This window comes from Bos indicus x Bos taurus, chromosome 14, assembly GCF_003369695.1.
Source record: "Bos indicus x Bos taurus breed Angus x Brahman F1 hybrid chromosome 14, Bos_hybrid_MaternalHap_v2.0, whole genome shotgun sequence".
Lineage (NCBI taxonomy): Eukaryota > Metazoa > Chordata > Mammalia > Artiodactyla > Bovidae > Bos > Bos indicus x Bos taurus.
In genome coordinates, this window is record NC_040089.1 from 55,609,663 (window position 1) to 55,681,751 (window position 72,089).

The window sequence follows — 72,089 nt, forward strand, 5'->3', positions numbered from 1 at the left end:
ACTTTTCTGCTGAATAATTTGAGATTATAGACCAAACATAAAAACAAAAATATTACAGGGCCATATCTAAACTTTTCCCCCTTGTGATCAATGAAGTTAAGAACTACATTAATCAATACTTCCAGTTATAGTTCATAAAATAGAATCACAACCTAAATGATCCTAATTGCTTCTTTAAAACACTTCTGATGTCTCTAATTCATAGTCTAAATATTGCCAAACTGTTTCATCTTGAGATAATATCATATTGCTTTGTCATGGAAGTCAATATAGTTTCCTCATTGGGTTGTGAAATTCTTAGAAAGGGAAAAGCCTTTTATTTTCTTAAATTTCTGTGGCAGTTCATCACATGTGGAGTTTTCTTTTATTTGTTTCTCAATGAAGCCCTGAAATGCCTTACCTCTACTTTAATCTGTGAGGGAAAAATCTGTATCAAACAGCTCAACTCTGTACATGACTCCCCACCATGAAAATGAGGACATAACTTAAATAGAAAATTTAGAAGCATCTGTTTTTCCACAGTTTGAACATGACTTTATGAAACATAGAAGTATTTAGAGCAATAAGATATATATTTATATATACATACATATATTTGAAAGATTTGAATATATATCTTTGATACACTTTTACTTAAGACAGTTCATGTCCAGGTTTAGGCTTCAATGAAGTCAGATATAACTGACTGCTCTGAGGAAAACCATCATTTGTGGAAGGAGAAGAGTTTGATATGGGAGGTGGAGAAGGAGAGAAGAATATATCTATTACTACAGAATACAGTAAGACTTCTTCATGTGTATTACACTAAAAACACACTTGGCCAAATCTTGGTTCTGATGGTCATTTACTATGGACAACTACAGATAAACAGAAAACAAATTGCTAAAGATGTTCATCCTCTGCTTCTTCCAAGGAGAACAAGTAATTCAAACGCTAGAAATAAATGTTCTTAGAACCTGGATGGACTGATTGTCTGTGGTGACTCCATAACTTACACCCAGTTCTCTTAGTCCATGAAAAAACATTCCAACTCTTTTGTGAGTTGCAGTTGAGAGATGTAAATAATGTTGAATATATTATTTACAGAATTCATAGAGCCATGGGCAAACTATTTAAAATTTCTTTTTTTCCTCCAAAAATTAATCTCTTCCCCCTTCTTTCATGTCTATATATTTAACACAGTTTAGAGTGATGTATCTCTTCATGGACCACAGCCTTGTTGTGGCGAAGAGCCATGTGTAGCTCAATGAAACTATGAGCCATGCCACGCAGGGCCACCCAAGATGGATGAGTCAGAGTGAAGAGCTCCGACAAAACATGATCCATTGGAGGAGGAAATGGCAACTCACTCCAGTATTCTTGCCATGACAACCACATGACACTATGAAAAGACAGAAAGATATGATACTTGAAGATGAGCCCCCACCTCCTGCCACATGATCAGGTGTCCAAGATGCTACTGGGAATGAGCAGAGGCCAATTATTAATACAAAAAGCTCCAGAAAGAATGAAATGGCTGGGCCAAAGCAGAAATGATGCTTAGTTGTGGATGGGTCTGGTGCTGTAAAGAACAATATTGCATAGGAACCTGGAATGTGAGGTCCATGAATCAAGGTCAATTGGGTGTGGTCAGGCAGGAAATGGTAAGACTGAACCCTGACAACTTAGGAGTCATTGAACTAAACGGATATGAATGGACAGATTTACTTCAGATGACCATTATAGCTACAACTGTGGGCAAGAATCCCTTAGAAGAAAGGGAGTAGCCCTCATAGTCAACAAAAGAGCCTGAAATGCAGTGCTTGGGTGCAATCTCAAAAATGACAGAGTTATTTCAGTTCATTTACAAGGCAAATCATTCAACATCACAGTAATCCAACTCTATGCCCCAACCACTGATGAAAGAAGCTGAAGTTGAACGGTTCCATGAAGACCTACAACCCCTTCTATGATGAACAACAAAAAAAGATGTCCTTTTCATCTTAGGGGATTGGAATACAAAAGTAGGAAGTCAAGATATAATCCTAATAACAGGCAAATTTGGATTTGGAGTGCAAAATGAAGCAGAACAAAGGTGAACAGAGTTTTGTCAAGAGAACACACTGGTCATAGCAAACACCGTCTTCCAACAACCCAAGGGATGACTCTACATATGGACATCACCAGATGGTCAATACTGAAATCGGACTGATTATGTTCTTTGTATCCACAGATGGAGAAGGTCTATACAGTCAGCAAAAACAAGACTAGGAGCTGACTATGGCTCAAATCATAAGGTCCATACTGCAAAATTCAGGCTTAAGTTGAAGAAAGAAAAACTACTAGGCCATTCAGGTACAACCTAAATCAAACCTCTTACAATTATACAGTGGAGGTGATGCATAGATTCAAAGGATTAGATCTGGTAGACAGAGTGTCTGAAGAACTATGGACAAGAGCTTAATAACACTGTGCAAGAGGCAGTAACCAAAACCATTCCTGAGAAAAAGAAATTCAAGAAGGAAATGTAGTTGTCTGAAGAGACTTTATAAATGGCTGAGGAAAGAAGAAAAGTGAAAGGCAAGGAAGAAAGGGAAAGATATATCCAACTGAGTGCAGAGTTCTAGAGAATAGCAAGGAGAGATAAGAAAGCCTTCTTAAATGAACAATGCAAAGAAATAGAGGAAAAATTAGAATGGGAAAGACTAGAGATCTCTTCAAGAATATTGGAGATATCATGGGAACATTTCATTTAAGGATGGACACAAAAGGACAGAAATGGTAAGGACCTAACAGAAGCAGAAGACATTAAGAAGAAGTGGCAAGAATACACAGAAGTATACAAAAAAGGTCTTAATGACCTGAATAGCCATGATGGTGTGGTCATTCACCTAGAGCCAGACATCCTGGAGAGTGAGGTCAAGTGGGCTTTAGGAAGCATTACTATGAGCAAAACTAGTGGAGGTGACAGAGTTCCAGCAGATCAATTTAAAATCCTAAAAGTTGATGCTGTTAGAGTGCTACAGTCAATATGTCAGAAAATTTGGAAAACTCAGCAGTGGCCACAGGACTGGAAAAGGTCAGCTTTCATTCAAATCCCAAAGAAGGGTAATGCCAACGAATGTTTAAAATACAGCATAATTGTGTTCATTTTACCCGCTAGCAAGGTTATCTTCAAAATCCTTCACGCTAGACTTCTGTGAACTGAGAACTTCCAAATATAAAAGCTGGGTTTTGAAAAGGCATAGGAACCAGAGATCAAACTCTCAACATTTGTTGGATCATGGAGAAAGCAATGGCGTTTCAGAGAAACAACTACTTCTGCTTCACTGACTAAGCTAAAGCCTTTGACTATGTGGATCACAAAAAAACTGTGGAAAATTCTTCAAGAGATGGGAATATCTGAGTATCTTATCTGCCTCTTGAGAAACCTGTATGCACATCAGTTAGAACCGGACAATGGACTGGTTCAAAATTGTGAAAGGAGTACATCAAGGCTGTATATTGTCACCCTTATATTTAACTTCTATGCAGAGTACATCATTTGAAATGCCAGGCTGGATGAATCCCAGGCTGGAATCAAGATTGCTGGGAGAAATATCAACAATTTCATATATGCAGATGATACTACTCTAATGGCAGAAAGAGAAGAGACACTAAAGAGCCTCTTGATGAGAGTGAAAGAGGAGAGTGAAAAAGTTGGCTTGAAACTCAAAATCAAAAAAACCTAAGATCATGGCATCTGGTCCCATCTCCTCATGGCCAATAGGAGAAAAAGTGAAAGCAGTGACAGATTTTATTTTCTTGGTCTCCAAAATTCTATGAACAGTGACTGCAGCCATGAAATTAAAAGACACTTGCTCCTTGGAAAGAAAGCTATGACAAACCCAGACAGTATATCAAAAAAGCAGAGACATCACTTTGCTGATGAAGGTCCCTCTAGTCAAAGCTATGGTTTTTCCAGTAGTCATGTACAGATGTGAGAGTTGGACCATAAAGAAGGCTGAGTGCTGAAGAACTGATGCTTTTGAACTGTGGTGTTGGAGAAGACTCTTGAGAGATCCTTGGACTGCAAGGAGATCCAACCAGTCAATCCGTAAGGATATCAATCCTGAATATTCATTGGAAGGACTGATGCTAAAGCTGAAGCTCCAATACTTTGGCTACCTGATTCAAAGAACTGACTCATTGGAAAAGACCCTGATGCTGGGAAAGACTGAAGGCAGGAGGAGAAGAGGGCAGCAGAGGATGAGACAATTAGATAGCATTACTGACTCAATGGACATGCATTTGAGCAAACTCCGGGAGATAGTGGACAGAGGAGCCTGGTATGCTACAGTCCCTGGGGTCACAAAGAGCCAGACATGACAGACACTGAACAACAATAACAACGGTGATGTAACTCTGATTCTTTGAGTAGTTGAAAACCGTGTGGATTCGGCATTACTAAGATATGTCTTCATTGTCATTTCATTATAAAAATGAAACAATTCAAGTATCCATTTAGTATTGAGTTACACTTGTTTTATGACTGTAGTTTCCTTTGATTCAACTAATTGTTTAGCTCAAAGCAGTCATTTGTTTTGGTTTATTGTCAAGTTACATTGTTTTATGCATTTGGGTTGTTTAAGAATAATTGTAGAGTTTACACTTTTCTCATTTCTCTTCATCATTTAGAATATTTATGTTGGAGAGAAGTTCTAGAAATATAATACTGATGGAGAAGTCTGAAGTGGAAATTTATGTCTGCTTGTTTTATTAATCATTTGTGCCCTTTACCTAATTACCTTAGGTGCAAGATCTAACCAAAGACACTCAGCAATTAATGGTATCAGAAGTAATAAAATAACTCAAGGAATTTTATTAGGTGAGGCCTTAATAACATTACTTCACTCCATCAATTTTTAATGTAGCTTTTTATTTTTCATTTGATCGTTTGTTAACTTTTGGTTATTTAAAGCAATATTTTTGATTTAGTACAGTGTAATAAAGAATACCTTAAAAAGTTAGATTGCTGCTGCTACTGCTGCTGCTAAGTCGCTTCAGTCGTGTCCAACTCTGTGCGACCCCATAGATGGCAGCCCACCAGGCTCCCCTGTCCTTGGGATTCTCCAGGCAAGAACACTGGAGTGGGTTGCCATTTCCTTCTCCAATGCATGAAAGTGAAAAGTGAAAGTGAAGTCGCTCAGTTGTGTCCGACTCTTAGTGACCCCGTGGACTGCAGCCTACCAGGCTCCCCTGTCCATGGGATTTTCCAGGCAAGAGTACTGGAGTGGGGTGCCATTGCCTTCTCCGAAAAAGTTAGCCTGATGCTGTGTAAACCCAAATATCTATTGGATATTGCATGGGAACATTTAACTTCATAATGGCATTTGTTTTACAGTGGAAACACTATGAACTGTGTTTTTCATAATGGCATGTGCTTTAGAATTGAAACACTATGAACTGTGTTCTTTTGAATTTCCCATGTGGTCTAAAACTAACAGATTATTAGCAAATAACTTTTTAAGCATTAAAACAAAAACTGAGCCCATATATTAGGGTTCCAAAGATAGGAAGAGTATATTATATTCTGTGACTAACATATAAAACTAATCATAATATTTTTCAACATCTAATTATTATCGTTCTGCAAAGTAGATATATATTTTTATTACTTATGCCATCAGGTCACAAGAATGTTAATCAGCATGCTAGCTTGAAAAAAAAGGAAAAGAAAAAAAAAAAAGACATTTCTTCATTTTCTCTCCCCAACATTTACACAGTTTAGGGAATTAATCCCTGATCCCTGGTCTTATCATAAGAAAATCACAGCTGTAGTGAGACTGTGATGAAGACAATGTTGATTAAATATCTACTAGCATGCCTGAGACGTAGTAGATGTTCAAAGACAGTAGTTCTTTCCTGTTATCAAAAAAGCCTAGCATGTTACAACCCCCTGTGTTAAGTAACTTATGGAACTACAAGCATGTGTTCGTATGCACCCACACACATGCGTGTGTGATGTGGGGTTGGGTCACTATAGTGCTCTATCTATACGATTCCAAATTCAGTCTTTAATCCAGGATGAAAAGTCAGTTAAAATAGATTTCTTCGTGTCATGCACATAGATTTTTAGGGCATTTTCTATAAATGTTTGCTTGCATTTTTTTACTGCCACAGTGACAGGATAAGAATGTTTTCATGGAGTAGATGAGGCCAATTTTCACCAAAGCATATTCGGGGTTGAGGTTTTAGATGGCAGAGTCTCCATGAAGTGGCATTTAAAAGCTGAAGTTTCCAAAACTGAGTCACATATTCCTCAAAACAAGGTATTTGTGTGGGTAATGCTCATTAGCAACAGGTTTCAGAAAAAAGTCACAAGGTAGGGATATACCCTGGAGAGGGAAAATGCCATTCTTTGCGGGCACTTATAAGTGCCCAGTACTTTTCAACCCAATCGTTAAAATTCAGCTATTCCTGAATCAACACTGAGGGCCATTTTGACACTGGGAGATACTGATTAGCCAGATCTTAGTAGATGAGTCAACCGAAAGGGATTAAAGCAGGACCTGAGAGATTCATATTTACATCTCTCTAATAATCACGGAATAGAAGAGCAGGCCTAAGTTGTAACTGTGAAGACATATTAACAGTGAGATGAAATCAATTTTAGCTCTATTGAACATAAAGCTGACAAAATTTTTCATTGCTTTGATTTAGAATCTGTAAACAAAGCATCACAATCACAAGCATTTGGGAAAAGAAAGAAAAGAAGAACCCACAAAAGACAAGCAGGAAAGCAGGAAAGACACTTGCAGACAAGTTAAAATCCAGTGACTACTATGCTCAGTGGGGTCTTCATCTGGAAGTGTGAAAGTCAGTCTTTGGTCACTTAGCATAGCAACTGAGCTTTTGAGAATGTTTCAGACTTTTAAGCTAGATTCAGCTAGAAGGATTTGCTTGACATGGCTCAGTAGTTTATACATGGGAATGGTCAAAAATAGGATTTTCTTCCTTAAAAGTTTCAGAGGAAAAAGTAAAACCTTGCACTTGTCTTGGTTATACTTTTCAATATTGATTATGTGTCTGTATCTTCACAGTTATTTAATCTAGTTATTTCTCCTGTCTTACCCATCATTTTGAAGGCTTGAAGAGTATAGAACTGGACTTATTTAAATATCAAATATATATGTATTCTCAATTAGTAATTTTGGTTATGTTGAGGTTTTGGTTATTTATACTAAAGCTGAATGATGACCATCTACTCTGTAAAATATAAAAAAATCAACTCAGAATTTTATAGGCATTATGACATTTTTCAAACAGTGAATATATTTGTCTGAAATCTCACTTTTACTCAACAAATAAAATGTTTTTTTCTATATTTCACTGCAGTTTCAGATATTCATGAAGACAGCACTGTACATTATTAAAATGAAATGCTAAATGAAAACATTAAAATTTTTTATGTTGCCAAATTCTCAAATGTATAAATAATCTGGAGGGGGTGATAAAATACATTTGATAAAGTTATACTGAATAGGTAAATTGATGCCTTGATTTTATCTAAAATTCACAGCCCCAGAATATACAGTGAAACGTCACTAAATGGGAAGTTTCCACCATCTGGATCTTTCACAGATCTGCTCAATTTTTTTTTATGATGTATATTTTTTGATATGAGAATGAAACAGAATCATTCTCACGGGATAGAGTACCTTGGGCCAGGATTTATTAGAGCATCGGCAAAGAATTTGTCTGCTCTGTCGTCACATACGCGTATTGGCTGTTTCCTCTCTTGGGTTGATAACTGCACAGATTCTCATTTTCTTTATCATCCATTTTCTCTACTCTATCAATCAACTTTGGTTGAAGGTTATTTCAGAAGCCAAGCAGGTGTCATCAAAAGACACCTTTGTGGCAGACAAGTAAGTGTCAGTGACGGTGACGTCATCCAGCTCTGTGCTGAAACGGTCGGACTCCTTGATGACGCTGTAACTTAGGGCCACGCTGTAGTTAGCCGGTTTCTCCACTGGCTTCTGCTTACAGTTGCAGAGCTTTCTGAAGGCCGCACGAAATTTCTGGGACATGAGATTGTAAATCACTGGGTTGATGGCACTGTTGAGATAAATGCAAATTCTGCAAAAGAGCAAGAACCAATTTTCTTGGAAAGGGCTGGAGAGAAATGAGTTGACAACCACAAGGGTTCTGTAGGGCATCCATAAAAGGGCAAACAGGATGACAACCACTGCCAGCATCTTGGTGACCTATGGAGAAACAGAAATGCAGTGCAAACACAAATTAAAACAAAACAGGACCAAAGTATGAAAATAAGACGACTCCCTCTCTGCCCTCATCCAAACTTTAGTCCCAAGGCAAGGACTTGGGTGAGGGCAGTTTATTTGGGAGATGAACCCAGGGAGCAGGATTAAAGGCACAGAGGACAGAGTGACAGAGGAGGAAAAGCCAAAATAAGGTGTATTTTTGACAGCTCCCACTGTGGAAAATTTTGGGTCAAGTGATATATTTGGATTATTTGTCCCGCTTGGGAGGCATTTGTTCACCAACTGCCCTTTGTTGAGAGGTGCCTTATTTAAATTGCCCTGTACCTCCAGGATTCTCCTGCCTGGAAACTTCTGGGGGCTTTAAAGAGAACCTTGAGGTAGAGAAGACCGAGAGACAGTCAGAGGACCATGGATAAAGTGCAATGTTCTCTGCGAGCAGGGACCACCCCCGATAGCCATGAAGTCACGGCTGAAATCCCAGTCTAAGAATATGACTCAAGGCATGAGAAGTGTCTGCAGTAAGCCTTAGGAGACCTTGGATCCAATCCCATCTTTACTCACCTTTTCTTCAAGAGCAACACTTTACATATTTTAAAATCAGTTTTCAGTTATCTTTAGTCCCTTGCAGTGTTTGAAAAAGTTCAGCTTCCTCAGCCCAGACTTTCTAGATATTCTGAACTTGAAAATACTTAAAATAGGAGGGACTGATGCTTCCTCCTTTAACCTCCCAGCTGCTTTTCTGAAGCCCCCACTGCCAGCCTCTAGCTTGTTCTGGCATCAAGAGAGATCCCACTGTGTAGAAATAAGGATTCCACAGCTAGACATCTACTCTGTTATTAGTATCCACTATAAATTCAGCTCCTTGTACTTAATACTGATGACAAAATCCATCTTACTCTTCTCTGTTAGAATGCCTTCCTTTTCCCCACTAGTACTCTTTCTGATTCTGGGGCTATGTCTTACCCTTTAACCATATCTTGTCCACCCCAGGCGCTACTACAAATCCTGCATTGTGGGGGTAATGCTGTACTCTTGCTGTTATTCTATAGCAGTTGTCTTCTTTCTGAGCTTTCCAAATACCCTTTGCTGTAGAACTTCTAATTTTTATCTGACTCTGTGTGACCCCATTGACTGTAGCCTGTCAGGCTCCTCTGTCCATGGAATTCTACAGGCCAGTGTACTAGAGTGGGTAGCCGTTCCCTTCTCCAAGGGATCTTCCCAACCCAGGGATCGAACCCAGGTTTCCTGCATTGCAGGCAGATTCTTCACCATCTGAACCACCAGGGAAGCCCACTTAGGGACACGCATAGCCTTTGTAGCTTTTTGAACCACTAATATCTTTTTTTTTTTTAATAGCTCCTACAACTTCTCTGCAACGGTACCTAAGTGCTATCTATCCACCCAGTCTCAAGTTACTCCATGGCTTCCAGGGCCATTTGATCACTTTCTTGAAGCTGTCTCTGCCCTTGAAGAATGTCCCCCAAGCCCTCCTGCTCTACCTCACGCCCTGGGTGATCACTGTTCACTGTTCTACCGACTCGGTGCTGGTAGGATAATTACATTTTATATTTGGCTTACTGGGGCACAGAAGTTGTTCAGTAGAAAGTGATATTCCCATTGACTAATATGATACCAAGTAAAACATTCCAGAGATCCTGCCTTCTTTCAGAGATAAGGAGGATCTATTCAGACAAGAGGTTAATGGAAGCCTGCTTTTTCTTAAGATGACATTGAAGATTAGGAGGAAATACTTTAATTGATCCTAGGAAATTAAAAGCTTAATTCAGTGATAAATATTCTGAGCTTTGGAAGGAACCATAGTAATTATCATCTTTGTCATCATCATCATCACTCACATCTCTGCTTTGTCCACTGCCTGGTACTTCAGGTTCTCTGACATCAGGCCACTGCTTCACACTTGCCAACATCCTTCCACTCCTTGCCAAGGACTGAGCATCCTATATTTGAGCCCCTGGCTTAATTTACAGTTGGAATGCCAGCATTACATTTGAGTCTTTATAATGGTCTCTCATAAAGATATGTAAACATGATCTTATTTAATGCTTATTAATGTGTAAGCTAGTATTTTGCATCTGAAGAAATTGAGGTTTAGAGAGTCTATGTGATTGTCTAAAGACACATAGCTAGAAAAGGACAGCCATGATTCAAGCTAAGTCTGCTTAAGCCAAAGCCCATGCTCTTTTCTTTATAGTTTTCTCTCACTGTGAGACTCATTTTCATTAATGAGATTTCTACTATGTTATCCCCATATGGTGCCAAAAACATTCAACTACTTCTAAGTATAATTCCAACTAACTTATTGCTGCTAAATTTCTGAACTTTAAGACTGAATTTTATCTGTTCATTTTTTCCCTACAAAATTTTCAGGTAAAACACTAAATCCGCATTTAATATCTTCCTACATGTTTTGACTTAATGTGAGTGCGGGAGCAACTTCCATCATCTTAGAGGAAAGCAGTCAGATTTTAGGTTGGCACCTCTGCCGTGTGTTCCCCATGTATACTCTGGCATCACTCCCCACACTTCTTATTTCAGTGAGTTGTATTTGACCACCTGTCCAATAGACGGTGAACTTTCTTCAGGACATGAGTAAAATTTGTTCATTTCTCTTTCTTTGGGGATTTAATTCAGTATGTGACATGAGAGAGGGCTTCTTAGGTGGCTCAGTAGGTAAAGAATCCACCTGCAAAGCAGGAGATGCCAGCAGATGTGGGTTCAATCCCTGGGTCAGGAAGATCCACTGGAGAAGGAAATGACAACTCCAGAATACTCCAAGAATACTCCAATATTTTTGCCTGGGAAATCCCAAGGACAGAAGAGCCTGGTGGGCTACAGTCCATGGGATCGCAAATAGTCAGACACGACTGAGCGCACAGACACACGCACACGTGTGACATAAGATAGCCCTCAATAAATGCTGAATAAATTCAGATATAGAAATAAGTATTTCAAAACATGTAAACATGATCCTTTTCTGTGTTTTAACACTCCAAAGTATTGGTAGAGAATTTTTGTAAACACTTAATTTTTTTAACATTAAAAATCCCTTTTAAATAGAGATTAGTTAATTAGTAAAATGAATCCTTAATACATTTCAACTTTTTGTTTGAAATATATTTTTAAAAATTTTAAGGTGAGTGGAATGCAACAAATACAATGATGTTTCTATGACTGACCCAGAGGAAAAAATGTCCCCAGTGGGCTGATAGAGAATACATTTTATTTCACTCAGAACTATTTTAGTCAATTCCAAATATCTCTAGTTGCATTTAATCACTTTCTAAAATGTTCACAAGTGTTTAGTGTAGCCCTAGCTTGGATTTTAACAGTTTCTTAATATAGGAGTAAACACCTAGAAAGGAAATGTCCTGGAGACTGTCTTTCATACCCAATTAATTTTGCTGTTGGTTGTTGAAGTTTTACTTCTGTTGTGATTCTAAATAAGTGACAAAAATGCAAATTTGAAAATTTCTTTGGGCCATTGTTTGTGTGTGTGTTATTTTATTTTTAATTAATTAATTTATTTTAATTGGAGGCTGATTACTTTACAATATTGTAGTAGACCATTGTTTTTAAGCCCTGACATTTTGCTGGGGAAGTGCACGGGATATGCAATGAGTTGGAAGATTACTTCTTTATAGAAGCCTCTTCCCCAGGACCTACTGGTCTTTGAGAAATAGCATGAAACAGTTTTCAGGGGGAAATGGTCTTATCATATATTTTTGATTGGGAAGGAATTTATTTATCCATTTATTTCAGGAGATTCATTTGCATTCCTACGGGTACCAGCTAATCTTCTGGCTCTTAAGGATTTGACAGTAATCCAGAGACACATTGCCAGTGGCTTCATTTATTTTACGATCTGATATAATGCGATCAATGCTAAGAGAGAGGAAAGTTTTGGTTCTGTGACAGCCCCTGATCTGGATTTGGGGTTGAGGATTGGTGAGTAAAGGTTTGGTGTCAGTGATAGTTAAGACAAAATCTGAAGGTAAAGAGAGACAGGACAAGTGTTACTGCAGAGATTGGGTGTGTGTGACAAGCTGGAGGCATGAGATAGTGAGGCATGGCATGAGGACCAGAAGTAATTTAGTGTGCAAGTTTCAACTGCAGACCATGGAAGGAAGTGGAGTGACCTTTCTCTAGGAAGCTTGTGGAAACCACTACAAAAACCATCATTTTCTGTGGGGTACTTGGTATACCCTCTGTTAGGACAGCTGCCAAAGGAGATGCAGTGTTGAGTCCTAAAAACATCAGCTTCATGGAGCTAAGAAGTCAATGAAGAAACAGGCAGCCATTTTTGCAGAGTATATTGAGGACCAGGAAAAGAGGTCATAAGAATCAGTTAAGTAAAACATAGTGTTTAGCTTGGGAAGCTGCCTACAGAGGCGGTTGAGGAGAGGAGGGTAGGAACAGGAGGGTCTAAACTGGGCAGGCCTCTGTCCTTGGCCACATGGTGAACGGCTGTTTTTTTCATGTGGACCAGCTTGAAACTTTAAAATCAAGCCCTGGCTATAGATATTTTGGGCTTCCCTGGTGGCTCAGATAGTAAAGAATCTGTCTGACAATGCTGGAGACAGGGGTTTGATCCCTGGGTCAGGAAGATTCCCTGGAGAAGGGAAAGACTACCCATTCTAGTATTCTTGCCTGGAGAATCCTATGGGTAGAGGAACCTGGCAGGCTACAGTCCATGGGGTCACAAAGAGTCAGACATGACTGAGCTACTAAGCACACATGCATGAAACCTGCCCCATTAGCCCAATAGATGTTTTACTCTTTCAATATTTAATTATATGGAATAAGTGGCATATTGTTCTCACAAGGAAGTTTTAACTCAATCCTCAAAACCTCATTTTGTTATCTTTATAACATCTCTAGATAAAAACTTTATTCAGGCATTTCTTTTCTTCCTTTAAAATTTTTTTAAACAAAGATGTGAACTGGATAGGTGTCTATCTGATTGTCAAGGTTGAGAGTACAGCTCCTTGAATGCATTCAAGCTTAACTGCATATATGTGCTGCCTGTGAAAAGCCAGAGGCTAACTAGGTTCTCTATTCTAGACTGCTGAGGAAACTTGTTTTCCTAACTACCATCTCTAGTACTAGTAATATGACTCTTACTATAAGTTCTAAAGCTATTAGCTAACATTTGTATCTTGCCTTTAAGAAAACAGTGCTAGATTTATAGAAAAAGTCACAGTGTCCAAATACTCGACATCAAAGTTCCACTATTACTAAGACCTTACACTAGTCTGGTGCATTTACTTCTTTGTCACCATTAATGACAATTCTTACACAGAATTAGCTAACTCCATACTTTATACAGATTTCATGCCCTTTTTTCTGTTCCAGGATCCCATGCAGGATATAACATTATATTTAGTCATTATGTCTCCTCAGGTTCCTCTGGGCTGTGACCATTTCTCTAACTTTCCTTCGTTTGATGTTCTTGATAGTTTTGAGGAGTATTACTGGTGAGGCATTTTATAGAATATCCTTCAGCTTGAATTTGGATGATGTTTTCCTCATGGTTGAAGTGAAGTTATGGAGTTTTTAGAGGAAGGCCACAGAGGTTAACTGCCATTCTCGATACAACATATCAGAGGAACAGGTTACCAACTGGACTTGTGACTGATGACATTAAATTGTACATTGCTTTATAGAGATATAATTTACACACAATTAAGTTCACCCACTTAAAGTGTACAGTTCAAGGGTTTTGCAACCATTATCACAATCTAATTTTAGGACATTTTTATCATCCCAGAAAGAAACTCTATACCTATTAACAGTCACTCTCTACCTTGCCCCATCCTTCTGAGGCACTAATATACTTTATATTTTCATAGATTTGCCTATTTGAACATCTCATATAACTAAGATCATGTAGTCTTTTGTGTCTGACTGGTGTCTTCCATTTAGCATAATGTTTTTTAAGGTTCATCCGTGTTGTGGCATGTATCAGTACTTCATTTCTTTTATTGCTGAATAATATTCCATCCTATGTATATACCACATTTTATTTATCCACTTCTGATAAGTTATTACTATAATGCCTAGTAAAAAGTACTAACTGATTTTACAGATCAGGACTCAAGGAAGTGAAAGAGCAAAGACAAAATATACACAGTTAAAACAACCCTCTTAGACTATTTTTGTAAACTTGGAGACCAACTACAAGACAGAAAAGCATGAGTAAGAGGAAATAAGTATTTCTGGAGAAAAGCATTATTTATTTATGCAAATAAAAACTTTCATTTATTAGGCAAGCCTATTTGGAGTGGGTTCAAGGGAAGATGGAAAAAATGGATAAGGTTATAAGCATATCTTTTGAGAGTTTTTCTGGGAAAAGGAATAGAAAAGCACAAGGGCTATCAGAGGGGGATGAAGAATCAATTTTTTTTAAAGATGAGAGACATTACAGCATCTTTGTTTGCTTAGGGAACAATCCTCATGGAGAGGGGAAATTTTATGATCCAGATGGAGAAAGAAGACAATTGGAAGATCTATGTTCTTGAATAGGGAACAGAGTCCAGTGCAGAAGTGGTATGGTTGACCTCTTCTCAAATGTAGACACAAAATTACTTTTTCAATATCTATTTTTTTGTTGTTGTTCTTAGCTGTACTTAATCTAAATGATCAAGATCTTCCAGGGGAAAAAATGCCACTTTCTTGTCAATACCCTGAATCCTGAGTGTGTTGTTCTTAGCTGTACTTGATCTAAATGTTCAAGATCTTCCAGGGAAAAAAATGCCACTTCTTGTCAACACCCTGAATCCTGAGTGAAGTCCTGATAGCAGTTAATTGCTTAATTTTTTGAAATTAACAAAATACTTTCATTTCCATTTTCTATTTGTGTCTCAGTGAGATCTGTGGGAACAGGTGTTATTATTCCCATTTCATTGATGAATGGTAACTGAGCTCAGAGAAGCAAAGTAATAAGGTCATACAGCTCACATATAAAAGCAAAGCTAGTTATTAAACTAAGGTCTGTTGAAAGTGATTGTCTCATTTTCTTTCAGATAATTACATAAATCAATATATATGGCAAGCTGAAGCCTTCTAATTGCTGTAAATAAAGTTTATGAAGTATTTGAAAGGATAATATTGTGAAGGACAGGGAAGCCTGGCGTGCTGCAGTCCATGGGGTCACAAAGAGTTGAATCAACCCAGCTACTGAACAAGAATGTCAGCAGGAATTAGTGGTAGCCCTGAAATTACATATGATTTTTGCCCCAAATTGGAGTGTTACATTTAGGAAGTACTGATTAGGGAAAAATTGTCATAACAAGGCAGACAAGAATCCTTCATACTAATGTATTTCCTAGGGAAAAAACAAACAAGAAAATTTTAAATGCAAAAGTAATAAAATTACATAAAAAATAAAATGGAAATATCTATCTTTTGGGGTTATAGCCCAATTAATACTATATCACTTATGAGGATCTGGTTATATAAAATCTGAGGAAATTTTGATTAATCAATGATTAGTTTATTAGTCCATCTAGGAAGTCATGGGCAATTTATCAATATCTCAGAGTACTCTGGGAGATTTAGTTGAAACTCTTGTACTGATAAAGAAAAATTTTTTTCTGATTTTTGATTCTGTATACAGTTCAGAAAAAAATCCTGTGCTTGGCCATGGGTCTTGCTATTATCCAGACACTCCCTGCTGGGAGATAAAGGGTGTGACACGGTCCTTCTGCCTGTGAGTGAGGGATAAAGTACAGTGGGCCTCTGGCATCTTGGTTTCACCTCTGAGCTCTGAGGAGACTGGACAGGTCACGTGACATGTTTGAACCTCACATTCTGAGCCAGTAAATAGACAATCTGGCTTTCTTTCCAAATCTCTCCAATTTGAACATTCCACGCAAATCTAACTTATATGCTACTAATGATGAGACAATATTAGACATGTTTGTGATCATTTTCACATGACTGGGTTTTGTTATTGGGGGTTATGCAGCCAGGCAAAGGGAAACAGCCCCTGGGGCATATGTATCCCTCCATTCAGTTCCTAACCACAGTGATTGTTGATACTCATCTTAATCGCTGCATTCAGAGAGGTGATGCAGTTTCTTGAAGTGTTGAAGAAATGACTAGAATTTATTTTAATATCCTGTAGCTAACTAAGAACACAGTGCTTCTCCAGACTCAGGACCCTGGCTTCTAGACCTACTATTGTTTCTCTTCGAAAGTTCATTATAACTGAAGTATTGTTGAAGACATGGCATTATAGAAAGATATACAGGTGTCACTTGGAGAAGAAAGCAAATAATTGAATCCTTTTTCAGGAGTACTGTTAAGCTAAAAACTGAATCTATAGAAGTTTTAAAAAGAATGGTTAGACAAAAATTACTTAATAAAAGACCCACTTAAACACTTAGCTGTCATTTAGTGGCAGACTATCTAAATTGCAGGGCAATTTGAAAAATCTTTCTTAGAACTGAAAAGGTAAAGTCATATAACAGGAGATGACAACCACATCAGCAAATGTATTTGAAGAATATTTACCACTTTTCTTTTATAATGAATGATTATCAAGAGCATCGTAACAGGTAACTTTAACTTTTAAATAAGCTCTTTATCAGGTTGGCTCTCACATTCTATAATGCTAAAGTTCTGTTTTAAGCTTCATGAATAAAGTAAATCAACAACTAACTTCCGTAGGATTGTACGACAGGTTGGAAGAACACATGCCTGTGATGTAATGTGTTCATGCACAGCTGAATTATTACTGAGTAAATATTTTTTGAAAATGTTAAAATATAATTGTGGAGGTCTGTGTGGGGGTCAGTCAGTCAGTTCAGTCGCTCAGTCATGTCCGACTCTTTGCGACCCCATGAATCGCAGCACACCAGGCCTCCCTGTCCATCACCAACTCCCGGAGTTCACTCAAACTCATGTCCATCGAGTCAGTGATGTTATCCAGCCATCTCATCCTCTGTCGTCCCCTTCTCCTCCTGCCCCTAATCCCTCCCAGCATCAGGTTCTTTTCCAATGAGTCAACTCTTCACATGAGGTGGCCAAAGTACTGGAGTTTCAGCTTTAGCATCAGTCCTTCCAAAGGTAGTGGGGGTAGGGCTCTTTAAATTAGCAAAGTGCTCTAGTTCCTGCGCTTCTGGCTGGAATACTCTTATTTCCAGAAGTGTACTTCCTCTGGACACATTTGTTGGTTAATGGATATAAAAGTTAGCCTTTAATCTTCTAATGCCATTCTTTGAAGGGTAACAATACGTTCTGTGTTTGGAACTTATCCCATTCTCCGGTATAGCTGCATATTAACAAAATGTTCTGTTACTGGGAATATTTTTCCTCCCAGATGACCTGTGATCAATGTGATTGATGACCCTTTGCATTTCGTGACATTAATTGGCACAGTGGAAGGAAAAACTTGACTAGACAATTATGCAAATCTGAATTTAGCCAAGCCTCAACACTGACTGGGGGCCCCTGGGATTTTCCACTTTCGGCCTGTTCTGCTTTGTTTTGACTTACTGTCTTCACCGACAGTTTAAAAAAGACAGTTATCCTCAATGTGGATGTTTCATATCTTGGAGTGAGATCATTGATGGGATTTAAAAACTGAATGATGGGGCCAGAGAAGGGGTTGGAATCAACTCTAAGTCAGCAAAAGTATAATAAAAGTGAATAAAGTCTGAGTAGTGATTCATGGTGGAGAGGTTGTGGACAGCCATAACCTGTGTTGTGGATTACTTGCAGATTTCTTGACAAGAAGCCACACAGGGATGCTAAGGCTTAGGCTTCTTGACTCCACCTGTCAAGTACTGTATCTAAATGTTCCACTCAGAATAGTCATTCTGGTAAGAATTTTGAAGAGTTTTGGGGCTCTACTCTGATTTTAAAGGTCCATGAAAGTATTAGCAGGGGTTCCCAGTAGAGACACTGTGGATGTCTTTGGTGATGGCTATGGGTGGAGAAGGAGAAATTAAGTGAAAATAAAAAAATGGTGATACAAGACTTTTCAAGTGTGGTATATCCAGGGAAATTGAAGAAAAGTTTTTTTCTTCAGTGTTCTATGGGTGTTGAGGACTTCCTCAGCTGTTTTGAGCAGAGCTGTTTCCTGAGTGAGATGATTGTGGGGACAGAAAACCAGACTCTGCATCCCAGGGGCGCTGCGTGTGCCAGCAGAGCCTCGAGTTGGCCCTCTGTGGGGGAGATCCGAGAGCAGCAGTGACAGTTGGTGTCACAGGGTGGCACACCTCTGTTTGTAACACGATGTGGCCTTTCTGCTGTGACTCCTCCAGTTCTCCAGGATAATCACTGAGCATCACCAAATCCCAAGTGTGAGTCACCTCTTGTGGAGAATATTCAACACTCTGCACCCAACTTTGATGTGGGATGAACCCTCAAAGTTTGTACTTTCTCTCAAGAGCAAAGATAGGGAAAGTCATGGACACATTAAGAGTGGGAAAAAAAGGTGGAAGGTTGAGCTGTTCCAGTTAGTAGAGCCAGGGCTCAGGGCAAAACTATACCAATGCCTCTCAGGGTGAGAGAGACCTGAGTGGTTGTAAGCCTCACTTTCTGAGAATCTCTGAGAGGCTGTGTGAGGAGGGAACTGTGCAGTATTTCTTCACATGCTTCAATCTGGAATGAAGAAAACTGGATGAAAATGAAAGGTATTCCAATCTAGCAAAAGGAATTGGCAGATGAAAGAGAGGAAGAGAATGAAGATGTATGAAGTGCCTACTGTGTAGCAGGCAATGTGCTTGGCACTTTCTTCACAACTGCCTTACTTTACCTGCATTTTATAAAGGATAAGACTGACGCTGAGAAAAGTCATACACTAAAGAATACAGCCACACTTTAAGGAGATGTATGTTTGGCTTGAAAATCTCCTTATCCTCTTTAATATAATGCCTAGAATTTGGAGAAGAAATATTTTTTTTTCCCTAAAGTTTGCAAAAAACAAAAGAATCCAAATGAATGAATGAATGAAAGTTGCTCAGTCATGGCCGACTCTTTGAGACCTCATGGACTATACAGTCCATGGAATTCTCCAGGCCAGAATACTGGAGTGGGTAGGCTTTCCCTTCTTCAGGGGATCTTCCCAACCCAGGGATTGAACCCAGGTCTCCTGCATTGTAGGCGGCTTCTTTACCAGCTGAGCCACAAGGGAAGCCTCAGAATACTGGAGTGGGTAGTCTATCCCTTCTCCAGCAGATCCGCCCAATCCAGGAATTGAACCAGGATCTCCTGCATTGAAGGCAGATTCTTTACCAACTGAGCTATAAGGGAAGCCAAATTAAACAAACAAACAAAAAACCCAAAACCTGTGCTTAAAGGTTGGAACTGATGAAGGCTCTATGTGCAGAAGAGTAGGGAGAATGAAAAACTAATTCTTAAGGGAACCCTCCTTCACTGTTGGTAGGATTGCAAACTGGTGTAGCCATTGTGGAAAACAGAATGGCAGTTCCTCAAAAAACTAAAAATAGTTACCATATGATCCAGCAGTCCCAGCGATTTGGGGGCATATATCCAGAAAAGATGAAAACTCTATTTCCAAAAGATACATGCCCTCCACTCTTCATAGCTGCACTATTTACAATAGCCAAGACATGGAAGCAAACTAAGTGTCCAATAACAAGTGGATGGATAAGAAAATGTGGTATATAATACACATGGAATATGACCCAGCCATGAAAAAGAATGAAACAATGCCATCTGCAGCAACATGGATGGATTTAGAGATTATCATACTAAGTAAAATAAGCCAATAGAGAAAGACAAATACCATATTATATCACTTCTATATTATGTAGAATCTAAAATATGATACAAATGAACTTATTTATGAAACAGAAATAGACTCACAGATATAAAGAACAAATTTATAGTTACCAAAGCGTTAGGGAGGAATAAACTGGTAGTTTGGGATTAGCAGATATAAACTATTATATATAAAATAGATAAACAGCAAGATTCTACTGTACAGCACAGAGAACTATATTCTGTATCTGATAATGAGCCATAGCGGAATAGAATATGAAACAGAATGTATATGTTCTTCAATATATATTCTTTATATATCAGAATCACTTTGCTGTACACCAGAAACTAACACAACTTTGTAAATCAGCTATACCTCAATTTAAAAAAAGAGCCCAGATAAGGTTTAAAAAAAAAACCCCAAAAACCCCAAAACTAATTCTTAGTGCTATCCAGGGTTTATCAGCACTTAACAAAGATATTCCTATTCATACTGTGATACCAAGTCCTGATGGAACATATTTTTGGAATGTTTCTGATTTCAGGCTCTTCTGCTAAGAGTAGAAAGCAGCTGTGTGCTAGGTAACCTTTGCAGCTAGACCTGAGGATTAGCTGCAAAGCTTGCCACAGTACTAGCAACTATTGTAGGGGGAGGTTTGGGTATTGATAACCGTACATGCGGAAAAGCAGGCCTCCCTCCTGTTGCTTGGATGTTTTCTTGCTCACGGGAGGTGGGTATTTGGAGACATGCTGGGAAGGGAAAAGCTCAGCTGGCACAATTGGGATTCAAATTATAATGACATCTCAGTTTAGAAAATAAAATGTCAGTGAATTCTTTTATGAGGCACGCTTGAACAATGCACCAGTTCATCTGCCATGGGTTGAGTGTCCTAATTGGTCTTTTCTGAGTGTTTTCTCTTCCAGGTAAATTACTGGTGAATGGCTAAGCACGTGGAAAAGCTTATCTTAATAAGTCCTACTTTGGTTTCCTTACCTTTGTGCCGAGGGTGTGTTTATGAGACATTAGAAATTCTGCATGAGGCATCTTGGCTGGGTCTTAACTGGGAATCCAGTTACGGGCTATCTCACTTCTATGAAGATATCGATCCTTTCTGAAGAAGAGATTCCCAATCTTATTTCCCTCATGCTTCTCTGGCCCCATACGGGTGACACTGTAGACTGTAATACAGACAAGTGATCCCTCAGCTGCTCACCCGGCAGGGATGGGAAATCAACGAGAATGTCTTAAAATGTAAAGTGTGAGTGATGGAGGGGGAGAGAGGTGGTCTCTAAATAGCAATAAAGCTCTCAGGACTGCCAAACTTTGGGCATTTGTTGTCTTGTTCTAAAGGTATTGGACAAAGTCCCTGATTACAGGGCGGATGGCACCTGAAAGGCAGCCAACTCCTTCTCTACCTGTTTTCCTCCCTGGAGAGACAGCCCGCACCAGGCTTGGGCCCCTCCGGAGTTACAGTTACTTACCTAGCCATCCCAGAAGAGCCCACAGCGACAGCCGAAACGGGGGAGGTATAGCCATTTTCATTGACTCTAACTTTCTGATATGTTAAACATGGGACTTAGAGTGAGAATCAGAAGATATGGTTTGAAATTTTAGCTTCACTAGTCATTACCATTCAAAGCTTTCTGAGCCTTGGTGTCTGCATGTAATATAAGAAAATGTATGTTTGAAGATTAATTGCAAGGAGGTCATGGAAACAAGTTGTAACATATACTATACCTTCCTAACATAAGGGGATGTTGTATTCCTTATCCTAACTTGAAATCTGCATCCTTGGTAAGGGTTGCTAGTTTTATCACCAGGTGTTAACCTAACTTGATCTTCCCAGGTGGCCAAGTGGTAAAGAACTTGCCTGCCAAGCAAGACACAGATTTGATCCCTGGGTCAGGAAGATCCCCTGGAGGAGGAAATGGCAACCCACTGCAGTATTCTTGCTTGAAGAATCTCATGGACAGAGGAGCCTGGCAGGCTATAGTCCATGGGGTCACACAGAGTTGGACATGACTTAGCAACTTAACAATAACAGCAGTTAACCTAACTGAATAGAGTCACTTTACATTTATCTGCTTTTTGTCTATTTGACTAGAAACCCAAATGAATCTACAAATCTATGAGGCAAACTATGGCATACTGGCCCTGTGCTATGAGGCCCATGCTGTCGCCACAGATTATTACATCTTTAGAGTCCTTTTTCAATGACATTGCCCAGGAAGTGCTGGTATAGTGGTTAAGAGAACAGGTTATGAAGCCAGATATAGCTGGATTCTGATTCTAGTTCTGCCTCTTTCTAACTGTGGTTCACCGAGAAAGACATCCCAGGCTTCTAAGCCTCAGTTTACTCAACTGTGAAATGGAAGTAAGTATAAAGAATGAATGAAATTATTTACATAAAGGACCAGCAGTCCTCGATAAACAACAGCTAATTTTACAATTAGAGTGGTGAGATTTTCCATGTCTTAAGCATAATGCAGGGGGCTTTACTGAGTTATTTTATAATATTTATGAGGTACGTATTCTCCTTATAGATGAAGAGACAGAGATCCAGAGAAGTCAATATTTTTAGAGAGAGTGGTTAGTACTAACCCTTCCTTAAGTCACTTCCATCTCTCCCTGTTTATTTCCTCTGTACTAATAATCACATTCTGAAAGGATTCTGTTGCTTCATTTGGTTGTTTATTTTAAACTAAACAAATAACAAGCCTCCTTAGAATGATGATGGCTCCTTGAGTATTGCTGTTCTACCTTACATGCAAAGAACAACACGAATGTCTCCACCTAGTAGGCGCAATAAATGTTCAGGAAAGAAACGACTATATAAATAAAGAAAAAAATCACTAATGCTATTCCACGTGGAATCCATGGAGTTCCACATGGTTGTTTGATACTTCTAGCCCTAATCGCAAATGTCATTCTTATTTTGGATTTTTTTCTTTCCTGGTCCACAAGGTCTTGATGGTGGGAATAATGTGAGTATATATTTTTATCTCTAGCTCCTCAGGCAAGGTTTGGCATCAAAAAAACACTTGAAATTAAAAACTAAAATCAGTGTGTATGTAAAGATTCAGTGTCCAAGAGAAAGATGATAGATCCAACTGGAATTATGCTGAAGAAAAATTTTGGGTGAATAGTCTGTAGAATTAAAGAAATGTTGGATATGTGGTTATGAAGAACTTAGGAAATGTAAAGAGCTAAAGAGATGCTAACTCAGTATGATTCATGCTGAGTTCATTTCCCATTACTGGATGTTGATTGATACTCTGCTAATGTTCACCAAAGTAAGGTGAAGGTTGCCTCCAAAAGATATAAATCTCATTTTGACAGCCATTCTTGTTCTGTCTTATCTCCTGCTGTCAAAGTTAGTCATCTGTGGTTTCTTTGTCACTTATGAAACTGTAGAAAACTGTTTCTTTAGATGTCATTCTGCATCTTAACTTTGCATGTTTAGAGCCTATTGAAATCAAAGATTCTCCCATGGAATAGGCTCAGCATGTTCTTTAAGGGGATACAGAGTCAAGATGAAGGAGGAAATATGCTAACTGCTAACTTAGCCTGTCTGTGATAAACTTGAACTTTTCAGCTTTAACTAATTTTGTGGAATTCAAACATACTTTTTTACTAAGTATCTCACTTATTTTTCAACATCTGCCATTTACCAGTGCTGAGTTGGTGATGGACAGGGAGGCCTGGCGTGCTGCAATTCACAGGGTCGCAAAGAGTCGGACACGACTGAGCGACTGAACTGAACTGAACTGATACTAGGTATATAGGGGCTTTCCCGGTGGCTTAGTGGAAAAGAATCCACCTGCAAGGCAGGAGATGCATGAGACACAGTTTCGATCCCTGGGTTGGGAAGATCCCCTGGAGTAGGGCATGGCAACCCACTCCAGTATTCTTGCCTGGAGAATCCCATAGACAGAAGAGCCTGGTGGGCTACAGTCCATAGGGTCTCAAAGAGTCAGACATGATTGACATGACTTAGCATGCTTACTAAGTATATTATTGTTTTAAAGATAAACTTTTAAATAGGAATAGTGTAGGGATCAGCAATCTTTCACTATAAAGGGCAAGAGAGTAAGCGTTTTAGCATTTTTGGGCCATACAGTCTCTGTCTCAGCTGCTTACCCTTACTACTGTAACACAAAAGCAGCCATAAACAGCACCCAAATGACCAGCACTGCTGTGTTTCATTAAAACTTCATTTAGAAAAGCAAGCAGCAGAACTAGATTTGGCACTTGACTGTACTAGCAACTGAAGAGTTGAACACTTGAAATAAAACAACAAATGGCATATGGCCTATTCCAAATTATTGTTGTAATTTATGACTAATTTTTTAAAGTTCTTCATCTAATTATTGATGAGCTTATGAGAAATATTAACCAAATAATGCTGGCTCTCAGCTCATGAACCAAAGATTTAATTTAAAATTTGATGTCTCTTATGACAAAGGTCCATATAGTCAAAGCTATGATTTTTCCAATAGTCATGTATGGATGTGAGAGTTGGACCATAAAGAAGGTTGAGTGCCAAAGAATTGATGTTTTTGAATTGTGGTGTTGGAGAAGACTCTTGAGAGTCCCTTGGACTGCAAGGAGATCTAACCAGTCAATCTTGGAGGAAATCAACCCTGAATATTCATTAGAAAGACTGATGCTGAAGCTAAAGCTCCAATACTTGAGCCACCTGATGTGAAGAGCTAATTCCTTAGAAAAGACCCTGATGCTGGGAAACACTGAGGGCAGGAGGAGAAGGGGGTGACAGAGGATGAGATGGTTAGATGGCATCAATGATTCAATGGACATGAGTCTGAGCTAACTTGAAGAGATGGTGAAGGACAGGGAAGCATGGTGTGCTACCGTTCATGGAGTCTTAAAGAGTAATACATGACTTAGCAACAGGACAACAACAACAGAATCATGGTTAGCATTACCTCTCTAAAAAATATCACCTAGAAAATGTAATGTTAGCACTGTATTTTGGGGACTTCCCTGTGGGTCCAGTGGCTAAGACTCCTTGCTCCCAATACCGGGGTTCTGGGTTTGTTCCCTGGTTAGGGAACTAGATCCCACATGCCTTAAGGAAGTTAGAAGATCCTACTTGCTGCAGCTAAGACCTGGTGCAGCCAAATAAATAAATAAAATTAAGCATTAACCACCCCAACCCCCCCCCCAAAAAAAAAAAAAAAAAACAATACTGTACTTTCAATAATCCTGGGAGTTACTTTTCCAGAAGATATGCACTCTCATGGGTGATTAAGTCAGGAGTGCTGTAGAAACCATCACAGGAGCCAGTTGGAGGAGATGCATTTACACATTGATTAGTAGTTGGCCCTCCTGTCCCTGAGCAAGCCAGTCCTTTGGTTTTTATACAAAACTCCTAATTTACTAATGCCAAAGACTCCTCTTTTACAGCAGTTTCTCTGTGTTGGTGTCTTGGCCCCTCCACTTACCAGCTGTTAGACTTTGGGCCCTATTGGCACTATTTATGAGTCTCAGTTTTCTCTTTAGTGAAATGATGAAAAAAAATTTTACCTAACTCCCAGGGTTTTTGTGTGAATACATGAGACAATGTATATCAAGTGCTAATGCTAGTGGTTGGGATATAGCAAATGCTAGAGAAGCAAAAGCTGTTTTTAAAACTAATACAGAAAACATTCCTTACTATGAATCAAGTCCTGTTCTGTCAGGAAGCATTTAACAGGAGGCTTCCTGTGTGCTGTTTTGGATCTGTCAGGAACCCTCTGTTCCTTATTAATTCCTGAATACTCAGGAATTAAGAGGAGAGGCAAGCCTCTTCCAGGGCAGAGGAATTCAGGCATTTCCTTCGTTAGTTTTTCAATATGGTGATAAGTATCCTCTTCCTTCTTATGAACCATATGGTAAAAGTGATTGTTTACAACTCTCTCTCTCTTTACTATGGATCACTTATGTTTTGTAAGTCTGGAATTTTAATCTTTATCTTTATTGAGAATAACTACCTTGTAAGACAGTATAAATACTCACACCATGTTGATTAAAACACCTTTGCTCCATCAGAGCTTTGGTCCCCGTGTCTTGCTTTCTCTCTCTCTCTCTCTCTCTCTCTTTCAGGCTACTTCTTTGGATCGCAGAGTCCCTCTGGGTTCACTTTTCTGCCCAGGCTTTTAAGACTGTCTGGTGAAGGGCCCTAAAGAGGGCACCTGAAGCCTTCGTGAACAGAGCAAGCCCCATGTCAGGGACTTTATTGGTTTTCTGTGTAAACCAACGAATATCAGCCTTATTCTCTCTCCTTTACTTTCTTATCGTCGACTCCAGACCACCAGGTTCTGGTCCATTAAAGGACCTCAACACTGTTCTAAGTGCTTCATTTACATATTAGCTCTTTTGATCTTGACAATAGTTTTATGAGGAAGGTACTCTCATCTCCCTTGTGGCTGAGAAGATAAAGAATCTGCCTACAATACGGGAGACCTGGGTTTGATCCCTATATCAGGAAGATCCCCTGGGGAAGGGAATGGCACCCCACTCCAGTATTCTTGCCTGGGAAATCCCACCAACAGAGGAGCCTGGTGTCTACAGACCATGGGATCACAAAGAGTTGGACATGACTGAGCGACTAACATTTTCTTTCTCTCTTTCCACTTACCAATGGAAAACTGGGATTTGATTCAGGCAGTTTGTCCCAATCTTCCTTTTAACCACTCTGGCTTCCACCAAAAAAACGGAAGTCTCTTATTCTGTCCTAAAAACTGTTCTTCTTCCCCAGTTGAGAAGGACAAGTAGAGATTGTCATACTTTATTTTAGAAAATGAAGGCCTGGCGTGCTGTGATTCATGGGGTCGCAAAGAGTTGGACACGACTGAGCAACTGAACTGAACACTATTTGGACACAGAAATGTTTATCACAAACCCCCCTTAATCAATGACCTACCTAGAGGTCTTTATTTCCACCATTGAGAAATATTTCAATTCTGAATTAGAACATAGAATACATTTCCTTTTGGAATAAGTGTTATACAAGTTTATGAAATATAATTAAATAGTATCACTAATGCTATACTTCCTGCGCATAAAAGCCAAATGACTAATGTAGGCCAGCCTGTTTTAACATTTCATCGCCGGGAAAAAAACCCTCTTGTTTCAGGCGTTGATTTACAAATGACATTGACTAATGCCTGCATATAGAATCAAAACAACACTACTCTCTAAAAATGGTCTATTTATTTGATTCCTCCGATTGTCCTGTTTAAAATCATACCCCTCCTATTTCAGCGTTTCATACCCCTCCTATTTCAGCATTTCATATTCTCCTTATCTGCTTAATTTTTCTCTACATTTTGATATATCACAATCCGATATACTACATGCATTTATTTATATACTAAGTAAGTGAGTAAAGTCGCTCAGTCGTGTCAGACTCTTTGCAATCCCACGGACTGTCACCTAGCAGGCTCCTCCATCCATGGAATTTTCCAGGCAGGAGTACTGGAGTGAGTTGCCATTTCCTTCTCCAGGGGATCTTCCCAACCCAGGGACTGAACCTGGGTCGCCCGCATTGCAGGCAGACATTTTACCATCTGAGCCACCAGGGAAGCCCTATTTATATGCTATGTGTATTTATTCCCTGATTCTAACCCCGCTCCTTAGATGTTAGGTCTATGGTTCTGCTGTAAAAGAGAAGTCTTTGATCTTAGTAAATTAGTTGTCTTATTTACTCATCACATTTCTCAAGGTTTTTTCACCTTGATTCTGAAGGTCTAAACAGTGTCTAGAACACTCAATCAGGTATTCAACAAATTTTACCTATCAATAATATTACTTATCAGAAAGGTTAATAAACCACTACCTAGGCAAGTGGGACAGACTACTTGCCTGGTTACATTGGTGGCAGGAAGATATGACAAGTGGCCTGGGGGCATGATACTAATTGAAGAATCTAAGGTAGCATTGAAGGCAAGAGGAGAAGGGGACAACAGAGGATGAGATGGTTGGATGGCATCACCGACTCAATGGACATGAGTTTGTGTAAACTCTGGGAGTTGGTGATGGACAGGGAGGCCTGGTGTACTGCAGTTCATGGGGTTGCAAAGAGTCAGACATGACTGAGTGACTGAACTGAAGGTAGCGTTATATACACAGTGACTCTGGACCTCAACTGGGGAGGCTTTGAGGAGGGTTGTAAGAATCTCTTGGAATTTTTAGAACCCTCCAGGCTCCTGGAGAGCTGGTAAAGTTGCCTTCCCTTTAGAATTTGTGTTGGGATGTGCTTCTGCTATTGAAGGGGAAATGTCCTGCTTTTTAGGGGTTTTGAAACCCAGTAGGACGGTATGAGGCTCCTGGGCACAAAAGTCTTTCTGGGCCCCCATTTCTTGTTTTCAGGAAAAGGGCTTCATCTAGCCTCCATGATCGTCCTTGAGTTCCTACAGGCCAATTCAAACAGGTGCTAATCAGGGAAGGAAGGAGATGCAGAGACAGACAGGAGCACACAAGAAACAGTAGTGCAGCCTTGGGGCAGGGTCTTGGTTCCCCCTCAAGGGATACACATAACAATATCTTTGAGCTGTGTTGAAGATATTAAAACTCCTACCAGGTGAAAGAAGTTAACTGTATGCTGTCCACAAGCACACAGACCCCCAACCAGTTGGAACCCCCAAAAAATAAAGCTATTTTTTTCTATGTGTGAAGTTGCTTCAGTTGTATCTAACTCTTTGCAACCCTATAGACCAGAGCCCACCAGGCTCCTCTGTCCATGGGATTCTCCAAGCAAGAATACTGGAGTGGGTTGCCATTCCCTTCTCTAGGGGATCTTCCCAACCCAGGGAGTAAACCTGCTTCTCTTACATCCTGCATTAGCAGGCAGGTTCTTTACCATTAGCACCACCTCACCCAAAAGTCTGTCTCTGAGACTCAAATTGGTACAGGCTGAATTTTGGCTACAGACTTGGAGTGGAAAAAAGGTTGATAAATTTACAATACATTATTAAGACATCCTGGCTTCCCTGGTGGCTCAATGGTAAAAAAATCTGCCTGGCATTGCAGGAGATGTGGGTTTGATCCCTGGGTTGGGAAGATCCCCTGGAGGAGGGCATGGCAACCCATTCCAGTATTCTTGCCTGGAAAATCCCATGGACAGAGGAGCCTGGTGGGCTATGGTCCATTGGGTTGCAAAGAGTTGGACGCAACTGAAGTGAATGAGCACACGCATTAAGGTATAGTATGTTCAAATCTTTATGATGATGATGGTAAACATGGAACATATATGAAATATAGGCTAGTTAGTACATAGGGAAATCAGTCCTTATTACAGAGGCTTATGTGCACACTACTTTCCCTGGCACTGCTACATAACTGTTTACCAAGATGTTTTACCTCTAAAAGCAGAAACTTCTATTTCTCTTTAGGGAAAATGGTTTTGTGAATTTTAGCCTTGCTAATCACCATGATTCATTTTCATGATAAAATTACTGGTGTTTTTGAATGAATATTTTATATTCCTCCATGTTACTAAATAACTTTACTCTATCCCTAATATTTGGGGCTTCCCTGGTGTCTCAGCTGTAAAGAATCCAACTGCCAAAGCAGGAGACACAGGCTCAATCCCTGGGTCAGGAAGATCCCCTGGAGAAGGAAATGGCAACCCATTCCAGTATTCTTGCCTGGGAAATCCCATGGACAGAGAAACCTGCCAGGCTACAGTCCATGGGTTGCAAAACAGTCAGAGATGATTTAGAGACTAAATAACAACAACTATCCTTAATAATGGGATTGTATTGGGTCAGTTTAGCTGAGGCAGGAAGGTGGCCTTATTGAATAGAATCCTAATAGCTTTTCTCTGTAACTCTTCAAAAAAAGATAGCAGCAGCATCTGAAAGTGGGTCTACATTTGCAAAACTTGAAGGGCGACCAAGAGTTTCTTAATAGCCATTAAAAATTATTTGAGAAGATAATCCATACTATCTCAGCCTAGAAATGACTCTCTTTTGAATAAGTTTAATAAGATTGTGAGGTTTTTTCTTTGTGTATGCCTTAGTCTTCATGATTTAAAAAAAATTTCCAAAGTGCTTTTTCTATTTGTGGTTTATGCATGGATAATTATCTATTTTAAAGCATGTTTAGAAGGGGACCATAAGTCTGATGTGATTTAAAAACCTCTTTTAATTAATTTTTCTGAGGATTTGGGTGGAGTTGGGGAGGAGCCAGCAACAGAAGCTTTTATTCATTAGCTTAAAAGCCATGGTGAATAACAGCAGTTCCCACTTGTCTGAATCCAAAATTTGGATTTTGAGTGGCTGGCACAGGCTTCTTGAGATGGGAGAGCTCCTCTGAGAAATAAACAAACTTTCTGCATGATGCTAAAGTGTAAAGTGTAGCACTGATAGAAAAAAGTGTCATTATGTGAAGCCTCTCTGGTTTTGCCTTTAGCATCTCAAGGGTCTCAGCGAGGCACAAGAACCCATATACTTGCATTTGAACAAGAAGGGTCAAGCACCCTTGATCGTGTGGATCCCTGTTTATTAAGGGTGTCTGTACTTCATTATACCCGCTTTCTTTGAGATAAAGTCAATAGCAAAGTTAAAGTCAAGGACTGTGTGCAAAATGGAGTGTGTTGGTTTTGTCTCAAGGCTAATCATCTTTAAGTGTGTTTCCAAAATCCTCCAAAGATAAACTGGACAAATGCCATGTGATATTGCTTATATATGGGATCTAAAAAAAAAAAAAAAAAGGTACAAATGAACTTATTTACAAAACAGAAGTCACACTTGTTGAAAACAAACTTATGGTTACCAGGGAATAGGGGGCAGTGAGAATTTGGGAGATTGTGATTGACATATACACACCAAGGAGCTTTGTAAGGCACTCAGCCATGTTCAACTCTGTGACCCCGTGGACTGTAGCTTGCCAGGCTCCTCTGTCCATGGGATTTCCCAGGAAAGAATACTGGAGTGGGTTGCCATTCCCTTCTCCAAGGGATCTTCCGGACCCAGGGAGTAAACCTGCATCTCTGAAGTTTCCTGCACTGGCAGGCAGATTCTTTACCACCAGCACCACCTGGGAAATCCATACACATTACTATATATAAAATAGATAACCAATAAGAACTTCTGTGTGGCACAGGGAACTCTGTACTCTTTAATGATTTATATGAGAAAAGAATCTAAGAAAAAGGGTGGGCATGTGTATATGTGTAACTGATTCCCTTTTTTTGTACACCTGACACTAACACAGAGTTGTAAATCAACTATACTTCAATAAAAACTCAGAAGTATCAATAAAAACTCGGAAGTATATAAAGTGGAAACAGCCAAGATGCTTGAGGGGAGAGAAAAACAGACTGAACACTAGGCACGTCAGCTGAGGATGCTGATAAAGGAGAGGTGAGGAAGGAGTTACTGCCCACGAACTCATCCTGTCCACAATGTTTTTGATGAAGGGGTTTATCAAGGCACCTGGCTCCTATCGATATGGAGGCAGAGCTTCCCATGGCAATTTTGGTAAATGTGAAAATCCCTGCCCTGTGGCAATGCATCACGTTTGGTCTGATCTGACTCTTTGTCTTAAGATCTTTGCCTCAGTGAAAGGGAATGAAGTGCTAAATGTGAAATTGTACCCGTTGTGGGGGTGTCCCTTGCTGCAACTGAAGGGAAACAAACCTTGAGGACAAAGAAATGGCTCCTCTAAACAGGGCAGCATGAGTAAAGACCTCTGCTTGTCCAAACAAAGGGATGGGTTTTCCTAATTTGCTGGAGATGTTTATTGGGAATAAGTCTTAGAAGAGGTCCACTGCAAGTATTCAGATGTCATGAAGAAATCAGACCGCCTGTAATTTACTATTGGGCTTCCCTGTGGCTCAGTGGTAAAGAATCCTCCTGCCAATGCAGCAGACATGGGTTAAGTCCCTGGGTCAGGTAGATCCCTTGGAGAAGGAAATGGCAACCCACTCCAGTATTCTTACCTGGGAAATCCCATGGACAGAGGAGCCTGGTGGGCTACAGTCCATGGGGTCTCAAAAGAGTCAGACACGACTTAGTGACTAAACGGCAGGAACAATTTTCTAGTGCTCTGGTTCACCTTTTCTAACAAGAATGCGACTGAATCCTGTTCCTGCTCTCCCTGCCACTGACCTTTCCCATTTTCCACAATGAACTTCGTGGGAACTTTCCCATGTTCCCTCTCTCTGCCATTGCTTGTTCATTCTCAGTTGATACTGTCCATCCCATTACTGAGAAAATACAGACCAGCTTGTAAGAACTCTCTACTTCCTGCCCCAGCACTTAAAACTCATGCAACATGGTCATCATCATCTCTTTTTTTTTTTTGTATCTTATTCATTCCTTCTTTCACTCATTCATTTATCCATTTATTTATTTAATGAACACCTATGGGATACTTTTATGTGCCATACATAGTGCTAGGTGCTGTAAATGGGTCAGTGAATTAGACACAGACCCTGCTGACAAGGAAAACAAGGATGCCCCTTTCCTCTCTAAGTCTGAGAGCTTTGCCTACACTCTTTATGGTTTCCTTTTTTGCATCCTCAGAAACTGGGCTCTACCAATACTTGGACTGGCTTGTGTATCTACAAATAAATCCTCCCATTCAACTACCTCTTTCCCATTATGATTTAAACAGGCTCGGGGTTCTTCATCTTAAGAAATAAAATACAAGTAAAACAATTATAAAAATACCCCGTCTTGTTTCTCACTGTCATTATTGTCTGTCACAGTCAAGCTTAGGATGGCTGTTCATTCTCTCTTTCCAGTTTTCTTCATCTCATCAACTTATTCACCAACTGCATGAGATCTGATTTATTCTTCTTCCCTACACTTTTGTGGAAATGCTACTCACAAAGATTACCAATACCTATTTTAGGTGATTATTCAGTTCTTATCTTTGCCTCCTTTATTGATCCGTTATTGAAAGTTCTCTCCTTTGGCTTCTGTGACTCTACTTCCACTATTCTTTTTTCTTCCTCTTTGGAAGTGGCTCAGATGGTAAAGCATCTGCTTGCAGTGCGGGAGACCCGGGTACGAGCTGTGGGTTGGGAAGATCCCCTGGAGAAGGAAATGGCAACCCATTCCAGTACTCTTGACTGGAAAATTCCGTGGACTCAGGAGCCTGGTAGGCTACAGTCCATGGGGTCACAAAGAGTCGGACATGACTGAGCGACCTCACTTCACTTCACTTCTGTTAATTTCATAGGCTGTTCATCCTAGCCTTCCTATAATTCAAGCTACTCCAGGGTTTCTTTTCAATTCCACAAAATTTCCTCCTATAATTACACTTACTCCAGAGCCTTCCAAAACCTGATTTGTTCTCAAATCTATATCTTTGGGTCAGATGTTTATTCGAGCTCTAATTCCGTGGTTTTGACTGTGCCTGTGTATTCTATCGGCACTTCAAACACAATGAAGGCAGAACTGAATTTAACACGTTCACCCTCCTTGAAATATGTTCCTCCACTAATTGTCTTCATTTAGACAAATCACACTATTCAATTAATAATAATATTTATTATTTTCATGGTCCAGGCACTCACATGGGCATGAGATCCAGAATGCAGACTCTCAACTGTCACACCACTTTTTATCTCAGTGGTTCAAGTGTTGGAGTCATTTCTCTCCCCTTTTCTACATACCTAGATCTATCAAGTCTATGGGTTCTATTTCAAATATATCTTACTATTTTCACTGCTATTTCCCTCAGTGTATTAGGCCTTTGCAGAATTACTCAGATTACCTCACTCATATCATTCAGCATTCTCCTAACTAATGTCTTTGACTTTGGTCTAATCTTTTGCCAACTGAAAACAGTGATCATCCTCAAGCATAAATTTAACTATAATACACCTTGCCTTACAGTCTTCCAATGACTTTTCATAGCCTTTAGAATATTGTCCAAATTCTCAGTGAAAGTGTTAGCCACTCAATCTTGTGTCTGGCTCTTTGCAACCGCATGGACTGCAGCCTGCCAGGCTCCTCTATCCATGGAATTGTCCAGGCAAGAATACTGGAGTGGGTTGCCATTCCCTTCTCCAGGGGATCTTCCTGACCCAGAGATAGAACCTGGGTCTCCTGCACTGCAGGCAGATTCTTTATAATCTGAGCCACCAGGGAAGCCTTCTCAGTACCCTAGACTAAGACTTCATTCCTGGTTGTCTCCACTTTTGTTGCTCGGGCTTAGTGAGCTATGTCAGTTCTTTGGACTGATTCTGTTCTTTCTGGACCCCTGGCCTTCACCTCTATGGTTACCTTTGCATAAGTCACCTTCTTTACCTTCTTCACCTACACAGCTTCCATTAATTTCCATCATCCATTCAGTTTAGGAATTTTCTTTTCCAGAAAGCCTTTTTGATGCTCACCTTTCCCCAAAACTACCTGGATCAGATAACACTAATCGGTGCTTCCCCCCATGATGACACTTGTTCCTTTATGGCGTTAGTGACCAGTTTACTTTCTTGTTTTTCCTATTAGACTAAGATATTTTTGTGAGTGGGAACTCCTGTTCATGTGTATATCCTAGTGCCTAACTCAGTGCCTGACATACAGTAGGTATTCAACTGAATCATAAATGAGTAGATGCACATCTGTCCTTGTGTTAATCACTTAGTCATGTCTGACTCCTTGTGACCCCATGGACTGTAGTCCACCAGGCTCCTCTGTCTGTGGGATTTTCTAGGCAAGAATACTGGAGTGGATAGGCATTTCCTTCTCCAGGGGATCTTCCTGACCCGGGGACTGAACTTTAATCCCACTGTTTTCCCATTCCATATAATAATGAACTTGAAGGGATTATAAAAATTGAACAAAGCCATCCTTAATTCCAGGATAATACCTCCACTGTGGACTGCAGTTGGTTTATACAAAAGTATTGACTCGATTGCTCTTAACTTCTTCAGAGACATGCCTAATGGATTTGTAAAGAAACTCCTGGTGGTCCATTCTAGCACTTTATAATACCTAGTTAAATATTTCTTCTGTAAATTCATCCTGAATCCGAGTCCCTTTCTATCTTTTCCCCGTAGAACAAAACTGTCTCCGTGCACTCTTCTCTGACTCTTCCCTCAGATTTTTCTACATGCGTAGTATTGCAAATGTTTGTCAGGCAGAATCAGTCACAAAGCTGAGCTCTCATCAGAGGAACCATGGCAGGATGTCAGTCCTGCACATGGGGGCTTTAGTCACTTGACTCTACAAATGATCTTTAAAGATCCATGGGGTGCTCTGCATTTACTCTGCCTCTTTCCTTTCTCACTCTCCCAGTGGTGCCACCACTCTCCTTATCTTCCCAGCTAAGAGCTGCTGCCTGCAGAAAGGATGCTGAATTCTCCCATGGTCATAAATCCCCATAAAACTCAAACAACAAAGGCATAGATTGGAAAGGCATAGGATGCTTTACTTACTTGCAGCTAATTTATAATTATGCTTAGGTAATTTATCCAAGGGATATAGATTTTGGCTCAAAGTCACCTGTGTTGTTTGTAAAAGGTTGTACTATTTTCTTTTCCAAAATAATATTATCTATTTTTATTGCAACTAAATATGGATGTCAGGTGCTTTACATTATTCATCCTATTCCATGAGCACATATATTTAGCTTTGTTTAATCTTCAGAGCTAATTTAATTTTTAGTTTATTCAAGTTCTTTTTAGGTGCCTCCCATGCAGCTCTGGAGAGCTGTGTCTGACTCTAGTGTCAAGGTCATGACTTCCCAGTTTTAGATAAATCCACTGATTTATTTAACTGAAACTTCTCACTCTCCTTGGCTCATTCGTCTTTCTTTACTTTCCCTTGTAACTGGAATCACCCACTACAAATATGCCTTTGGCCCTCTGGCTGTTCCAAGGAGGGGAATTGTGTGTTTTTTTAATCTCTAGCAAAGAACCCAACCCTCTTCTAGCCTCTTAAATGCAGTCATTGCTCCAGAACTTGGATTTTGTCCATCTGTCCTTCCCTTAAAAAAAATTCACCTCTAGTCAGAGTCGGAATCAAGACGGTGGAGTAGGAAGATTCTGAGCTCACCCCTTCCCAGGGACGCTCCACAACTACATACACAGCAATCATCTCTGAGGACAACCTGAAGACGAGCAGAAAAGCTTCTCTACAACTCAGGACATAAGGAAAGGGCCATGCTGAGATGGGTAGGAGGGGCCGAGATGCGGTCCAGTCAGAACCCCCACCCTCAGGACAGTGATCCACAAGTGAGAGGGACACAATGTTCATGGAGAACCCCCTCCCCAACCCTGAGGAGTGAGGGGTCTGAGCTTTTCCTTGGGCTCCCCAGCCCCAGGAGTCCTGCACTGGGAAGATGATTTCCCCCCCATAACATCTAGCTTTGAAACCCAGAGGGGCTTATGTCCAGGAGAGCTGGAGGGCTGTGGGGAAACTGAGATTTCACCCTTGCACATAAACCTATTCCCTCTGAGTCCCAGCACACAGGTAGCAGCTTGAAAAGAACCTGGGCCTTACACAGAGGAGATCACTGACATAAGGACAGGTGCCACAGGCACGGGGTTCTGGTGGCACTTTCTCTGGGGACGAAAGCACTGGTGGGTCCCAGATTTCTTTCACTCTCTTTCACCTAGCTGGCTCAGGGCTGGCACACACCATGTCTGTCCCACTCCATCAACTGAGCTAAAGCTGTGTACCCTATCCTGGTGTCCCCTGGGACCCATCTCACCCAACCCACCTGTCCCATCTGGGCCCTCCAAAGAGGCTCCTGACCCCCCTACCTATTCAGTTCAGTTCAGTCAGCCTTAAAAAAGAATAATACCTTGCCATTTGTAATATGTGGATGGACCAGAGGGTAAATATATGCTAAGTGAAGTAAGTGGGACAGAGAGACAAATACTGTATGATTTCACTTATACAGGCACACCTCAGAGTAATTGTGAGCTTGGTTCTAGACCATAGCAATAAAGGGACTATCACAATAAAGCGAGTTACATGTATTTTTTGCTTTCCCAGGGCATATAAAAGTTATGTTTACACTATACTGTGGTCTATTAAGTGCATAAAAGCATTTTGTCTAAAATAAACCAATATACATACTTTAATTAATTCTTTATTGCTAAAAAATGCTATCATCCAATAGTACGGGATTGCCACAAAATTTCAATTTGCAAAAATTGCAATACCTATGAAGTGTGATAAAATAAACTGTGTTTGTATGTGAAATCTAAAAAACCAAACAATCAAATCAAATAAAAACAAACTCATAGATAACAGAGAACAAACTGGTGGTTAGCAAGGGATAGGGTGATGGGGTGTTGGGTGAAATAAGTAAAGAGAATTAAGAAGTATAAATTTCTAGTTATAAAAATAAATGTCATGGAGATAATTACAATAATAACTTTGTATGGTGACAGAAGGTTAGCAGACTTGTCATGGTGATCAATTCATAATGTATATAAATGCTGAATCACTCATGTACATCTGAAATGAATATAATGTTAACTGTAGTGCAATAAAAAGAATAGAAAGAAAGAAACTGAAGTCGATCAGTCATGTCTGACTCTTTGCAACCCCATGGACTGTAGCCTACCAGGTTCCTCCGTCCATGGGATTTTTGAGGCAAGAATACTGGAGTGGGTTGCCATTTCCTTCTCCAGGAGATCTTCCTGACCCAGGAATTGAACCTGGGTCTCCTGCATTGTAGGCAGACGCTTTACCATCTGAGCCACCAGGCAAATATACAAATAAATTCAATCCTAGTCATACTTGCTTTCTATTATTCTACTGGTTTGTAAATGCACATATCTGTTCCTGACTACTCACTTAGAGTCTAACTTTTTCCAAATCCTAAATACTTACAATCTAAAATTTCCATATCCTTATTGTAAGCTAAAGATTTCTGACAATGTTTTTTAACATCTGTCCTTTAAGATTTCTTTCAACAAAGCACACAATCTGGTGGGAGAGACACGTGAACAAATGGCTTCAGCAATGTGGTGCATGCGGGTCCTCATCAGACCTGTTACTTCCCATTCACCCTCTCACAGATCAGCTTTCAGAGCAGGCTTTCCTTCCCTCCAGGGGCAGGGATTGGTGCTTGTCCTTCTGTCTGTAGCACTCTGTTCTTGCACCTGTTTGGAATGCTTGCTGCGGGGAGAGTATGTACACTGGCTTGAGGGAAGGAGAGAGTGTGGCCAGATAAAGGACACTGCTTGTGAAAGGGTATGCTGGGGACAGAAAGGAGATGAGCTGGAAGAAGTAAGCAGGAGGCAGAACTTAGCTGTCCCAGTGTGATAACACTTTGGATGTAAACCTATAGGAAATGACGGTATTGGAAGGCTCGGGCAGCATAGCGATGCTATCTAGTGTGTGTTTTAGCTCATTCTAGCAGCACCCTGGGGGCTGAATTGGAAGAGGTCAACCAAGAGGCAGGGGAGTGGTTAGGAAGGAAGCTTATGCAATGGTTTGTCCAGGCAGAGAGACTGGCCTCCTGGTCTCCAGTGCAGAGAGGACATGATGAGGCTGGAATTAGGGAAACAGCATTAGAGAGAAGAAGGTGGGTGCTGGGGGGATTTCAGAGGAAAAAAATTCCAGGTGTGATGACTTGGAGAGCAGACTTGTGGAAATTTACGCAAGAGGAGGGCATTTACGGCCCAGAAAAAGGGAACTGATGATGGCCCTGTACATGGATGAAAGTGAAAGTTGCTCACTTGTGTCCAACTCTGCGACCCTATGGACTATACTGTTCATGGAATTCTCCAGGCCAGAATATTGGAGTGGGTAGCCTTTCCCTTCTCCAGGGGATCTTCCCAACCCAGGGATCAAACCCAGGTCTCCCACATTGCAGGTGGATTCTTTACCAGCTGAACCGAATACCGGAGTGGATAGCCTATCCCTTCTCCAGGGGATCTTCCAGATTCAGGAATTGAACTGGGGTCTCCTGCATTGCAGGCAGATTCTTTACCAACTGAGCTGTCAGGAACATGGATAGGCAGGGGTTAATGAGGGCCCACTGGAAGGGAAACTCCGAAGCTGCACCCCGTGGAATGTGACTTCCTTGGTGCTGTTCACCAGCCTGATGGGGGACTTGGGAAGGCAGGCGCCAGTGGGGGCCCTGTGCTTGGCTTTCTGGCCTCACTGATCCAACCCAAGCTTGCAGGTCCTCCGCATTTATTTCCCATAAACTTTTGGCTCACATCTAGCTAATTGCATTACTACTCCTCAGACAGAGCATGCTTTATAATAAAATTCTGGGCTTTTTCTCCCATTGATAATACCATCAGATCCTTCTCATCTCCCTCCTTTATCTGGAATGACCTCTTTCCGCTCAGTCTCTTTAATGTGGCCCAAACCTCCAGCTCCAGGAAATCCTCACTGATCTCTCCTTTGACTTTTCTCGTACTCTATGGTTGAAATGGAGCAGGTGAGATGGGTTAAAATCTTGGCTTTGACACAACTGGCAGATCAACTTTGTATTCCTATGCCTCCAAGTCCTCTTTTACAGTTAGTTCCTACTCAGGATTCTGGTGATGATATATTGAATCAGTTCGTATAAACTTAATGTGCTTACTATATTTCTCTCTGGGCATAGAGCAGAAGACTGAGAAATACTTACTAATTTGATCTTATGAATATGCTGCTAGGTGAGCCTGGAAGATCTATCTACTATGATCTCTAAACTTTGTCTTCTTCAGGAATGAATTACTAGTCTAAAATTTTTGCTATTTCATGAATAAGGTGGGGATAAACAATATTCTAATTATGACATGTAATTTAAGTATAGTAAATAAGAATTATGGAATGCTTATTATGTACTAGGCATTTCCTCACAGCAACCCTATGAGTGGGTATCATTAGTATCCCATGTTACCCTTGAACAAACAAGTATTATGAAGTAAAATAACTTATCCAGTTAGAGAGACAGGATGTAGAATTGAACTTACATTTTTCTGACTCCAGAGGTCATGCTGGACTCTGCCTTTGGGTAGATGTTCAGCCTATGGGATTCCTTGCTCTAATGAAGCCTGAACTGGGACCTTGAGCTTTTCAGAGAGGTGGGAGGTATTGATGGTGGGGAGGGCTTTACAGGTGGGAAAAATGACACCAGCAAGGTTGCAAAGTTAAATGAGCTTGGTATACACGGGAGAATCTAGTGGACACACCTGCAGCTATGAAGAAGGAATAAATATAGGTAAAGGCCATTCATCCTCTTGTATTCTGTGCCATGCTTCCTAACACCACTGCCTGTCCACTCATTCCAGCTGAAAATCTGGGACTCGATTTAGGAACTTCTCCCTTTGTCATTTGACAAATTAGTAGTTAAATCCCACTGATTTTGCTCTATACATCCATCCTAGCCTTCTCTACTTACATCTTAATGCAAGTCTTTGCTTTCTTGCTTGGATTCCAAAAGTGTCATTTCTGTTTCTCAGGTTATAGGCTGGATTCATTGTAAAATTTCATGAGTAAAGTTTCCAAAAGTCAAATCCAGTTTGCCACTGTCCTTGTTAGAGTCCTTCAGTGGTTCCCTGGTGCCTTAGAACCAAATTTAGATATTTTTAGTGACACACAGGGCCTTCCAAAGTCTTACCCTGGGATCTGTTTGGCTATGTAAATGACTAATCCTGCTGGTTTCATGTAAGCCTGGTGAATGCCTACTTGTTTTTCAAAAGTGCAGTGACTCTTCCCTGTTGGGGGGTGCTGCTCTCTAGCATCATGTGCGGTGTTCACCACTCCTTGTGTCTCTTCTGCACATTGTACAGCCTAACTTTGTATTTTCCTACTGTTTTGTTCAACTCCTGTGTACGAGACAGCAAAAGAGACACTGATGTATAGATCAGTCTTATGGACTCTGTGGGAGAGGGAGAGGGTGGGGAGATTTGGGAGAATAGCATTGAAACATGTGTAATATCATGTATGAGACGAGTCGCCAGTCCAGGTTCGATGCACGATACTGGATGCTTGGGGCTGGTGCACTGGGACGACCCAGAGGGAGGGTATGGGGAGGGAGGAGGGAGGAGGGTTCAGGATGGGGAACACAGGTATACCTGTGGCAGATTCATTTTGATATTTGGCAAAACTAATACAATATTGTAAAGTTTAAAAATAAAATAAAATTTAAATTAAAATAAATAAATAAAATAAAATAAAAAAAATAAAAAATAAAAAAGTTATAGTTGATGTACAATATTATATAAGCTACAGGTATACCATATAGTGATTCATAATTTTAAAGGTAGCAGAGACATCACTTTGCCAATAAAGGTCTGCAAATCAAAGCTATGGTTTTTCCAGTAGTCATGTATAGATGTGAGAGTTGGACCATAAAGAAGGCTGAGCACTGAAGAATTGATGCTTTTGAACTGTGGTGCTGGAGAAGACTTTTGAGAGTCCCATGGACAGCTTAGAGATTAATCAATCCTAAAGGAAATCAACCCTGAATATTCACTGGGAGGACTGATGCTGAAGCTGGAGCTCCAGTACTTTGGCCATCTGATGTGAAGAGCTGACTCATTGGAAAATACCCTGACACTGGGAAAGATTGAAGGCAAGAAGAGAAGAGGGCAGCAGAGGATGAAATGGTTGGTTGGAATCATCGACTTCGTGGACATGAGCTTGAGCAAACTCTGGGAGATGGTGAAGGGCAAGGAAGCCTGGTGTGCTGCCGTCCATGGAGTCTATACACAGAGTGGGACACAACTAAGCGACTGAACAACAACAACAGTTATTATAAAGTATCATCTATATTCCTGTGCTGTACAATGTCTTTGTAGATTATTTTATACATAGTAGTCTGTGCCTCTTAATCCCCTAATCCTAACTGGCCCCCCTTCCTTTCCTCCTACCACTGGTAACTGCTAGTTTGTTCTCTGTATCTGTGTCTGTTTCTTTTTTTGTTATATTCACTAGTTTGTTTTATTTTTTAGATTCCACATATAAGTGGTATCATACAGTATCTGTCTTTCTCTGACTTATTTTACTTAGCGTAATACTCTCCAAGTCTATCCATGTTGTTGCAAACTGCAAAATTTCATTCTTTTTCATGGCCGAGCAGTAGTCCATTGTATAGATGTACCATATCCTCTTTATCTCTTCAACTGTTGGTAGACGCTTAGGTTGCTTCCATATATTAGCAATTGTAAATAATTATTCTATGAACATTAGGGTACATGCATCTTTTCAAATTAGTGTTTTTATTTTTTCACACCTGTCAGAATGGCTATCATCAAAAAGACCACAAATAACAAATGTTGGCAAGGATGGAAAGAAAGGGAAACCCTCGTGCACTGTTGGTGGGAATGCATGTTGGCACGGCCACAGTGGAAAGCAGTATGCAGGTTTCTCAAGAAAACTAAAAATAGAGTTATTATATGATCCAGTCCTGGTTATAGATCTGAAAAATCAAAAATACCACGCAAACTGCTTTTGAATTGTGATACAGAAAGTTCCACAAGACAGCGACTATTATTTGTTCTCCAGAGTAATGCCTGGCATGAGATTGGTGCTCAGTAATTGTTCATTGAATTAAAGAAATAATGGCTGAACAAAGCAAGAAAAAAGATGAAAAGGTCAGATTTTAGAGGGCTTTGAAAGCCAGTCAGGGGAAATTGGGGTTATTTCTCTTTGAAATAAGATGATGTGTGCAAATCGTTTTTGGAAAATTAGTCACAGAGGAGCACTCAGATTTATTCTCATCTTAGTACTTTTGCTCACATTGTTTCCTTCCCTAAGTTGCCATCCCTCTGCATCTCTGCATATTCTGTCCAGTGTAGTTCGCTTATTGGGAAGCATATTTGAAAGGCTTGTTGGAAAGCCAACAGGACTTTGTATAAAAAGTAAATTATGATTTGAGTATGCCATGTTTCTAAGTCAGCCTGTTCTGTCTGAAAGTGGGGAAATCTTCCTCAAATTCTTATCTACCAACAAACTCACTATTATTCTAGCTGGTTGCTAGTTTTGCTGTTTTATAATTCAAAAGACAGTCAATAAAAGAAAATAAATTTTAATTAAAACCAGAGAAGGATATGGAATGGCAAACAATACTTTTTCAGGGAGCAAAATAGAGTGCTGGACTTGACTTAGTCTCAACTATGCATGTATGTACTCTTTTCAGTTCAGTTCAGTTCAGTCGCTCAGTCATGTCCGAAAACAACAGAATGGGAAAGACTAGAGATCTCTTCAAGAAAATTAGAGATACCAAGGGAACATTTCATGCAAAGTTGGGCCCGATAAAGGACAGAAATGGTATGGACCTAACAGAAGCAAAAGATATTAAGAAGAGGTGGCAAGAATACACAGAACTGTACAAAAAAGATCTTCATGACCAAGAAAATCACAATGGTGTGATCACTTACCTAGAGCCAGACATCCTGGAATGTGAAGTCAAGTGGGCCTTAGAAAGCATCACTATGAACAAAGCTAGTGGAGGTGATGGAATTCCAGTTGAGCTATTTCAAATCCTGAAAGATGATGCTGTGAAAGTGCTGCACTCAATATGTCAGCAAATTTGGAAAACTCAGCAGTGGCCACAGGACGGGAAAAGGTCAGTTTTCATTCCAATCCCAAAGAAAGACAATGCCAAAGAATGCTCAAACTACCGCACAATTGCACTCATCTAACACGCTAGTAAAATAATGCTCAAAATTCTCCAAGCCAGGCTTCAGCAATATGTGAATCGTGAACTTCCAGATGTTCAAGCTGGTTTTAGAAAAGGCAGAAGAACCAGAGATCAAATTGCCAACATTCACTGGATCATGAAAAAAGCAAGAGAGTTCCAGAAAAACATCTATTTCTGCTTTATTGACTATGCCAAAGCCTTTGACTGTGTGGATCACAATAAACTGTGGGAAATTCTGAAAGAGATGGGAATACCAGACCACCTGCCCTGCCTCTTGAGAAACCTATATGCAGGTCAAGAAGCAACAGTTAGAACTGGACATAGAACAACAGACTGGTTCCAAATAGGAAAAGGAGTACGTCAAAGCTGTATATTGTCACCCTGCTTATTTAACTTACATGCAGAGTACATCATGTGCTCTTTTACAATTCATTTATTGTGTATGATACACATGCACACACATACACAGAAGTGTATTGATCAACATTTAACAACTGGCTCTCCACAAAAAAGGGAGGGGCCCTGAAATGTCATATTTTCTGATTTCTACAAATTAGTACTCCAATCATGACCAATTTTAAGCAACCAGTATAAAGTCACTGAATGTAGATTTGTGAAGAAATGCTAGCCACCCACTCTTGCAAAGCTTGTGTTCCCTGGCTGCAACACATGACCTGCCATATATTCTTTGGGGAGCTGCTGCATACCAAGTTCAGTGCTGAGGGCACTGGGAATAAGGGCCCTACCCTTACAGACATTAGTGGCAATGGGAAGACCAACAGGTAACAATTATGATACATAAGAATTACTAAACCAGAAGTAAATACAAATTACTGTGGAAACAGGTAGAATACCTAACGTAATTATTATAGCTAGGCATTCAGTTATATAGATCTGCTTGAGAAATGCAGGGAAGGCTTGATGGGGTGCATGGGGGGGGGGCGCCATTTGATCTGAGACTTGGAAGATAATTGGGAGCTTGCCAGATGAAATGTTTTCCAGCTGAGAGAAAGTAGCAAGTTCAGAGAACTACAAATAATTCAGTACTTCTGGGGTATAAAGTATACATTAGGAGAGCCATAAGCGATAAAGTTAAAACATATAAAGGAGTCAGGATCACATTTGTTATGCTAAGGGGTTTAAACTCTAGGCTTCAGGGAACTACAAAAAGCATTTCAATAACATACTTGTGTATTAGAGAAACCTCCTGGTGAGCAGTGTGCAGGATGACCTAGGAGATGGTGGAATGGGAGAGGCTTGGTGAGGTATGTCCTGAAATGGAGCAGATAAGAAATGGTGACTAGGGCAATGGCCGTGTGAGGGAGTAGGTCAAACATGAGAGTTTAGGAGCTAGAATCACTAGCATCTGGTTATCACTTGGGGTGGGTAGATAGGACAGAAAAGTGCTATAAGGCCTCCTAGATTTGTGGTCTGGGAATCTAAAATAGGAAAGAAGAAAAGTGATATGGATTTATGAAGGAAATAAATGGATTTAGATGTAGTCATATTGGATTTGATGTACTTACATGATGTCCAAAAACCAGGTAGGTGTATGGGTCAGATATCTTTGCAAGAGCTGTGTCCTGGGCTCTCATAGGCAGGAGTTGTAACCTTGGGTGTGGATGTAAGTAGGTGGAGTGACAAAGGTCAGGGCTGGGAAAGAGCAACCACAGTCTGGTTCAGGCTTCCCTCCATAGAGAATGCACTTCCATTGTCCCACTTCATGCTACTAGACTATTCTCTCCCTGGACGTGCCCAGTCTTCCCCTATTTACTACTCTCTCAGTTGAACTTTCTTCCTTTTCTCTCTGTTCTCCTTATTGCTGCTTTGAGACATTCCACCCATCTTCACAGGCCCAGATCAATGCCACGTACCCCACTGAGCCTTCCTCCACTCTTTCCCAGCTTTTCTCCTCTTGGATGCTGTGTCCTCTATTCTAAAGCATAATAGTCTACTCAGGATTATTTGTGCACACGGCCAATAGTGAGCCCCTAGAAGGTGAAGAGTTTGCTTTTAAATGTCCTGATGGCCTCTATATCTAGGAGTGTTAGGTGCTTCTGGGGTTATGAATGAATGTTTCATTAAACTGGGGAGGATATTGAATCTTCCCCAATACTGGACTTCCCTGGTGGCTCAGATGGTAAAGAATCTGCCTGATATGCAGAAGAGCCAGGTTCAATCCCTAGGAGGGAAAGATCCCCTGGAGAAGGGAACGGCAACTCACTCCAGTATTCTTGCCTGGAGAATTCCATGGACAGAGGAGCCTGGTGGTCTACAATAGGGTTTCAGAGTCAGACATGACTGAGTGACTAACACTTTCACTGTTTTCACTTTTCTTTGAATAGAAAATGATCTACCATAAAATTCTGCTTAATGTTGGCCTAGCTTTAACTTTACACCTTTCACCTTCCCCTAACTCATAACAAAAGTAAAGGAGACTAAGAACATGGGTACGGCCCAGCCTTCATCTGTCTGGAACTTGGACTGTCTGCAATTTGAAGAATTCACAAGAGAATGCATAAAGAAATATAATTTTTTATTTTCAAGGTTAGCTGATTTTAAGGGGCTTTTTGGTATGTGGTCAAATTGAGAATTCTGTAGGAGTGCAGGTTTTTCTTTTTTGTAGGCATATAGAAAAATTTATTTTTCTCTACCAGTGAAATTATAACTCAAAGCTGCAAGTATAAAATTGGGAATAAACAATGTGTGTTCATCTAACCAAAGGGCACAAAACATGAAACTGCACTTTCAATGAATCAATTTATGGCAGAAGGAGTTTTTCCTTATATAGGATGTGAATTAGAAAATGGAACACTTTTCTTTAATAATAAAAAAATAAGATGGCACACTTAGATATCTGTGTGCTAAATGCAAAACTTGCACTCCCCCCTTGCCCATCTTAGAGGTCTTTATATTATTAAGAATATAGTTGGGCCCAGACAAATAGAGCAAATAAGACAATTACAAATGAAAGATGGACCTGTGAGAATAGTACAAAAACACTCCCAGTAAACTTGAGAAACCTCTGATTTAGGCCTAATGCTGAAGAGTTTGGGATCATTAATTTGCCTTTTGAGGTTAATCATTGATTAGGCTACCCACACAACTTGAGGGATTTCATGTTTGCAAATGTCAGCCCTATGGCCACTATTATGCCTCTTTTCCTTTGTGTTCTGTTTTTCTTGTTCAGGGTTTCTTCTTTAAAAAGGTAAGAGTTGGAGGGAGGCAGGGGAGAAGAGACACATTTAAGCCCCTTGTCTACCCAAGTTCATCATTTTCCACGAGCACAGCCTACTCAGATTGCTCCGTCAGAGTCGGAGTCGGGAGGCTGCAGAGGGCGTGGAGGTCACTGGGAAGGACAGGGACGCGGGAAGGGTAGCTGATGGTACAGGTGAGCAGAGACAAGCCATGGATTTTGTCTGATGCCTCTCATTTGATTCAAGTCACTCCATGAGGAATTGTTGGTTTCATTTTATTAATGAGAAAACAGAGGCTGAGAAAAACTGACTCACAATCTTATCCATTTTCTTTTACTCTGTGCTATTCTTGGGAATATTAATTTCAACATTTTGTGTAAAAGCAGCATGTAAGGTTATATATCTATGAAGTGAAGCGAAGTGAAGTTGCTCAGTCGTGTCCAACTTTTCACTACCCCGTGGACTGTAGCCTGCCAGGTTCCTCTATCCATGGGATTTTCCAGGCAAGAATACTGGCGTGTGTTGCCATTTTCTTCTCCAGGGGCTCTTCCCAATTCAGGGATTGAACCCGAGTCTCCCACATTGCAGGAGGATTCTTTACCAGCTGACCACAAGGGAAGCCCAAGAATACTGGAGTGGGTAGCCTATCCCTTCTCCAGGGGGTCTTCCCTGCCTAGGAATTGAACCTGGGTCTCCTGTATTGCAGGCAGATTCTTTACCAACTGAGCTATCAGGGAATCAGCAGTATATCTATCTATCTATCTATATATCATTTATCATCAATATATATATATCTATGTATTGACTATTGGAGAAGGCAATGGCACCCTACTCCAGTACTCTTGCCTGGAAAATCCCATGGATGGAGGAGCCTGGTAGGCTGCAGTCCATGGGGTCGCTAAGAGTTGGACACGACTGAGCGACTTCACTTTGACTTTTCACTTTCATGCATTGGAGAAGGAAATGGCAACCCACTCCAGTGTTCTTGCCTGGAGAATCTCAGGTGGGCTGCCGTCTCTGGGGTCACACAGAGTTGGACACGACTGAAGTGACTTAGCATAGCATAGCATATATTGACTATAATGATATAAAATAAAATCAAGCAAAAATGAGAAAAATATTACTAAATGCTAATATATTATGGTTTTGAGAGGTAGGATACAGGATGCTTTTTTTCTTATGCCTTGTGTTCTATGTTTTCCATAATACATGATTGCTTTTCTATCATCCACAGAAATAATAGCAACAACAGCAACAAATAAAGGGCATGTATTTCTTTAAAAGGAAGACTGCTTTTGTCTCTTGGGTTACCAATGTTCCTCTTGGGAAGGTAGAAGGCTTTTAAGAAATTTATAGAAACAAAGACCGTTTGGCCTTTTAAAAACTTGTCCTGTCAAACAAAACCCATAATGAAAAATTTGCCACAACTCTTGGAGTTTCTATTCAGACTAGGTCACACAGTTCCCCACTAGCTGTACTGTTTAAAAAAAAAGTACATTCGAGTGACTCAACTGAAAATGAAACTGGTAGCCTGATCTATAAAATAGTCTGCATATCCCTGTGTCCTATGGAAAGCAAATATTTGAATTCAATGTGTTTATTCACAGTGTTGTCCTTCAGCAAGATACTCCTGTGTCTCCAAAATGCCAAAAGATCCAATCAATTCCTCAGCCAATGATAAAGACATTTTATCTATACAATGCTGAACACTTGAATTGACTGAACAGAGAGAGATCTTTTGGTATTGTGTAGATGGAGCTGGAATGTGACAATGTGATCATTTAAACTAGGGCTCCAGCATCAAAACAACCAATTGTAAAGCAAAAGATTTAGTCAATCAGATAATTCTTTTGTCTACACAACTCCAAGCTATTATTTAGAGTAATTTGTTTTATCGACTTGACCAAATATTTAGTTGAATCTGAATAACAGAAAGAAAGAAGATTCTGGCCTGAGTTTTCTGCATCAGAAATATAAGTTAAAAGTAAACAAATCAGCAAACACAAACCTCACATGTGTCCCTCACATATAAATATTCTTTATATTTCCTCTAACATGTAGTTCTTCTAAGCTCTGCACATTTGACTTTAATTACTTGTTAGAAAGACCTGGTCCAGACAGAATATTTATTAAAATGTAAATTAAACTTGCCCCAAAGAGAAAATGTGCAGAAAAAATAGTAGAATCAAATCCTGGGGCTAGAGGAGGTAGAGGTTAGAATCTTTTCAAGATTTAAGAAAAGAACCATTTCAGAAGAGGAAAAAGCCAGACCAAAGGGTCACTGATTTTGGACAAAACTGACTGCCCTTCATGGCTCTCATTCCATTCATCGGGAGACACCTCTGTTCTTCCAGACTCAGAACCGTCGAACTGTCCCCTCTTCATCTTTTGTATCTGACATGTTCACATCTCACCTCCTCTTTCTTTGCAACTCCTCTCTGGTTCACACCTTACTTTAAATTCTCCTGATAGAGAATCTTGCTACAATACTTCATGCCTAAATTACTACCAACAGCTTGAAAAGTGGTCCTTCTTCAAAAGTGGAGGCAGAGTCTCAGCCTCCAAGCCTGCCTCATCCACAGCTGTTAGATTTATTGTCCCCAAACACCACTTTCCTCACTGCTGCTTCCTGCTCACCACTCACACTCTTGGTTGCTCCTGCACTAAGTTCAAACTTCTTCCTTTGCCTGATATTTGGGATCCTCCACAACCCTTTCTCTCATTCTTCTCTCTCTCTTTCTCTCTCACAGATATACATATACACTAGCAATCCAATCTTACTTTCTGCTGTTCCTTCAAAGACTTCATTTTAATCAACCAAGTCACTGCTGTGTGTGCTTAGTCACTCAGTCATGTCTGACTCTTTGCAGCCCTATGGACTGTAAACTGCCAGGGTCCTCTGTCCATGGGGATTCTCCAGGCAAGAACTGGAGTAGGTTGCCATGCCCTCCTCCAGGGGATCTTCCCAACCCAGGGATTGAACTCAGGACTCCCACATAGTAGGCAGATTCTTTACCATTTGAGCCACCAGGGAACCAAATCACTGCATACTCTAAAATTCCCCCATAGTACCCTGTCCTGGTCCCCTCTCCAAATCCATACCATTCTCTTTCCAGCCATATCCTCATGACAACCCTAAATCCTCTGAACACAATTCCAAATGCCCTAATTATTAAAAGTTCAAGAAGTTGCCAAATCCTATACACACCTGTTCAACCAATGATCTTTGTTTAAATGGTGCATTATAGTTTAAAGAATAAATCTATTTCCCTTAGAGTTGCCAACATATTAACAGACTCAGAATGAGGCTAATTAAACACTCAGATGAACCAACTTTAGGTGTCCTTCATCAGGTATTTCATTGAACCTTACACCAATTCTGGTTGCTATTTATCCTCATGCTTAAAGATGAGGAAACTGAGGCTCAGAGAGTTCTGCTTACCCAAGGTCATACATCCAAGATTATTAGAACCCTAGAATTTTAAAGCCCAGGGTTTTTTGGAGCCTTTGGCTTTTTGTTTTACTACTCGGCCTCTTTGAGGACAGCCTATCTGTTAACAGCTTTGAAATATGAGTGTGAACATGTAACACAATTAGCAATTTAAAGCACATTATTAATGCTGATAGGTACTAATGACTGTAATTGAAAGGGAAGACATTAGACCAGACAAACAATTTTTTAGAATTTATAACAAGAATATAAATGAGTCTAATGAATGAATTTACTTCCTGACCTTCTTTGCTACAGACATTAACCCATGTTTAGTCTCTAATTGAGATGTACATATTCTTTACTGTCTTATTGTATTTGTTAATGTTTGCCTTGGCAGATGGCCAACAGACCTCTCTGAGTTTCCCTTAATCAAATTTTGGGTAATAGATGGCCAAATATGCCTTGTATTAGGTAGCACTGCTAAATCCAAAGCAACAGAAATCTAAGAGCTGGCAATAGTTTCTCAAGTCTTCCCTTTTATCATCTAGGCACCTTTAATAATACATGCTATATAAATCAAATGTCGTGATATAATTTAAAATGTTGTATATATTTCTTTTTAGTGATAGTTCATTATTCATTTCATGCATGCCTAAAACACCACTATTTATTAGTAACTTACTTCACTATGTGCCCAACATTCAATACAATTCTTCATATTTCAGCCAATCCAGAGATTAGGAAGTGATAGTATGAATGATTCACCTGCATACTTTAAAAAGTACACTCAGTTTCTGTTTATGTACATAGGAAGAACTAAATGCCTACAGGATCAAAAAAAAGAAAGAGAATTCAACCTGTTTGAATGAGCAAGTCTTGCTGATCACCTGTTCTTTTTTTCTGTTTAACAAAGAAAAGGATCTGAAAGCCAAGTTCCTAGATGACTTAGGTGTGTAACTATAGGTAAGTGTACACATGATATAAAGTATTCCTGCACTGTCTTACAAACTACACCTACTGAAACACAGTTACACTTCACTCATATGAAACCACCGTTCAACAGTAACTGCCTGAGCATTCAGGTGATCTGAAACACAGCTATGCTTAATAGGAAAAAGACGTGTGAAGAATGCAGTCATTCTTTGTCACAAATTAAGCTTGGTGTTAAGCCCTTTTATCAGAACACTTCCTGAGCAGAGTGCACTGTGAGCCTGTACATGCCAGGATATTTTGTAGGGAGCTGAAGGAGAAAGTGATAGAATCTTTCTCCACTAAGACTGAAGAAAAAAAAAAAAAAAGTCCAGGAACCCCTCTCAGTTTCAGTATTGTTTTGACTCATCTTTTCTCAAACTATCTTGTCAAATATTTGTCAGACGATAGAGTTCTTCAAAATATCCAGCTGCTACCTATAGAAACCAGAAATGGCCTAAATATATTGATAACATTTCTCAGAGGGGCACACCATTTTAAAGGTAGAATTCTAGGGTTTCGGTTTCTATTTCCTTACATTTTAATTGCACACAAACTGGTACCTGCTGGTGTGCTGTCAACATTTCCCCATCTATTTTTAGATCCTCAGTTGTTTTAGAGATGGATTTAATATGTAAAGCAGAGGCTTACACCAGTGAAACGCTTGTATGATTGTGTTTTAGTTTTGCCACCAGCTAAGTAGGGCAAAGTTGATCCTATCTCACAAGGAACTCTCTCCCACATTTTCTCTGTGAACTTGGACGCTCAGATTTGCTTACCTGCTTCCTTGAAGATACTGTGCTGTTGAAATATCTATTAGAGGTCTTTGAATTCAAATTCTTATTCTGATGAGTCGAGTCATTTTTCCACATGTTAGAGTTTTCTTTAGGATCTGAAGGAATGGGATTTAAGAAGAGGATCCTAGCTATGAATCCGTAGAGGACAGTGGCTAGGATCATTGGCACAACATAAAAGACACCAAAGTCCATTAGGTAAATAGGTGAGTAGTAATTCCTGGAGATCTTGTAGCCACAGGACACTACAATAGCATCTTTATAGGTGCTAATATTGAGATCCAGCAAGAAGAACCAGAGCATACAGTAAATGGATGTGAAAGCCCAGACAAAGATGATTATCTTTTTGGCTCTGGAAAATGTGCAGAGAAACTGGGCTTTGATGGGGTGACAGATCGCTATGTACCGCTCAATGGTAAAGGCTGTGATTGAGCAAGAGGATGCATTAATGCCCAAGTACTGGAGGTAAGTAATGCAGAGACATCCAACGTAGCCATAGACCCAGGAACCGTAGATGCTGTCCGTTATGTTGGGGAGGCCTGCAGCCACCAGGACCATGAGATCAGCTACTGCTAGACTCACCAGGTAGCAGTTTGTGGGGGTCCTCATGTGCTTGGTCCTCATGACCACCAGAACTACCATGATGTTGCCCACAATGCCCAGACCACAAATAATGAGCACAAGTAAGATGGTGACCACTTGGTATTCGAGGGCCACCACAGCTCGAGGCTGAAGCTGTGTTTGGTTCAGTTCACTTCCTGTCTCGTTTTCCATCTTTAGTGGCTTGAGGTTTCTCTGGAACACTTCTCAACACATCTTCCTTCCCCTGCCTTTACCACACTGGTTCTCTCCCCCTGTGAAGAGTTATAGTCCATATTCATTCACAGGGTCACAATCACTTACAGGTAATTCTCATGTTCTCTCATATCACCTCCCATTTTTCTCCAGTAATAGGGCTCATTTGTACTCCTGAAAACTCCTTTTATTGCAGTCTAGTATAGGATGGAGTAACAGTTTTGACCACCTTACAAAAGAGGGACTGTTTTTTTCTTAATGGACAAAAATGCTCAAGAAAAGAGACACAGAAAATGCTCCCTGTTTTGAAAGCATCCTCAATAGGGGTAAAAAAAGAAACAATATCAGCTACCTGAAAAATAAATACAAAGAAATCTCTCAGATGCTTGGGGAAAGTAAAATAAGAAAAAGATACTGGGTGGGAGGCTGGGGGTGGCGGGGAGCCAAAAAGCTTGACAGAAAATTAGCATCTGCCTCCTTGGCTCTCAAAGGGTGAGATCCCTCTGCTACAAAATAGCAAGCCTCCCCAGGCCCCCTGCCCTGCAGACCCAACAGAGAATAATTTCTCCTCTTACCTTTTGCTCTGTAGCGCTGCCCCTTCTTCCAGGTAGATGGAGCGGTAATAAGCGTGAGTTTCCAACCTTGCGGAAAGCCTCCTCCACTTTGGCAGGGAGACCACTTAGCAGGGCTCCGTCTTCAGAACTGCGGTTCCTCTAAACCCTCACAGCCTTTTCCAACTGATGACAGACCATACAGCCGCAGCAGAAGCAGCAGCAGGAGCAGCAGCAGAGAGCCTGGCAAATCATAGATCGTCCCCTAATGAGAACACGCTCAGCTCTCTGTCTCCCCCCTCCCCTCTAACACACCCGCCCCACACTCACATTCACACACGCCAGTCAGTCCTCACTGATTCATGATTTCCCCTCTGAGGATTTTCTTATAAATGTGCTAACGATATAGTTGTAATCTGGAAGGCTGATGGTGCCAGCCAGGGGGTTTGAAGCAGCTGGTCTTATAGTTGTTTATAGTCTAAGTTCTAGGGAAACTCAGGCACCTGCGTAAAGTCCTGGGTAAAGTCCCACTCCCCTGTGGGATAGGACTTAGGGAGAGCGAAGCCATCTCAGTCCAGACACAGCCCTGGAAGACTGAAATATCTGTCTGGGCAGAGAGCACACTTTTTTCTCTATGATGGAAACCTGAGGACTATTTCTCTGGTGAACCAGTGAGGTCGGCTCCCTTCTCTCATGGTATATGAATGGAGAATGAGTTAAGACTGATTTTAAACCATTTCAGCTGCAATCTTCTGAGGCTTATACAGATTATTTTTTTTAACCCATTTGAGATAAGAACATTGATTTAAACCTACATATGATCTGTGAACTTTGTTTTTCAACTCTGTTTTAGCATCACTTACTAGAATCTTTCTAACTGCTCTGGATACCTCTCCCCTCTTCACCCACCCTCTGGACTACAGCCACATGTACCACTCAGCAAGGTTCTGTGTCAATTTATTTCTAGGTAGAAAACATACCCAGTGGAAATCTGAACTGAGGCCACTCTGATAACACACCTCTGAAACAGACTATATAAGCCATCTTTTTTAGAAAAGTGTACTTCGGCTTGATTTTTATTTCTCTAAAGTAGCCCAGGAAACAGTGGAAACAGTGACAGACTATTTTTTGGGCTCCAAAATCACTGCAGATGGTGACTGCAGCCATGAAATTAAATAGATGCTTGCTCCTTGGAAGAAAAGTTATGACCAACATAGACAGCTTATTAAAAAGTAGAGACATTACTTTTCCAACAAAAGTCTGTCTAGTCAAAGCTATGGTTTTTCCAATAGTCATGTATGGATGTGAGAGTTGGACCATAAAGAAAGCTGAGCACCAAAGAATTGATGCTTTTGAACTGTGGTGTTGGAGAAGACTCTTGAGAGTCCTTGGAGTGCAAAGAGCTCCAAACAGTCCATCCTAAAGGAAATGAGCCCTGAATATTCATTGGAAGGACTGATTTTGAAACTGAAACTCCAATACTTTGGCCACCTGATGCAAAGAACTGATTCATTTGAAAAGACCCTGATGCTGGGAAAGATTGAGGGCAGGAGGAGAAGGGGATGACAGAGCATGAGATGGTTGGATGGCATCATCGACTCAATGGGACTGAGTTTGAGCAAACTCTGGGAGTTGGCGATGGACAAGGAGGCCTGTTGTGCTGCAGTCCATGGGGTCACAAAGACTCAGACATGACTGAGCAGCTGAACTAAACTGAACTGAACTGAAAGTAGCCCATGGGCTAATCTTTATACTTTTTAATGGAATCTCAGAAAATATGTCTTCCTTCTCTCAGAACCAAGTGAATGCACCAAATGTTAATGTCTGTCCACTTTTATTTCATACTGACAAGGAAAAGCAGCCCTTAACTTAATTCCCCATATGGTGAACAGGTTGATTCTCCATTTTGGGAAGTATAGATATTCTTTTTTCTAGAAGATGTCAATGGAAGGACAGATTTGGAGTAGACAGGACCATGGAGGTATCAGAACCATGTTCAGGGCTAGGTAACAATGGGATGAAGGTGAAGCTTGGATGACGCTGCATGAATTCCACCCTTGGGACCATTGAGGGCTCCTTGAGTATCTAACTTCTCCTTCCAAATCATCCAGAGTTACAAATTAGTGACGTATGACCCAGATTCAGGTTTCAGAAAGGTATGGTTTGGCCTGTACAATGTAGGCTCAAAGGTAGACTATTTAGACAATTTCTCAATATTGAAATGGAGATCAGTTCAGTTCAGTCACTCAGTCGTGTCTGACTCTTTGGGACCCCATGAACCGCAGCACGCCAGGCCTCCCTGTCCATCACCAACTCCCGGAGTCCACCCAAACCCATGTCCATTGAGTCAGTGATGCCATCCAGCCATCTCATTCTCTGTCGTCCCCTTCTCCTCCTGCCCCCAATCCCTCCCAGCATCAGGGTCTTTTCAAATGAGTCAGCTCTTCACATCAGATGGCCAAAGTATTGAAGTTTCAGCTTCAGCATCAGTCCTTCCAGTGAACACCCACAACTGATCTCCTTTAGGATGGACTGGCTGGATCTCCATACAGTCCAAGGGACTCTCAAGAGTGTTCTCCAACACCGCAGTTCAAAAGCATCAATTCTTCTGTATGGATATGAGAGTTGGACTATAAAGAAATGGAGATATTGCATACTAAATCTAGATTTCTACGTCTCATAAACATGGAAAGATCTGGCAACCAAGAGTCCATATTCCTGCTAGAAATAATAACCATTGAGTATTGTTGTGGGTAGCAGTTTGTGAGGTATAGGATGTGTCCTTTCCTAATTTCCTCCCTCTTTTCTGTCACATGCCAGCTTCACTCAGTATCACACACACCTGGCCTCTTTGTCTTCCTTTACCCAGGATAGGATTTCTGTCCACATTCTAGTTTGTTCAACCAGCTGATTTAGCAGACTGGAAAAAGGGCGCCCTCTTTACTTCCCTCCCTGCCCTCGGGGACAGAGATTACTCTGACCACCTTGCTCCTGGTGGAGTCCTCTCCATTTTGGAATAAAAAAAATGCCACCACCTCCAATCTGAAAGACCTCTTGAAAAGTCACACTTTATAAAACACTTCTTCCCGTCTCCCTGTCCCCAAGATTTTAGTCAGCTTTCAGGCCTCCTTAAAAGTGTGAAACTTCACTTCAATTCTTACATGTGGGTAGTAAAGACAAAGGGATATCCATCTACAAGCTGTCTGCCTTGGCAACTCCATCTCCCGGTAAATCTGATCACATCCTTCAGCATTTCTATGCAAGGACGCCATTCTGAGTCTCCATTTTGTCTCTCTTCATTTTTTAGAGCTTAATTGTTAAGCACTTACTACCACCAGGAGAAGGGGACGACAGAGGATGAGATGGTTGGATGGCATCACTGACTCAGTGGACATGAGTTTGAGTAAACTCCGGGAGTTGGTGATGGACAGGGAGGCCTGGCGTGCTGTAGTCCATGGGGTCGCAGAGTCAGACACGACTGAGCGACTGAACTGACTGATTGACTGACGCACCAGGAACCTAGTACATAACATTTTGTTTTACCTTCAGATATGTTGTGGTCTATGTGTCACACAGAGTCGGACACGACTGAAGTGACTTAGCAGCAGCAGCATGCTGTGGTCTACTGGGAGAAACCGACTCACGAACGGTTACAGATATGCACAGATCTGTCGAGCGGGTTTAGGTTGTGAAGGGAAAGCATTCATAGGTGGTGGGGGCAACGGGCTGAGGGGCCAGAGTGGACTTCTGAGGCCAAGTAACATCTGAGCACAGTCTGAAAGAGAAGCACAGCTTCTTTTCGAAAGGTGGGCTGAGTGAAGCTATTCTGACTGGAGGAGATAGAATATATAAGGCCCAGCTGGGTAAGATGGCAAGGATTGTGTGTGTGTAGGTGGGGGGTGTGGGAAAGTAACTCTATAATTCTGCTTTGGCCGTGAGGTGTATGAGCTGGTATGAGACAACCACTGATGACCAACAGGCAGCTTTTGTACTAAGGAGGCTCCCACCTCTGACTTGGATCATCGTCAGCTCATCCTTCCCTCCCTCATAACTAGCTCTTTCTCCTCTGCAGAGGCCAGACTTCTGCCTTCCCCATCCCAGACTTGCCGTCCATTATAGTCCTGTCTGTTTTCAGTCTAATTCATGTCCTTTGCAAAATTGTATTTTCAAAGTATCTGTGATTTTATAACAGAGGTTTATTATTTGTAAACCTCAGTTAGATAATATCTAATAAATATTCCCATGTGTAAAGAATAGCACAAAATAGTGTACAGCTAGACTACACAGCTGGGTTGAGATTTTCCCTATACTAGCTTAAATTCTGGAGAAGGCAATGGCACCCCACTCCAGTACTCTTGCCTGGAAAATCCCATGGATGTAGGAGCCTGGTAGGCTCTAGTCCATGGGGTCGCTAAGAGTCGGACACGACTGAGCGACTTCACTTTTACTTTTCACTTTCATGCATTGGAGAAGGAAATGGCAACCCACTCCAGTATTCTTGCCTGGAGAATCCCAGGGCAGAGGAGCCTAGTGGGCTGCTGTCTATGGAGTCGCACAGAGTTGGACACGACTGATGTGACTTAGCAGCAGCTTAAATTCTAACCAGCTCTGACTTTCCTGTCTTTTGAGTAATTCTGACTAGAGAAAAATGCATCCTTTGAAAACTGTCCAGTGGCATCTGTTTTGAAACAAGGGCAAGTTGTGGCTACAGCATGTAGACTGGTGCACACACTTCTCATCATCCACTTTCAGTTTGCCCTGTGTCCTCTGAGCTTTCAGTCTTGCCCTGTTTCTCTGAGCTTTAGCCAGGCAGGCCTTCTCACTCACTTGGCTGGCATCAGTAAAAATGAGCATCACACTTACAGGCTCCTTTATAAGAATGTCCTTGGACTTCAAGCTGGGCCTTTTTTTTTTTTTTTGCTTGGACACAGACTTGACCTTTGAGTTTAAGGAAAGATTTAGCACTTCTACTTCCCACCCTTGGCATTCCCAACCAGACAGCTTGCTCTCAGTGTCTGGCATTCCCTCTCCTGGCTACCCCAGGAAACCATCTGCTTGGCCAAGTCTCTGTCCTTGGGACACAGTGGCTGAATGGTTCCACACATGCTTCGTTCTACACAAGGGGAATTCTACAAGAATTCTGCACAAGAGGAATTTAGGAAAATCCTATGCTGGCCTCTGACAGTGATCTCAGCTGTCTAGGTAGTAGGTGACTGTCTTTTGGTTGTCATGAACCCATTAGTAGAAAGATGATTAGTTATGCCATCTTAAATGTTAGCGTGCATCTGGATCTCCAGGGCAGTGTGTTAACTGGGTAACACCATCCCCAAGCTGCTGTTTCAGTAGCTTGAGGGTGGAACCTGAGCACATGCATTTACTATAAACTCCAAGTAATGGGACACTGCTTGTCTGTGTACCACAGTTTGAGTAACGCTGTGCAGTACAATCTAGGTCAGTGATTCTTGTGTGGGAGGTGGGAACAATGATGAATCTGAATCACCTGGAGAGAGTTTTAAAAATGTACATGTCAGCTTAGCTCTCTTAATTATTTTGAGTTTTGGTATATTTCCTCAAATTGGACGAGGGCTTGAGAAAGAGACTGGGGTTCTGGACAAAAGCAACTGACTTGTTCTGCTCCTCTGTATCTATCATTCTCTCTCATCTCTACCGTCATATCTGGAGCTTGGTTCAGCAGATGGGGGATTGTTGGGAAAGAGAATATCTGTGTTCACCGTGGTCAAGTAGCCCTGGGGTCAGAGATACTACCGAGCATCCAGCTAGGTCCATGGTTTGCAGGACCCTGGCCAGGGTGAAGGGAGGGTAAAATTTAAGGGGTTGCCAACAACCTCACTAATTAATACCATTAATATTTTAATGTAATATTTTAAAAATTAAAGTTTATACAAAAAGTCTATGATGAATAAAATATCAACATTTTAAATAGAGACAGAATCATCATTATTATTATGAATTGTCCCTTTCACCTCAGGTTCCAAGTATGGATTCTTTACTTAAATTTTGATCTCTTGTTTACTCTGGATTATTTTGCATTCATTTTGAGTTTTAAAAAAACATTGCATTAAATCTATATCCTGATTATTGTTTTTTTGGAGTCCCCTGAACTTTGTACCCTCCCTTGCTTCTGTCTATTCATCCCTGGTTGAATTTCAGAATCATCTGGAGAGTTTTCAAAAGTATAGATACTCCGGTCCCTTTCCCAGATATTCTTATTTAATTAGGCAGGAAGTGAAGCCTAAACTTTGGTATGTATAGTGATGATTAAGAACCACTGAACTACACCGAAAAACCGCTGATCTCTGGAGAGGCGGGGGTAGGGGTACATGGGGGTCCAAGCTGCGGGAGTGCCAGGGAGGTGAAGTAAACTAGATACAGGTAACCCGCAAGCTGTGGAAAGGGTGATGACATCAGAAAACGCTGGCAACAGAACACTGGCATAGACTCTGGTTCCTGAGAGAAACTGTATAACTGTGCAGGTTGCTTGGTTTAGAAGAACAGAGTGAGGTGCAGGCTATCAAGCTGAGACCCAGACGTAAAGACCTGGTCACTGGGATTGGGGTAGAAGATCTGGGTTCAGGAAGTAGCAAAAAAGGTCAACTCAGGATTTGATGCTGAGTCATCTAGATACTAAGCTAAGTATCCTTCAAAATTTCCTCTATTCAGGAATAAGCTTTATCACAGAGCCTGGGGTAGAAGAAGGCATTTGGCAAACTTGATAGAGATGTCAAAATTTATTTTGGCTGAAATTTATATATTAGCTAGAGAAGACTGTTAACTTTTGATCAACAAAGAAAAGTACTTTATGAAATGGGATTATGAGTTGTGTTTTTGCTCATTGAAAAAGGCACAGAATCTGAAAGGCAAAAGTAAGTTGCATAGTAACAATGTGTATTTTTTTTTTTTTTTTTTGCTGAACCTTGTTGGCTCAGCGGTGAAGAATCCTCCTGCAATGCAGGAGATGTAGGTTTGATCCCTGGGTCAGGGAGATTCTCTGGAGAAGGAAACAGCAACCTGCTCCAGTATTCTTGCCTGGGAAATTCCATGGACAGAGGAGCCTGGTGGGATACAGTCCATGGGGTCACAAAAGAACTGGACATGACTGAGTGACTAAACCACCATCACAACAATGTGTATCTTAGGCACAGGTGCCCTGCCTTTCTATTTCTCAACCATATATCCTCTTATATTTCCATTCCCTAGTGTCCACATTTGTGGGGAAAATAAGATCTTAGATTTTAAAATGAAGTACAGTAGAAGTCAGCCTAAAAATATTCTTTTTTAAAAAGTAGAAACACATACATACACATAGCTTCTTAGCCTCTGCAGTCTACCATTTGTTACCTGGTTGAGTGAAACATGTTCAGGAAGAGTTAACATCGGCTACTAAAATTTCCCAAAGCATCATGGCCTACACAAAAGATTGAAGAGTAAGAATTTTAATCAAAACTTCTAAGCTTGTAAATCAACTATACTTCAATAAAAATAAATTTAAAAGTTCATATTATAATATAAAAAAGTTATTGCAATTAAGTTTTTATAAAATTCCATTTTGTAAGCTGAATATGGCTTACTCTGGCTGCTAGGAATTTCAAGTCCAAGTCTATATCCTTACATAAATAGTTGTGTAAGACTTTACCAATAAAATGCCTTTTTTTTTTGCTAACTAAGTCTATGAACTTTGTATTTGACTTTCAGTTCCTCTTCTGCTCTTATTTATTATGTCAGACAAACAGATATAGACATATAATACTGCTTCCCAGCTATGTATATACCATTTAAAAATAAATTTTATTGAGATACAATTTATGTAAAATAATTCACTTCAGCTGTAGAGTTTTATGAATTATTGCAAATACATAAAACTTTGTAACAACCACCATAATTGAGATACAGAAAACATCACCACCACAAAATGTTTCCTATGTTCCTTCCCATTCAATTCTGTATCCTCTGAATAATTCTGAGTTCAGGTAAATATTGGTCGGCTTTCTATTTCTAGACTATATTTAACTTTTGAAGAGCTTTATATAAGTGCACAAAACACAGAAATTATATAAGTGGAATTATATAGTATGTACTCTTATATACACATAAATCAGCTTTTTATACTTACCCATTTTGTTGCATGAATCAGTGGTTTGTCCCCTTTTATTGCTACAGTATTCCATTGTATGGCTATATGAATATATCATATTTTATCCAATCACCTGTGGATATTTCAGTTGTTTTCAAGTTTTGATAATTATGAGCAAAACTTCTATAAATAGCATGCAAATACAAGGTCTGTGAAAACATTTTGTCATTTTTCTTGGATAAGAATTACCAAATTCCAAGAGTGAAACTGTTGGGACATAAATGTAATAGATGTTTACATTTCTAAGAAATCACCAAATATCTTCCAAAATGATTGCATCATTTGCATATGAATTTGCATGTTTTATTTTCATACAAACCTACATAATGGCTACCAGTAAAAAATTCAAAGCTTCAAGAAAGTAACTGTATACATTTAGGGTGAACTCTGCTTTATGCATTTGTGTCCCTCAGTATGCAGCAGAGAAAATATATAGACCACACAGAAAAGGCAGTTCATGAACAATACAAATTTGGCATGTAAATGAATGAATGAATTTTCCCAAATGATTGACTTAAAATATAATTCATAGAACAGATATGATGAATAAATGACACAATATGTATCAAGTACTCAGTCCAGTACTTGGCTCATACTAGAAGTTTAGTATATTTATTATTCTATAAATGCAATGTGCTCATGGAAAATAAAACTGGTATCATTAAATTTGCTAGAACACCACATACCACCTTTAAAATTTCTAAGTTATAAAATATGTCTTACTGTATCCAATGGGGTTTTTTAGTGGCTAAGATATATTTCCATGGAGGCTCCTAGTACCATATTACTTTTATTCTTCTAAAACTGAGTAAATGTGAAATACAACATTAAATGCTTTCATGCCTCTGTAATTTTATTAATGAATTAACAAAATGCAAGCATTTGCTCAATCACCATAATTATGTCTATAACAAATGAGAGAATTTATAGAATCAAAATTCTTACTGATGCTTTTGAAATTATAACGACTGTGATAAAGAACCTTGAAAAAAAATGATTTGTTTTAGTTGTCAGGAATTGTTGGCTTGGAATACTGAAACTGTATATATAATAATTATTTCTAAAGAAAGGAAGAGTAAGTAGTTAAGAATAAAATCTAGTCGCCTAATTACTAGGTTGCAGTGGCAGCTAGCTATTTGTTGTTACTGATGTAATCATCTGAGAGCAGTGATGTGCAGAAGGGACCACATCTCCCTTTGGAAAGCTTTCCTGATACTTCCACAGGTGGCTCCAACCTCTGGAGAAGTGGTGGGGCTTGTTGGGAGTGATGGAGATAGGAAACAGGGGTTTGTTTGAAGGAGATAAGTGAGATCTGCCAAAAATCAAAAGTATAGCATCTTAGAGAATCAAAGGCCACCTCAATACTGGAACTGATTTTTTTTTTTTTTTTAAAGAGAGGCATTAATGTGGAACAAATATTTAGTTTGTGAAGTCATCATAGCAATTTCCTCTAAGGTGAGACATTTCTGAAGTATTTTATTATAATTTTTCTTAACCTTTCCAGTCTTCTGGGAAATCCCTTTCAAAGAAGAATGGCAGGAAAGAAGTGTGGTGAATGAATTAAAAGGCAACATTACCGAGGGATTTCTCACCTTCACTGAAGAGGTGCATTTGTCCATCCACCTGTTCATCCGTTCACACTTGTTAAATGTTCCCTTACTGAGTGCCAGTTATTTGACAGGCTCTCTGCCAGCCACTATAGACAGAAATGTGAATATGAAAAGCACAGAGGAGCTCCCAGCCTAGGAGGGGTGACTCATGCAAACTGCCAATGATAATGCAGTGTGCTTGTTGCTGTTCAGTCATTAAGTCGTGTGTGACTCTTTGTGACCCCAGGGACTGTAGCATGCCAGGCTTCCCTGCCCTTCACTATCTCCCGGAGTATGCTCAGATTCATGTCCATTGAGTTGATGATGCTATCTAACCATCTCATCCTCTGCTGCCCCCTTCTCTTTTTGCCTTCAATCTTTTCCAGCATCAGGGTGTCAGCTGCTATAATTGAGCCGTGCACGCGTTTTAAAAGGTGGACAACGTTAGGAGTGATTAATTCTATGTGAAATGGTGTGGCGTAAACTCATAAGACCAAGGAGAAGTTCAACAGGACTCAGATCCAGGAGAAATAAAAAAAAAGCTATAAACTGTTGGATAAATAGCCCCTGACCAACGAGCTAGGATACAGGGAAGGTATCAAGCATGGAAAGTTGTCAGTGGACAGCAGGAGGTGCCACGTTTCTCTCTGAGGTCGTCCCATGGTGAACACTACTCTATGACACACACATGCTGTACTTGACTCTAGAAGGTGTGAGGTACATGGTGATGATGTAAAATTCACATCTTACTGTGAGTCTGGGCCAAAGAGTTTGAAAGCCACTCTGATGAAGAGAAGATGTGCAACTCCAGCATCCTAGCATCCCTGGGCAAAGGCACTAGCTTTGTAGACCTTGCAGCCTCTTGGCAGTCACAGCCAGTGTTAATGTTCAGGTTACTCCTGAGTTTTAGCCAAATGATTTAGTCGATTTAAGAATGAAAGAGAAAGGTAAGTGTATGCAAAAGAGTAAGATGTCAGTCTTCAAGGGCACAAAACACATAAATTAAATTTTTATTTGTGCACCTCCTTATTCGAAGCATTGTGGGGAGCAAAGATAAAGAGTACAGGGTCCCATGTTCCCAAATGGTTTATAGCCCAATGGGTGAGACAAGCAAACACAAGTTATGAGTTACAATATGACCTTGTAAGTTCAACAACAGAAATGTGAAGAAGCACAGTGAGCTGCTCAGTTGTACATAAGAGCGGCCATCAGCTTGGCCGGGAAGATGAAGAAAGTTCATGGAGGAGTCGGTCCTGGACCTGAAACTCGAGAGCAGGAAGAGGAGAGAAGGTTTCAGCTGAGGCAAGAATGTGTCTAACAAAGTGAAGGGGTGGGAGGGTGGAGCATGTATGTAGAACTATGGGTTGTTCCACCTTACTCGTGACCACGTTTCCTAGTAATAAGAATGTCTTTGGGAATCAGCATTCTATTTTTTCTTTCCTACAACATCCTAACAGTTGAAGACATGCTGGACCTTACCAAAATAGCTGTATTCTCCTAGGCTGCATTGTGTATGTGTAATTGAATACTAATGCAGCCAGAAAAAGAAAATTTCTACAATGTTATGCCTATCCCTAAAAAATTCTGGCTGAATCAGCTTACCTAAGGGCTTAATGTACCTCAAAGATAGAACCCGAATTGACTGATCTTTTGCCTTCTGTGGGAGATGCTACAGGCAGCGACTTTCCTGGGTTTTATCTCAGTTAGGTTAGGGCAAGTGTTTGCCTCCTCTCCAGGGCAGAACAAGCCCTGGGGTTATCTTCTCCTCATCCTAGACAGACGGTTTTAACAACTTGTTTCAACAAGCAACATTAGCTTCTGGCAAACCAGGTTCAGCTTAATATGTAGTGATCTAGTGTCATTTTTAAAAATAATTAGTTCCATGCTCAGAGGAGCAGAGAGGCAAGGTGTGTGCGTAATGGAAAGGAAAGCCAGGAGTGTCCCATACATCAGCTGGATGATCCTGGACAATTTATTTCAATTCTCTGAGCCTCAGTTTCCTCATTTGTAAAATGAAGGTGTGGGAATAATTGACATGTTCTGATTTTAAATGTTTGATTTTTGAGGGTATTTTAGACTCTTCTTGAGAATCAAAAGAAACAATGTTTAGGGTTCAAGTAGCCCAGAGTCTTATTACAGCGTCTCTCCTATCCTGACATCTGGAGGGAACCAAAATGGAAAAAGTGGCTTTTCTCTCTGCAGTTGGATAAAGCTGTCCTCTGGACCCAGGCTGGGAAGTGAGACCCTCTGCTTGTGCCCCTGATATTTAATCCCATCAGTAAAACTGCATTTACTGGCAGCCTGCAAGGCTCTCTATCTGGCTTACCTCAGCGTGGAAAATGTCTAGGTTCTTGTGCACCACACACAAGGCCACTTGCTTGCGGAGACTGCAGAGGCTAAGAGCTGCATAAGGGAACAGAGCAGAAAACCCATATGATGTCAAAGATTCAAGCTCTTGGGGACCTGTAAACCCACTATACACATGCAGATGAATCCCCTTGAGAGTATAGGGTAATATCCCCTCTTTGGTGATAATCATTATATTTACTTTCTTTGCTTTCTCTTCTTGTGGCATGCATATTAATACAAGAGAAAACCAAAGCTCTGCGGATCTAATAATGTATATTTTAGGGATCTTTTGTTGAAAATTCACCTCTTTTATAGGTTACTTCCTTGACTGTGGTTAAGAAAATGCCAAATCCTGCTCCTGTCCTGTTGCTATAGTGATTATGAGAGATAAAAGCCATGCATGAAGTATTCAGGTGCAATTTTTATCAAACTAATGTTTAAATTAAACATGGATTTTAATTTATTTATTAAAATATTTGAAATCCGGTGAACACAGAGGCTGAAGCACTACTTTCCCAATTACCTCTGCCTTTCCCTTGATTGCTAGTTCATGCACACAGGTGCTTGCAGCGAGTGACTCGCTTGCATTTTCTTATTCTCAGGCAAGAACCACTGAGCCACGGTGAAGGCAGTTGAGTGACTGACTCAGCAGAAGGGACCATCTTTTTTCTTTTTCTTTTTGCACTAGTGATGGGGGCCATATAATTAATTTTAAATATTTAAAAATGCTTCTTTCCCTTCCCACTTGAGTTAGTCTCTCAGTTGCGTCCGACTCTTTGCGATCCCATGGACTGCAGATGACGAAGCTCCTCTGTCCGTGGGATTTCCCTGGCAAGAATACTGGAGTGGTTTGCCATTTCCTTCTCCAGGGGATCTTCCCAACCCAGGGATCAAACCCAGGCCTCCTGCACTATAGGCAAATTCCTTGCCAACTGAGCTATAGGGAAGCCCACTTAAACACTGGTTCAGTTTTCAGTTCAGTTCAGTCACTCAGTCGTGTCCAACTCTTTGCGACCGCATGAATCGCAGCACGCCAGGCCTCCCTGTCCATCACCAACTCCCGAAGTTCACTCAGACTCACGTCCATTGAGTCACTGATGCCATCCAGCCATCTCATCCTCTGTCATCCCCTTCTTCTCCTGCCCCCAATCCCTCCCAGCATCAGAGTCTTTTCCAATGAGTCAACTCTTTGCATGAGGTGGCCAAAGTACTAGAGTTTCAGCTTTAGCATCATTCCTTCCAAAGAAATCCCACGGCTGATCTCCTTCAGAATGGACTGGTTGGATCTCCTTGCAGTCCAAGGGACTCTCAAGAGTCTTCTCCAACACCACAGTTCAAAAGCATCAATTCTTTGGCGCTCAGCCTTCTTCACAGTCCAACTCTTGCATCCATACATGACCACAAGAAAAACCATAGCCTTGACTAGATGGACCTTTGTTGGCAAAGTAATGTCTCTGCTTTTGAATAGGCTATCTAGGTTGGTCATAACTTTTCTTCCAAGGAGTAAGCATCTTTTAATTTCATGGCTGCAGTCACCATCTGCAGTGATTTTGGAGCCCCCCAAAATAAAGTCTGAAACTGTTTCCACTGTTTCCCCATCTATTTCCCATGAAATGATGGGACCAAACAGTTTTAAAGTCACAGTAACTATGCTTTGGAAACTTGATTTTGTTTCTAGTTCCATGCCCCCATCAAGATTTGCTGATTATGCCATGTTTATCTTTCTAACCATATATTTCAAGACAGAATAAGTGAACCTACTGGTGTTAGGTCATAAATGTGGTCCTGTGTCAACTTCACACACAGGAGCAAGATTGGAGAATGAAACAGACGGCAGTAGGTGGCATGGAAGCTTTGCTTCGACAGCAGGTTGTCGCTTGGATATGGCAAATTTGGAAATTCATCCCCAGCCCCTTGCTCCATATCACATAGATGCTTTATCTTTGTAGGCCATACAGCCTCTGTTGTAACTGCTCACTTGTGCTCTCATAGCATGAAAGGAGTCATAGGCAATATATAAGTGAATATGCATGGCTGTGTTCCAATCAAACTTTTGTTTATAAACAATCAAACCTGAATTTCATGTGTCACAAACATTATACTCCTTTTGATTTTTTCCCCAAACATTTAAAAATGTAAAAACTATTCTTAGCTTATGGCCACTGAAATAACAGGCTGTGGGCTGATCTGGCTAGCAGGCTACTCTTTGCCATCCCCTAGCACGGAATGTTAAGACGGTGGAATCTGGGGTTAGATTGTCTTTGAATTCTAGACTCTTCCATTTTACCTGTTTTACCTTAAGTTATTAATTCCTCCCTGTCTTGGTTTCTTCATGTGTACAGTGAAGTTGGTAATAGTACCTAGTTGAGGAGTTCTTAAGGTTTAAATAGGGGGTAGATAGAGAATGATTAGAATTGTTCTTAACACAGTAGGAGCTCACTGATAGGAGTAATTCACATCCACACAGGACCTTGGGGAACTGGGGGAGATGCTGTAACCTGGTGGGACGGGATGAAATCAGTTGTAAGATCTGATATCCATGGAAAGAGCCAGCATGGCTTCCAGTGAGAGTACAATTGTCCCTCCTCTCTTCTGCAGTCACCAAGGCAAGAAGGCTGCCTTTCACTCACCTGCCTGGCCACCATCTATGGCCCATTTATGATAAATGCTTCTCTGTGGAAACAGCTGTTGGTGCTTTGCATGCCGGCACCTTCTGTCACATACAATTTAATCATTTTTATTTGCCTTCCACAGCACTTTCTAAGTGTTGACACGGTCATTTCAGGACTGGTCTCATCATTTTCGGATATTATGATGGCCATTTTTTATACCTCATAAATCCAGAGAGGCAGGTTCTTCTGAATATCACACAGCTGTTGTGCAGCAGAGAGCGCCCTCCCAGAGTTGTCCATGACAATACAGAGTTGTTTTTACGATGTTTGCCATGTCTCTCCTCATTTAACTGTTTCCATTTATTTCTGGTTCCTGATCCTTTAGGCGAGCTTAGAGCTGAGGAATTTTTGTTTTGAGAGGGAGGAATTTTTTTTTTTTTAATATCTGGAAGTTATCCTTCTGATGATTTTTCTTTTTTTGATGATGGTTTTCAAATTGTGAAAGTCAGAGTTTCCCCAGAGACCAAACCATAATGAGAATTTTTCAGTCACTGAATCGTGTCTGACTCTTTGCAATTTCATGGACTGCAGTACACCAGGCCTTCACTATCTCCTGGAGTTTGCCCAAGTTCATATCTATTGAATTGGTGATGCTATCCAACCATCTCATCCTCTGCCACCCTCTTGTCCTTTTGTCTTCAATCCTTCTGAATTAACTTTATTTTAAAGACACAAGCCATAGAAGAAATGATGTACCTTAATATTCTAACTTAGGAAAATCCAGGTGTCAATTTGGAGAATTTCATAATGGAGACCACTGACAACAGATTTTATTGTTTCTTAAAAATGGTGTCAGACATTTTCTATGATTAATGTTTTTATGTGTGTGATTCATATGAAAATTTTCTTAGGGGGAGTCTACTGAGTTGTGTTGTAATTTGTTCTGTTTCAAAAAAATATTCATTCAAATAGTAAAAACCTGGGTTCTGGAGTCAGTTCTAATCCTGGCCCCATCATTTACTACTTTGTGACTCTAAATGAGCTATTTATGCTCCCTTTGCTCAACTTTCTTCTCTGTAAAAAATGGGGGAGGGTGGTAATAGTCATGCCTATCTCACAGAATTGTAAAGAATAAAAGTCATAATTCATAAAAAGTGCTTAGACTGTTTCCTAGCACAAAATAAGAATTCAAGAAATGGTAGCCCTTTTTACTCTTTAATTAGTCATTAGGGAGTTCATTTGTCCCTGGTATGCTTAGACCTTGGCCCTGTTGACCTGAAAGAAATACAGTGTCACATATTTTTCCGGCAAAGATGGGCTTATTCAAGATCAGCAGAGAATTGCAATTCAGGCTCTGCAAGCATGGCAAGACACAAGCCAAGCACCCACAGGGTAAGGGAAAGAGCATGTTTTTATCGAGGGAAAAGAAGTCGGGAGGGTTGCAGTAAACACAGAATCCATGGCTGTTCATTGACTGAGTTGTTGCCAGGAAAGAAGAGTCTTTCTTCTTCCTCTTGGGCTCTGCTATCCTCACAGGGTGTGGGAGCTCCCTCTTCTGGTCTCTTAACTCTATTTTACAGAGGTTTCTGTTTATTAATTTTTTACAGCCCCCTTTACTTACCTATCTGTGTGACCTTGGGCAATTTGCTGTACTTCTCTGAGTCTCAGACATCTCATCTGTAACATAGAGATAATAAGTAATTACCTCATGTTGGTGTGAAGAGGAAATGAGTTAATATATCTGAAGCATCTAAATCAAGGTCTGACACAAAGGAATTGTTTAACAGTGTTGAAGTTAAGTGAAAAGTCACTCAGTTGTGTCCGACTCTCCATGGAATTCTCCAGGCCAGAATAAGCCAGGCCAGTAGGTTCCCTTCCCCAGGGGATCTTCCCAACCCAGGGATCGAACCCAGGTCTCCAGCATTGTGGGCGGATTCTTTACCAGCTGAGCCACAAGGGAAGTCCAAAAATGCTGGAGTGAGTAGCCTATTCCTTTTCCAGTGGATGTTCCTGACTCAGGAATCGAACTGGGGTCTCCTGCATTGCAGGTGGAATCTTTACCAACTGAGCTATTGAAGTTTAACAGTATTAGGTCTTATCATATTTGTAATTTTAAGCTTCTATTCATGTTCTGAAAGTCAAAATATAATGTCATGCCAGACACAAAAGTGCTCTTCACATCTTGTGCAACTTGCAGGACTCCTAGAGATTTTCCCTTGAACTCCCTACAGTGAGTTCATACTGAGCATCTCAAAATTTTTTTAAGGAAATTTTCTCAATGCATCAGATTAACACTTTGAAACAGGAGGAAAAAAGCAAATAATAGGAATAAAGGAAAAGCGACAGTTGAAATCCATTTAAAAAATACACCCCAAAATAGTCTTTCATCTAGGATTTGAAAGAATTCTGTTTTGTGCATTAAGGTTTCCCTTCAGTCTGATTCAAGCTCATGATATGAGTGACTTTTAGGTACTGCTTGTACAATGCTCATAATCAGAAAGAAGTGTTATACATGAGGCATATGCAGGAATGTCTTTCCTGAAAACAAATGTATCCTTTTGAAGACGAGTGAAGGGAACAGCCATGGCCAAGGCCAGCCACACCAGCACATCCAGCCTGTGATCATGTGTTACAAAGTGCCTAAACAGACGACCAAGAACCCACTTGAACTCTTCAAATTCTGGTCTACCTGAAAATAAAGAAAAATATTTCTGATCAGTATTAATATTTTCCATAGCTATTCACAAGTCTGAATTCACATACTCGTGCAAAACCCCAAATGCAAATGAACATTTCGAAAGCACATGGACAGTTTTCTGGCCAGCATGATTGATCAGTCTACTGTCCTGGGCTCTCGTGAGTCCTGGAGCCCAAGGGACCCATCCACAGTAGGCTTTGTGGCTAGAGCAGATGGCAGTCTTATTTCTACATGGCGGTTTGGGGATAACCATTCTGTTCTTAATGGAGAATAAAAAGAGATTTAATACATTCAGTAAAGGCTGTAATTAAATAATTTGAAGATCTTTAAAACTATCCAATAACTGATTCTACTTTTTCAATTTGTTCCCTCAAACTAAATTTGACCTGTCAAGCTTACTCAACTTTATGTATATTGGGTTATTGAAGGGAAGAAGTAAAATAAAATCATTCCAAAGCATAGAGCTTAGACTGCATAGTCGTGAAGGCAAGCTAATGAGAATCTAGAGATTGCCTTAAATTTCTCAGGAATCACGGTTACTACAGTTCATGGGGTTGCAAAGAGTCAGATACAATTTAGTGACTAAACAACAATAGCAACAAACTTTTGATTTGTCTTTAAACCAGGAATGCTAATTTAGAAATGCCTTCTTCTGCTCTTTATTTACATTATTGAGACTCTGTAATTTTTAAAAGATGTAAAACAGTAATTACAAAGCTGCTACATTTTTATTTTTATAAAAACAGGAAGTACTTGGTTGTTCAGATTTAACTGAATTGCTTAAGACTATTTTGTGAGTCTTAATTTGCCAAATTCAGACTTAAATTGAAGAAAGTAGGGAAAACCACTAGACCATTCAGGTATGACCTAAATCAAATCCCTTATGATTATACAGTGGAAGTGAGAAATAGATTTAAGGGCCTAGATCTGATAGATAGAGTACCTGATGAACTATGGAATGAGGTTCGTGACATTGTCCAGGAGACAGGGATCAAGACCATCCCCATGGAAAAGAAAGGCAAAAAAGCAAAATGACTGTCTGGGGAGGCCTTACAAATAGCTGTGAAAAGAAGAGAAGCGAAAAGCAAAGGAGAAAAGGAAAGATATAAACATCTGAATGCAGAGTTCCAAAGAATAGCGAGATAAGAAAGCCTTCTTCAGTGATCAATGCAAAGAAATAGAGGAAAACAACAGAATGGGAAAGACTAGGGATCTCTTCAAGAAAATCAGAGATAACAAAGGAACATTTCATGCAAAGATGGGCTCGATAAAGGACAGAAATGGTATGGCCCTAACACAAGCAGAAGATATTAAGAAGAGATGGCAAGAATACACAGAAGAACTGTACAAAAAAGATCTTCACAACCCAGATAATCACGATGGTGTGATC

At 40.4% G+C, this 72,089-nt stretch overlaps 1 protein-coding gene across 1 annotated transcript; it reads right to left on the reverse strand.

Annotated features, from left to right (window-relative positions):
* Positions 1–7,671: 7,671 nt before the first annotated feature.
* TRHR (thyrotropin releasing hormone receptor) lies at positions 7,672–53,598 on the reverse strand. Its single transcript, XM_027561310.1, has 3 exons — positions 53,324–53,598; positions 51,939–52,807; positions 7,672–8,228 (listed from the first exon to the last, which is right to left on the reverse strand). The coding sequence occupies exons 2-3, from the start codon at positions 52,725–52,727 to the stop codon at positions 7,821–7,823; spliced, it is 1,197 nt and encodes a 398-aa protein (XP_027417111.1). The 5' UTR covers positions 52,728–52,807; positions 53,324–53,598; the 3' UTR covers positions 7,672–7,820.
* Positions 53,599–72,089: the final 18,491 nt, after the last annotated feature.

What these genes read in the sequence shown, in the direction of transcription:
- TRHR (XM_027561310.1), bottom strand. Translation starts at nt 52,727, where the DNA reads ATGGAAAACGAGACAGGAAGTGAACTGAACCAAACACAGCTTCAGCCT. An exon ending in CAGTATCTTCAAGGAAGCAG is followed by an intron (nt 8,229 to 51,938) that starts GTAAGCAAATCT and finishes GTTTCTCCATAG; the next exon opens with GTCACCAAGATGCTGGCAGT.